The following is a 71,657-nucleotide window of genomic DNA, read 5'->3' on the forward strand; positions in this document are numbered from 1 at the left end:
TTTCTCCCTCTTCAACCATGGCACACATGCCTGTATAGATGATATTCATTTCTCCAATATTGCTTATATGTCAAGATACATATGGTCTTCTCATTGGACATAACTTCGGGTGGTTACATATAGAAAACTTTTAAAGTGATTCTCTTCTTATATACAAAGTAAAAAATAGCATCTCATTCTGCTAAAATGTTGTGTGTGATTTAAGTAGAAAATAGCAAACAATTGAATTCTGTTTAAAGATATTTTGTTGGGTTTCATTTTCAATTAAAATTAACGGATTACAAAGATACTTTGAAAAAAATATATTTATGATATAAAGATTGTGCATTTAAGAACAAATTTGATAAAGACCTTTTAATAAGAGTTTGAATCAAATATCACTAATTATCAAGATAGACGAACTTACCAATCGAATCAACTCATGAGAAAGATTAAGTGTTGACTCATTACAATTTAAACTCACATATTAGGAATGGATTTGCCAAGCATAATGTATCACATCTGAGGATGCAATAAGAGGAAGATTTGGCCCTTAAAAAAAGTGGTGTATGAAATTAGGCAAAACTTGGCCCCTAAAAAAGGGGAAAGAAAAGGGGGAGTGGGGACCCATTTATTATTGTTGTCATATTGAGCAATTTTTAGCATAAGTCACACACAAAAAGTAGCATAAATTGTTTGATTTTCTGGCAGAAATTGACAAATGAGGCGGTTTTGGACAATAGGGACTTGAGCTTTGGGATAGGAGAAGGTTTCTTTCGAGAATATTGAGAGTCATATATTAGATAACACGGAATATGGAGAGGATGTCCCCCACACGTCAAAATAGTGGTGGGAAGTGGGATGGAAGGTTTAGCATTGTAAGGATAATGTTTGGCCTTAGGAGAATGGAGCTGAATCAAAAGCATTTGATTTCGAGTTGGAAAATATGTGATAGGGAGGGTTGGGAATATGGTCTGATCCCTTGATCGCACAGCTCAATCGCCCCCATTTGACACTTTGCCACCACCCAAAACCTCCCCATCATTTGCTTATTCTCATGTTGCTTTCACTTTCATCATACGCACTATAATGTATATTCTTCTCTTAAATTGAAAATCCAATTTAAAGTAAAAAACAACAACATTTGGCTTCGAATAAGATGTAAACATTTTTAGTTGACATGGGATAGGATATTAATGTGAATATTCATTAATAATATTGAACTAGAATGGATGTAGTACATATTATTCATGGGGTAAGATCTATATGCCCCCAAAATGTTTACATGCAAAGATGATTTCTCATTATATTTACTTTTACCTCTTTTGTATGTATATGTGCAATCATTCTGAAATTAGAGGTATTGATAGGCTACCAAAGTGGAACCTACAAATTTTGGTTATTAGGTCACTGTCGTAACAGTTAAGAGAAAGCTCTATTGGGTACAAGTTATTAATATCTTTGTTACTATGTTGTGCTAATTTTGTCCCTTTTGAGTACTTTTTTGAAATCTACAGAGCTAGTTAATTTTCCAGGCAATTTCCTCTCTTGCTTTCACTTGATTTTGTTTTTAACATCCTATTGCCTTGATTTGGTAAAGACTTGAAGTACAAGTTCTTTAGATATTTTCATTTTTGTAGGTAAATTTTTCACTATCTTCTAGATTCTGCTATGAATTTGTTGCACGTAGCACAAAAAATTAGGAAAAAAACATAAAAAAATGGTATATATTTCCATTGCAAGTCTTTTTCTTGTACAACTGTAAACATATATATATATATATATATATATATATATATATATATATATATATATATCTCTATCATCCAGCCCTGCTAAATTTTGTCATCAACTGAAAGCTTGAAAAACTAGTTTTGGGCACATATCTATTAAGGACCATAGATTTGAAAGAGTCTAAATTCATTTGCACCCAGAAATTTTATGACCATAAGTCATGAAGTTTTCATTGTGAATATCAATACGTGAAACATATATATATATATTTTTTAAAAAAAGACTTTCATGACAATCGTAGTGATCAATTTGTGTGTAAGAGAGTCTAATTCAGTCGCAACCTGACCAAACGAGACCGATACTAATCGACTAATGTGTTATTGGTGCACCAAGTGTCTAATTCAATCACAAACATCATCAACAGGCAGAAAAAGAATAAAATAAAATCAATTGGTCAAAATCATCTTCGCCATGGCAGGGGGCAAGTCTAGTTGTGGGGCTAAGCCGCCAAAGAACTTAAATATGGTTGGAAAATGTATGAATCTGATGGTATTCTGGACATTCGATTGATGGGTATTTTGTGCGTGACATGTACCAGATTTTGGGTATGGTCCAAATCCTCTAGCCATTGCTCATTTTTGGCATGAACTAAAGCCCCAAGGGGAGGGGCAACATCTAGGGTGGGGCTATAAGAGGGGGGCCAAAGAGTTCCAGCATAATTAGAAAAAGACAGAGTGAGTTCCATGAATTGCATGTCCACCAGGGGCTTAATTAATATGTTGTTAGGTCTGCATCACAAATAATTGAGGGAGGGAATGGGGCTGCTAAATGGATAACACCAATATTTTTTCCCATAATTTATCTCTTCTTATAAAACTAGAACGTGTCATCATCAAGCAAAATGAGAGATATAATTTCAAAGAAAACATGATTTTTTTTTCTTTTGCTCTTTCTATTTCACTTTATGTGCATCAGAAGGATGGAGATGAAAGGCAACTGGCCAGGTTAGCAATGGGAACAAAATAGAGTTGGATGATCATTAATTGAGATTTGAAGATAGCAAGCTAAGTGATGGGTTTGACAAAAACTAATCACCCACTTAGAAAAGACTACACAAATCCCATAATTATTTGGTATGATGGGAATTCTTGGTTTTGTAGTTTCTTGAGGCAACAGGCATTGTTCAAAATTATGTAGATAATGGAAAGGCAAAGAGAATACCATTTGTTGAGGCAACAGGTATTGGTTTACTACAGGACAAAATGGGCTTCGTAACAGTGAAACTTGCACATCTTAATTAATTACTCACAAACCTTGTGCAGCCAACCATTCGGCAATAAATTACAAATTACCAAATGTATTAAACTCAAAGGGCGCAGTAGTAGAGAGATTGAGGTACCATAAGACATTTTATATTACCGTCCACTTGCTTAAGCGCTTCGTCGTAGACAAAATCATTGGAAATTGGCTGTCAGACGATTTTCTATGCATCAAAACATGCAAACAAATGAGAGATTGAGCATAAAATCAAGAGCAAGTTTGCTTTGCAAGATAACACTCACCCAATGTATATTAATTAACTAAATATTTTAATTTTATTTTAGTTGCAATAAAGTAGAAATCGAGGGGGGAAAATAGATTTAAAAGGGGGGGCCGAAAATAGAAAGAAAATGAGAACATGGGAACATTGTCTTCTCGAAGTTGTTACGCCCCTGAAAGCTCAAAAAAGAAATGCTTATCTGACAACCACTGTGTACTGTGATGATTTCCTGTGGTAATTCCATAATAAAAAAAAATCAAGTAATGATGACAAAACAATCAATAACTTTGATAAATTTAATCTTTGATCGATGGAGAACCTCAAGGTTCAATGCTTCCATCAATGATAGCAAACCCTTTTTCGTTTCTTATTTTTTTTCTCCCTCACCCCATAGCTGTTCTCCATATCTTTTACTCGGAATAGACAAGGGAAAGGGATGGAGATTCATAGAGTAGAAAAGCATATGAAACTATAATAGCAAGAAATTGTAAATTCCTTATAAACTACTGTTGAGATTTCAACAACTACATGAACTATTTTGAAGCTTTTGTGGTCCTGAATGTCAGGCCAACTGCATACAAACTCATAGTTATAGAATCATTGATTTTCCTTTTTCGTGAAGGAGTCTTGGGGAATAGTGGAAAATGCCAGCAGGCTTTTCCTTGTAAGCCAAAATGAGCCATGTTTACTGCTGCTAGGCTGGTGAGTTGTACCGTGAGTAGTGTTTGTTACAATGAATGGGGTTAAGAACATTATTGCGGAACATGCTTTTCTAGGACTAGGAAACATTGTAAAAAGATTCTAGCCAACCATACCATCTGGTTCAAATTAGAACTCTCATTTAATGGAAAGATTGTTTCTTCATATTCCCATGATCATGCTTTATGCTTTGAGTAATTAATGTCATCCTCACCATATCGGCTAGGGATCTTCAAGATTTTCTCTCTTGAACCAAAACAAGATTCTTCTTAGAGGGCAAAGCGACATTGTGGAGACATTAGTCCATATTCTCTGGGCTTAGAATGGGCTTAGTTATTTGATATCCAAAAAACTAATTCACTAATTTTGTAGGAGTAGGAATGAGTTAGGAAATTAGATGGGTTTCCCAAAATTCTCTAACAAGTTCAAAACAAAGTACTATAAATTCCAAACATTGAATCTTAATAAGTCCAAATACTTTCGGAAAGTTTGGAGTACATGGAACGCCTTTCAAATAAAAACAAGTATAATCTTCACCCTGGCCATTGACTTATATAAACCCAAACCAGGCCATTGAAATTTTCAATGGACCAACAAGCAATGACTATTGAGTAAATTAGGGAATTTTAATATATGGCATTGGGTGGGATGGGCTAGGCTTCTTTACTTGAACCAGACCCTGCCCAACTGTTGCCAATGAAGTCTGGCTTTATATTTTTATGCAGTTTTTTTTTATTTATCTTAGTTATGAATTAATGCTTTATTTGGTGGTTTTTTTTTGTTTATGTACTTTCCTTTTGCTTAATATTTTTTGGTTATATTACATATATCTCCTACCAATGTAAGTAAGTTGCCCTGTATTAAATTCTTTTAAAGATTCCTAAAACTTTTCTAGTATAAATATGTTTTATTCTGTTACTTTAGGGTTCTAAGTAGACCTTTGACAGTGTGCTTTGCATGTGTATTTTTGAGTGTATATCTTTTGTCAAAAGAATTTAAGAACTCTTCAAGTAGGTACTAATTCATAGTACGCTGATGATGCTTTGCCCAAGCTCAAAGTTTTCCCACACGTAATACCAAGACCAACCCATAAGCAATCTAAAGGACTAAATATTCTTCCCCTTTTGTTCTTTTTGAACAAATTCTTGCTGTAAGAAATTCATCAGTTACAAATCAATGTTATATATTGAAGTGCAAAGACATATCTTCCTTAATTGAACTGTCATCTATCAACTCCATTCAGTTCATCACCATGCCTTCCACACAGGAAGTCACGTATGGTGTCCACCGACGTTCAGCTTCTCGTCTAACGATAGTTGCACACATGTTCGGCATCCTGGCTTTCGTCTTGATGCTGGTTTGGTTGCTACATTATCGTGGGGGTATCGAGTACGATTCTTATGATGGCTATCGTGTTTTCAATGTAAGAAAACAAACCACATATGTGTGGTCTCATGTTAAGATTATTTAAAACATTTAATTAATTTTTATTAAGTTAATAATTATTGTTATTTGCAATGGCAGGTTCACCCATTTCTTATGTTCTGTGGGTTCATTTTTCTGTCTGGTGAAGGTATTGGCAATTGATTAGAATTCCTTGAGCTAAATCAAGTTTTTCAACCATTTTTTATTGGCATGCATTTGAAAATCTTTCTAACAAGGTTTAATTGATGGGGGGGTTTGCACTAAAACAGCAATGATGGTCTACAAGACAGTTCAAGCTATACATATCGTGCAGAAGGTAGTCCATATGATACTACAGCTTACGGCTTTTGTGCTTGGGGTGGTTGGGCTTTGTGCAGTTTTCAAGTTCCATGATATGGCCAGCATAGAGAATGTTTACAGTTTGCATTCATGGTTTGGCATCGGCACCATTTCCTTGTTTGCATTGCAGGTAAAAGAAATTCCGAACGAGACCAATAACTTTACTAATTTTCCCACAACTCTCATGCAATCAAGCCACAGACCTTTCATTTCCAACCTATTTTATTTCAGTACTCAAACAGTTGAATTTTCACATATTTTAGCATTTTTCTTTTTATAGATTTGAACACTAATTGCAGGTATCAAATGGATCACCTTTTTGTAATTGAAAAAGAATAGTCTATAACCCACTTGGCCTAGTCATATAAGAAGAAAGATTCATTGATTATTAGAACATAGATAAAATTCAGAAGGATTGTTCTTTAAAAGCAAAAAAGATGTGCCGCATTGCAACTTTATTTAGACCCGACTCCTGTGTATAGCAACACAAAATGTTATTTTTTTTTGTAGAGATATTTACAGGTTAATTCAAAGTTAAATTAAAAGAAAGATACCTGATAGACTTGACTCATAAACACTTCTACTTTTTGGTAATACATTGGTTCAATCTAAACTAGCGGTAAGAGGCGGAAGCTATGTTGTCCTCTTTCCCTTTCTTGTATTTAACACACTCAAACAAAGGAAAATCATGTAACAAAACAATGCTATTCTTAAATATAATTTCTTCCATTCTCAAAGAAAAACAACACACACACAGAACATATACACAGTTGCAGTCGTGCAAGATTTCTTTCATCGATCTACATTGCTCTAATTGCCTAACAAAGCTTACAAGAAAATTTAAGGATTGTGTTTCTACCTTAAATTTGCAAGATGTTAAATTAATGATTAAATGCTGCCTACACCAGCTAACCAAGGCTTCAAATTTGCTAGCAATAGCATATTAAATTTTTCCTTCTGGAGTCACAAATAATAAGAACAAGGGAAAGGAAGGGTAATTTCAACCTTTAATCTGTTAAGGAGCCTTCCCAACCACTATATCAAATCTGAACTACTGGAAGTTCTAATTCATTCTAAAAAGCATGTACATCCATCTCCTTTGCCTGTTTAGTATTTGGCTACAACATTAGCAGAAGTTGTTTATGATTTGATTTTACAACTGGGTGGTGCAGTGGCTAGCGGGGTTGTCCACATATATGTTTCCGCAAACACAAACGACGAGGATAACCTTGCTTCCCTGGCACGTTTGTCATGGCAGGACATTGCTATACATGTCGATAGCTGCAGCTCTCACTGGCTTGATGGAGAAGGCTACCTTCCTCAACCTGCGCCCTGGCCACGAAACTCGTTTGATCAATTTCATAGGACTATCTATCCTCTTGTTTGGCATATTTGTAGATCTCAGCGTTGCTCTTGCCCGTTATGTCTGATTATTTATGAATTGTTTTAATCATTTTTTTTTGGTATGTGTGTGGTTTTCATTTTGGTTTTCTCTTTCTTTTTTGGGGTGAATTTACACTGGATTGATGTTGAAATTCCGATAATTTTAATTTATTATTCATTTCACTTATACAATTTAATTACCCCCAAGTGGTCTTTACTTTCTACCTTGATGGTTGGAAAAAAAAACTGGTGCATATTTCTTATTCCTGAATGTTTGCCTGAGGAAAATTTTCAGAAATCCAAGCCCTGGATATAGATTAGAGAAATTGTATTATCATGGACAAAAAAAGGGCAATTCTTATCTGCAAATTCCTGGCTTGTTTGATGCTATTGCTTAAGTATGGTTTTAAAATTTCCTAAGCAGTGTTGAGTTCCTTGATTATTATCCAATTCAAAGGCAAGGGTACTTTACTGGTTCAGGCATAAATTGCAGACTTGCAGTGAATAACATACGTGTAGGATGCCATATGAGAACATCAAACTTCTTAATTTTGACAAGTTTTCTGCATTGATTTTATGGTACTATAATATTAATTGACTAGATTAAGCCATGCTAATTTGTAAACTTAATGAGGCTTAGCTTTCCAAACATGTTTTTTTTTTTATTTAAAAGCAGGAAATCAGGAAGAGTTTTGCCTCATAATACAAGTTAAGTTTCACTAATTGATGACCTGAGTCGTTAGTAAATTTCTAACAGCAACACCCTTGGCTTTTCTTATGGCTCCGAATGCTGCCTATTCTCTGCAATACGCCCAAACCAGAAACAAACAATCATGTGCAAGTCTTACTAAATTCTCTGCATGATTAATTGGCAATCCATGTATAATTACTGAGCAAAAGCAATAATATCTCCATACTATTGGACTTGCCACCTTTGAATTAGCCGGCTGGACGGTTTTTACCAAATACCAAGTTTGGAAGTATCTTCCCTATGCAAACAAAAAGCTACCTTTGCTAATGGCAAATACTTTCGAAGGCCTTGTCTCTTGCAAGGATGTTATATAGCACTGAGCACTCCATCTTCATTCAACGGATGCAATGGCGCCTAACAGCAGAAGCTATCAAGTTTCCGCAACCCCATTCACAGTATTTGGACATTTGTTATTTATAGCAGTGGCAACCCTCGTGTTCGTTTGGCTACTCAAGTTCCGAGAAGGTCTGGCTTTTGAATCTGCTAATAAATTTAAGATTTTCAATGTGAGTTTCCAATCTATTGGACCTAGCTAATTCATATCGCAATTTGTTTCATGTGTTCCTGGAGGAAATTAATTCTCTGCATGCATGGAATTTGATTCTATGCATATTAGTCTCTTTCAACTTATTTTATAAGATTCTGTTATTCATTTTGTTTCACTCCCATTTGCAGCTGCATCCACTTCTAATGGTGATTGGATTCATATTAACTGTTGGAGAAGGTAAATAAAGGGGTAATAATTCGTTAGAATTTTATATATTAGTACAATCTAGTTGGAAAAATGAAGCAATTCCTTTTCTCTTTGGCAGCAAAAGAGTGCACATCATCAAACTTACCCCCAAGAAGTAGACCATAAGCATATCATTTTTCTTACGGCTTTTAGACTATTATCATTAGTACCAAATTTGAAAGAAAATAATGATTTACTGAAACACTAGGTTTTTTATGATTTTAAGTGGAAGCATAAGAAAATCCCATTGAAATAAACATAGTTTTAGAGCATTCACTGTATTATGAAATTTTATTGCAACTCCATGGGGTGATCTGTCTGCACCAATACTAAGGATTCTAAGTTTCTAACTGACTAAATACCATCTAAAACAGCAATCATGGCATACAAGACAATCCCAGGAAGAAGAGACGTGCAAGTACAACGGGTAGTTCATCTCACTTTGCAAACCATTGCTCTTGGTTCTGGGATCTTGGGGATTGTTTCAGTTTTCAAGTTCCAGGATGAGGCCGAAATTCCTGACATGTTTACCTTACATTCTTGGCTAGGCATGATTGCCATCTGCTTGTTTGGTTTGCAGGTACCTAAATCGTTTTAGTTCTTGGAAAATACTGGTAGTAATCTGAAACAATATTCTAATATATATATATTTTGCAGTTGTTGCTTGGTTTCTTCTCCTTTGTGTTTCCTGGTGCAGAGTCATATTCAAGAGCAGGATACACGCCATGGCACATTTTTGGTGGCTTAGTTATCTTCTTCTTAGCAATTGCCACTGCTGAGATGGGATTGTTACTGAAATTCCTGCGATTAGGCCTATTTCGCAGCCAAGAAGCACTCATTGTCAACTTCATTGGATTGTTGCTGTTTCTATTTGCAGTGGCTGTTGGCCTCAGCGTTGTCCTGACTCGGGGTTATTGATGGAAATAATTCAGATACTAGCTTGGAGAAAATCTTGAAAATTTATTGAAGAATTATTACTTTCAATTTATGGCAAAAATAACGGGAAAAAAATGATTGACAGGAGTCCGGAACACTTATAATGATATTGATTTGAGCTTGTATGGTGTCATGTCCATTTGCTGTGTAATTTTAAAGAATTATAGAAGAAAATTGTCCCTATTCAATGTGAAACCATATGCGGTGCTTTGTAATCCCTGATTATTGATGTATCAAATATATTTGATTATTAGATATATAAGGTGTTAATTATAATTTTATAAAAAAAAAATTAAATAATAAAGAATCTTTTTTAAAAAAAAATCAAAATATTTATATTATCTTATGAAGTAATCGGTATAGTTGAAAACCGAGTCTCTTAATTAAATATTATCGTATCAATGTCATTTTGAATATTACCATAGATACATAAATCAAATAAGTTACGAGATATTTTAATAATTAAAATTTACTCAGAATTGAAAAGCAAGACAGATAGAATAATTTTATAAGATAAAATATTAAGAAAAAACTTATAAACTATGGTTGGTTTCACAAATGAGGTAGTTGCAATGGGAATTGAAGGAAGTGGTGCAGAGATGTAGGTCCCTTGAGAACAAAATGTCAAAGCGAAACTCCACCAGGGAACACCAGTTGTGCAAACTACAAAGAACCCGTGATGTTCTGACATCTGCAATTCAAAATTGCAATGGTCCCAATGATAATTTGTGGGCATGACCGTTGGTGGCGCATTACCATATCCACCTTTGTTCTCCATCAACTATTTTCTGGAGAACATGTTCAACGGTGCCAATCACTAGTTGTTATTTTGCTCTCGGGATGCTAGGGGATATCTAAATTATATTATAAACAAGTAGCCAGATATGGGGAACACTTTCTTTTGGAGCACCGAGACTGATCAAATCTATATCATGATAGCAACAGGCATAAAGGTTTTGACATTTCAACTCTCGGCATTACAAACATGGCTATCCACGACGTTGAGCAGATACACATGCCTGAAACATCGTTAGGATTGAAACTTGAAAGCTGGAGATATGGCTAAGCAAATTGTCTTGTCTGATTTGTTTGCAGCCTGAAAGTTCAAGGCCGCTAATGTTTTGTCAGCCATGTGATCCTAAGATGTACCTAGGCTGACAAGTCCAAAGTGAACCTGCCAATATCATTGTGTAGTATTTGACTCTATGTAGATAGCTTTATTTCAAGTACATAAATACCCCAAGACATCCAAGAGAAATTTCAGTGGCTGAAATTTATCATTGAGAAATCCTGTAATGTTGACAATTCAATAAATTTCACAACTGCGAACAATCATTCATTTCCCATTTTTAAGAAACAAGCAGAATCCAGAAGGTTAAAAAACTTAAATAAACTACACACCTTTGGCTTAATTGTTAACCAAAAAATATTAGAAAAGGAAAAAAGGTTAAACCCACTGCTGCTTTGTGGCTTCCATTCTCTCCAACAAACTGGCAATCTCGGCTTGCATTCTTAGTTTCATTTGGTAGTAATCACAATGTGAGTGTTCCAAAACCTTTACTTCTTCCACTTTCTTCCGTCGTCTTTCCTCAGTCTCCTGTAAACATAGTCTGGATAGCTTCTCAGCATACTCTTCTTCCAACTTGTCAGACTTGGCTCGAATCATCCTCATGTAAGTCTCAGCCTCTCTCCGTGCTTCGTCTGCCTTGCTTTGAAACATCATTGCTTCTGCTTCCTTAATCCTTACCATGCTTTCTAAGCTGTCAAATCCATCATTGTTTGATAACCTGCCAAACCGGTATTCATCTTCACTTTTTAAATCATTTGCTAGAGCAGTTTTGATATCTTTCTGACCATGATCATTTGGAAGTAAATCCCGTCCACTTGAAGAGCTTGTGCTGTAAAACACAAGCTTCGGAGGAAGAGAAGTAGCTGGTGTGACGGATGATTCATCTTTTCTAAGATCAACTTGAGTTGTCATTAGGTCTTTTGAACATGCACCAGAGGGAGGAAAGTCTGCCATACCATCAGTGTCTATTTGTCCAGGCCGGAAAGAAAAAAAAACAAAAAAAGAGAAGAAAGAGTTAAGACAAGAATATCCTAAATTGAGAGATGCATACAAATAAAATTACAGGAATTATCAGCAATATAACTAGCTCCATAAAGGAAAAAGAATGGTGGAGACATCTAATATGATACATGTTTCAAGAACAATAATCAAGACAAATAAGACATGCACCGAAACTATAAAGAAGAGACCTCGCTTATTAATCTAATTCAGAAACGTCCTAATCAAAGCATAATGGTGTAATCTGATCCATATGGCAAACCCCACAAGGCGGGAAAAGGCTTGTTTGTTATTGTTGTAGCCATAATCAAAGAAAAGATTTCAAGAACAAGATATCATCCCCCCCACAGCATATGTCCTCTGTTTAGCTAATCAGTTCACTCAATCATCAAAAGCCCTTTACTATCAGGTTGACTAGTTATCACAATAAACTACTTTCTCATTCACTTTACAAGGGAATGTTGCATCCCCCAAAGGTAATCATTATTTTTCCAGTCTCCATCATAGAATTGAGACAATTTCCCATTAACTGCATAGCAAAACAACATAAAGCATTAGTAAAACCTATTGCCACACAAATTTACAGAGGAAACTGAGAAAAGTTAAGAGCATGAGCCATAATGACCTAACTTCCCTTCTGGTACTCCTCTCAGCAGGAAAGCAAACCAAATGATTTGAGTAAAACCATGTTGTGGATCACATATTAGGTCGATTTATAAACCAAAATCACTCACATGAACCATTTCCAAACAAATATTCACTCTTTCATAAAGGAAATGAATCTTCAAAGGGCAGTTTCAATTTATTCAGTTCTTTTTTTTCCCTTTTACATACAAAAATGTGAGAAAGCCTAGTTATCTACATTTTCTGATAAAACTAACCAAGCCATCAGGAAGAACCTGCAGGCAAAGCTTTTAATTTACAGTTTTATAACCAGGAACTGTGTTTGTGGAGTTCCAGAATCATTTTAGTAATCTCAAACTTCAAAGGATGACTTAAGGCTCAATTACATGAGAGACACTTTTTTGTCTTGCCTCAGTTTATGGAAAACCATTATCTCAATAGCTGAAATATATTTACTTTGAAGGTCTTCTAGCAGGATATAAGGATCAAGAGAAACTAAATCTCAACCATCTTAGTTCAAAACCTTAACCATGTGGAAATCTTAGAAAAGTGGTCCCTCTTCTATGTGGTTTAGTTTCTTTTACATTAGCTAAGGCATCAACCTATCAAAAATAGAGGAAAGTAGATTTTATTTTCTGGACATGTGGGGAAAAGACTGATTAAACAGATTCGAAGTCAAATGGTATTTTAACATGAAATTCTTTAGTATAGTACAAATTTCTGCTTTTCTACCAGCCTTTCAAGCATAGTGGCACAGAGTAGGATTCAGGTCTTCCAATTCAACAAAAGATTTCAACTCATCATAAGATTATGAAATGCTAGGGCTAGGTATCCTCTCCTTAGGATAAAAAAATGGGAGGTGGTAATTTTCTCAAATTTGGTCAATTAATGTTAGCATTTTAAGGTGCTGACGCTGAGCATCTTACAAGCCATTAATAATATTACTATGTTCTCTGATCTCTCTGCATATATCTTCCGCTGTATATGGTATTCCAACACTATAAATAGCACACACATCTATAACTGAAAGTTTTAATACTAGTACTTAATAGTTTAATTGAAACCCTTTCTCTTCACTCCTACACTGTCAAGCTATGCAAGTAACATTAACATACATGCATGCAACAACAAGGCCATTAAGAAGAAACTAGGAGAACATTGATCGAGATGCAATATATCTGTATACCATGAAATTTGTTTGATGTGCTTTCCTAATGAAGTTTGCATAGAGAAAGAGACAGAACAAAAGATACTTACAGTTGAAGAACTGAATAATGACGCTGCATGCATCTAAAGCAGACATCATCTTATTTTGGAGCTGGGTGCAAAGTTCATCAGCTTTAATGTGCAGTTCCTTGCCTTTTGAATCATCACTGCCCTTGAAAATCTTCCTCACACAATCAAGCTCCTTTTTCAGTGTTTCTGGACCCCAGTCCTTTGCACAGCATAGAAACACATCCTTAACAAATCCAAACATTTCTGAAGCATGACCACATCCTATGCAGTGAAATTGCATTTCTGTAGTCCCAGATGGCCCCTTTAAACTAGGACCTGGCTTGATAAGATTCCTCCGAATACCACAGGCAGCGTGGCACCAATGGGAACAAACATCACAACCAACCCAACTGCAAGTATTGTTAGCACAATCAAAATTTAAGCAGATAGGACACATACAAGAACTGCAAAACCCCTTGTTCCCTGAGCATATCTTACAATCACAGTCATCAACAGGCAGCAAACTCTTACAATTCAGATTCCTACATCTCATAAAGAAGAAAATCTCCAGCAGCTCAGTTGTGGGAAACCGCATTTTTACAGACAAGAAGCTTTTATGGCCCATTTTGACTGCAACTAAAATTTCTAGCTGGTCCTTTTGGCACTTTGAGAGAGTCTCCTTGGTAAGATCAGATCTCCTCTCAAGCCGGTTTTGAAGTCCCACTAATTCTTCCTTCTTCTCTGGAGTTGCTATAATATTTCTCAAGTACTCTTTGGTCAATTCTACCGTTTCATCAGGCAGCTCCTGCATTATTTGAGCCATGGCAGGAATCGACTCTGACACAATCTCACGAAGAATTCTCTCCGGTCTTGAAATCTTTCGGGATCTCCCTCCCTCCATACTCTCTAAAACTCTCAAATTCTCTGAATCCCTCCTCCTCGAATCCCCTGACAGATTATCTACACGCGGTCTAGCAGGCAATTCAGATGGAAAAAAGGAATGATTATCTGAACTAGTCGTTCTATGAAGACTATTGCATGAATCTTTATTCACTTGACGATTAACCTGCATCATGGAAAAGCCCCCACCACCACCAGCACCACCATGATTGGCCAAAGCAACTCCATCAGCAATTGGCCTAAACCGACTATGCACGGATCCATTAGTACCCTCACCACCACACCAAATTTGATCATCTTTCCCCACAGAATACTCATAATTCTCAGTTGAATTTCTTGTTAATGAGCAGCTAGGATTATGTGAAAACGGCAGAGAATACGAGTATGACAATGAAGCAGCAGTGAAATCATTAGAACATGTGGTTTGTGTGTTATTGTTTGATGGTGCTAAAGACTGTACACTCCTACTAGGCCTTGGCCTGTGTTGTGGAGGATCACCATTTTGCAAAGCATTTGATGCAGTTAAAGAGAGAGACACATCAGGTAAAGCTAAAGACAGATTCAAAGTTTCAAGCTTTGGCCTTTTCTCCCTATTACTATTCTCTCTTTCATGAAAATCCTCCTCTACCTCTCTTTTTGAAGAAATCCCTTTACTTTCACTCAAATTCAAGAAATCTCTTTCAACCCATTTTTCATCTTGATTTGAATTCTCAGAATCGACAACTTCTTTCCCTTTGTAACTAGTAACTTTCTCCAACAGGGTTTTCCCGGGAAACTCTTTCTCAGAACAAAAACCCAGTTTGGGATTTTCACAAAGGTAGCTAAGAGTGAGTTCTTGGGATCCAGAATTCCCAGGCTTTGAAGGTCTTGGTAAAGCATAGCCTCCATCAAGACCCACCTTTGATTCTCTAAGGAAATCAATACCCTTTTGTAAAAAACTCATTTTTTCAACTGAACTCTCCTTGTTTTGAAACAAACGTGAGAGCTTGCTTTGAGAGTTTTCATCTCCTACACAAGGGAGATCACTTGAGGGATCTTTCTCTCCAAACATGACCTTATCAGACACAGAGAAACAGAGAAACAAATAAAACGAAAAAGAAAAAAAAATAAGAGAGAGAGAGAGAGAGAGGACTTAACTTACCAGAGACAGAGAGAGAAAAAGGAGAGACAATAGAGAAGTAGAAATGGAGGGACAAAATGGAAAATTTGGAAAGATTCTGTAGGGAGCTGTATTTTTGGCTTTTGATTCTTTTTTCTTTAGCAAACCATAAGACTCTGCAACAACGGCTGGAAATTTCAAAGCGTTTATACCATTACTATCACACGCTATTATTTTTCTCCTTATATTTCTTTTTTCTCAAGTATTTTATATCATTGTTGAGGGCTACTAATTAATACTGATTAAGGTATTATTCTTATAAATATATTTTTAATATATTATTTTCCTACAATTTATTTATATTTTTTGTATAAAAATCACCTTAATTACTGTTTATATAAATTGACATTTTCTTTTACATAAGGTTAGCATAATATTTTTGCCTTTTATCTTACAATTTTTCAGTGTTGTCCCTACAAAGTTTAAATAAAAAATCTTTTCCCGTGATTGAAAAGATATAATAATTATCAATTTGTCTCAACAGTAAGAATATGTATTTCTTTACTTAACAAAAAGTCAAATTTAAATCTTTATTTTTAACTAAAAAAAGTAAACAAAAATTTGAATTACAACGTCTAAATAATACATTTTTTCTCATGACGAAAAAGATGTTATAATTACCTATTTATCTTGAGGGTAAAAATATGTATCTTTTATTAAAAAAATCAAATTTGAATCTCTATTTTTAATAAAGAAAGACAAACAAAAATTTAAATTACAATATCTAAATAAAAAAAATATTTTTCGTAATTACCAATTTATCTCGATGGTAAGAATATGTATTTCTTTACTCAAAAAATTGCAAATTTGGATCTCTATTTTTAATAAAGAAAAATGGAAAAAAATTTTGAATAATTGTGGAGGGTAAATTGCATAACTTAATATTGTTTTATGTGAGGAACTTTGAGTCTTTTGCATGGGGAGAGCTTTTAAGGCAGTGCTAAGTTGAAGTCAATGCTACTAAGGGTCCAAAGAGATATTACGGGGGGTGATGAGAAGTTTCCGATTCAAAGTTGCAGCAGTCAAGATTCATGACTATGATTTCGACTTTCTATTACTCTTTCATATATTCAGATTCTAAGCAGAAGAAGTGTTTTTTGTTCCATTTTTCTTTTTTTTATTAGTTCGAATAATGAAGGATTAATCTTGAAGTTTATGTGTAATTACTTTATCATCATTGTGACATTGTTAGATATTTTCCATTTTTTTGATACATACATTTTATATGGTACTATAAATGTTTAAAGAACGTAGAAAGAATTAAATAGTTGTAATTATTTATTTTTTTTCCCTTCTTTTACAGTTAGATTTTTTTATTGTAAAAATAATTTAAGTGCTCCTTTAGCCAATAATCAATACATTATGTCCGTATGGATTAATCCAATTGATTTTTTTCTATATCAATCAATTAAATTTGTTCGAAATTTCATATTTGTGATGGTGAAGAGGAAATGTACTATACTATTTCTATTTTTATTTCCTTGTAAAAAAAATCAATACATTAATTATGAAGATCCATAACCCAAGCTTAGTCCAGCGTTCTTACCATTCTAGTTCACAGTTAACGTTTACGGTATACTCAAAATCCCCTATTTTGCTCAATTGTACCAAGAAAATACTCCAAAAATCAACAAATCAACATTACTGCCTGTGAAGATTTGTTCACGATTTGTGGGTCGCAGCCTTTTATGACTTGCTCAAAAAGAAATCAAAAGATGCATTAAATGGATAAAAATAAATAAAATTGGGAAATTGCAAGACAAAAACCAGAATTAGATTTTTTTTTTTTTTAGTAGGGTCAAGTCAATTGATTCACATGTTATTCCAGGTCAAGTTGCACCCTACTCGTGTAATTTGCTTGGTCCAAGCTTTCCCTATTCCCAACTTTGTTTCTTACTGTTTGCCCCTTATAAATGGGTTAAAGCAACTCTGAACTTTAGATGCATGACCCACATTAACACAACACCACAATGCAACAAAATGGAACTCCACAAAGTTGTTGTTGGGTTCTTTCTGCATCACATGGAGTAATACCAAGCACATACTACAATGAAGTCTTGTCTAGTCCCTTAACAATGTAGCAATTTCAAGGCTATAATTGGTCCGATGATTATCACTTCTTTAGTCTTCATCTTTGAGTACAAATTCTCTAACAAAACAAAGATGGAAAATGAGTATATACATATATGGATAATTACATTAGAGGAAAAAGGAGGAAATAAGAAAAGGGTTTGTGAATTTGATTCTTGTAATCATACCTGTGGGGATATCTGATAATTTGTCCAATTACAATCATGGCCAACAGTGTGTTCTTTCTTGTCAAAAACACCAAAAGTCAAGATTTTAGGTCCGTGGCTTTAAAAGTGGAAAGCAACATGCGTTTGAAACTTATATAGAAAATTTAATACTCCCATAGATGGCCAGATGCCATGTCTCGATTTCGTTTCCAAGATTGAAGTGATTTGTCCCCGTTTTCACTTCCACGATTGAAGTAACATGTTGGGATTCCAGGAAGAAATTAACATCACTACTATACAATTGATGGAGATTAGCATAATTTTATTACATAGTTCGATATTCAAGGATTTTTTATATTATTGAGTGTGAAATTGGTAAAGATATTAAATTAGCATTAGTTGTGGCAAACTTAAGAGGATTATCTTCGCAGATTTGATTTTAGAGGTGGACAATGATTGGGACAGACCCAAGGAGACGAGGTACTCCTACCCCCAAGGCCGGTCATGACATTGGACTTGGTCGGACCGAAGAAGATATTTCCAACTGCTTTGTATGATCTACTTTAAATCATAAATTTAATAGATAGATGAGAGTGACAATTCTTTAACGTTGATTGACTTTAAAGCTTTAAAGAAGATGCTGTGTTTATTTGACAGGACAAATCCAGCCAAAAACAAGCACAAAGTTAGGAACAAACCACTCAAAGTAATGCTTTTCAAATCCTTGCATATACAAACCAAGTATATCTATCCCGAAACTTTATCTTATATACAACGAATAAGGTGGTAGAATTTTGAATTCCATTAATGAATTTAGATAATTAACATGCATTCATTTGATTATAATTACTTAAATTGACATAATTACCCAAATAATTAATCAACTATCACCAGTTGATGCTGAAATTATTCTGCAAATGCCATCGAGTCATAGAGCAAATTCAGATATTATGATCTGGAATGATTCCTTAACTAGACAATTCTCTGGGAAGAGTGGATATTGATGTGTACCAACGAATAAGATCCCCCACATGGAGATTGGTGGTGGTCTGCACAGGTCTTAGTTGCCCAAGATTTAAGTACTTTACGTGGCGCCTTCTTCAACAGATATTACCCACAACTGAGAAAGGTATTCAGATATAACTCTGCTGCGGTGTGCGTGGTCACCAAGGTGAATCTTTGTAACATGTTTTCTTTGAGTGCGCATTTAGTAAGGCTATTTGGAGAATCTTGTACCCATGCGGTTGAATTCCATTTTAGATATTTGGCTTTCCTCTGCACATATTTGGGGTTCTCGACTACTGTTTAAATGTTTCCTGGTTACTTTGGTTTAATAGAAACCGCTGCTTTTGATGATAATATTAGCTGCTGTGAGCAGAACAGCAACTACATTAATCGTGGGAGAGTCGCAAGCGGTACATGTTAGGCAGGAGCTCTGAAACTCGGAGTGTAATCAGGGCGAAGTTATGGGTTGCCCTCCTGCTTGCTGGCGCTGTGAAGATTAATGTCGGCGCAGCGTTTTGTTCGGGGGGCAAGATGGCGAGGTTGGGGTTGTTGCTCCTGACTTTGGAGGCAATGTTTGCTTTTGTGCAGTAGCTACAGCTGATCATGTGGAAAGCTCTTTCCAGGCAGAAAATGAAAGCTCTACCATTTGGTGGCTTCAATTCTAGAGGTGACTCACGCTCTTATACCAAGACAAAGGTCCACTTTCTTGGATTTATCCATGGAGTGTGTTGAATCCTAGTTCTTTCATGTTAGGAGGAGTCCTAATGCTTTGTTGCTCACAATTGGGTTAAAGTAGTCTGTCAAGTGGTACCTAAAAGGTTTTGGTGGAGATCTCTCCCCACTTCTTTTGAAATCTCTAAATCCCATTTTTCCAAATATAAACTAATAATAATACTAATAAAAGTTTTTACCCATGACAATGATGATTACTTGTATGATTGAGCATTATGATAACTATATAATATCCTTATGTATATAATATAATATAATATATATACATACATGGTTCTTCGTGAAGAAAGGTATCATTTATAATGAGAATCTTATGACAAAGTGTGCTTTGGTGTAAAGTAGTTAGTTTGCTTTTCCTCTAGATTCGTGAACAACCTTGGAAACAAAAATTCCTCCCTTTGCACAATCAATTTTTGAGTACCTGCTCCGATATCTGTTCCCCTCTGCCCTACCAACATCTTGGTATTCTCTTTCCAAGATATTTCTTAATCGTAGCCAAAATTTTTCTTCATATGCTTGCCACAAAATTAAGTTTCGTGCTGTTGAAGCAAATGAAATGAGTGGAATCTCATGTATCTATTTTGGATTACAAGCACATGTGTTTTCAATTTCAAATTTTATGTAACCCAACAAGGATTGGATAAAAATAAATATAATAATAAAATATGTGGGACACCAAAGTTTCACTGTTGACAATGTTGTGTTGGTAGCCTAAATGTCCAAGTCAATAGGACAAGGGCTTAATGCAAATACGTGCCACATGTTTCGAAATTAAAATAAGACGATGACAAAGAAATTTCATATTTATTAAATTAAGAAGTTATTTTATTTATTATTAAGTTTTAGATTGACTGTTTATCTTGAAAATTCAACATGATATCATTATTGTCATCTCTATATGTGTTAAGTTAAAAATATTCTAAATACATAAATATAGTAAAGATTATTTTACCAGATTTATCACTTTTTTAAACATATATAATTTAATTCAAGAAGATAAATAAGCAAGGCCGGTGCCTGGTTAGGACCAGAGGGCCAGAGGACCTTGCCTTTAAATTGCTTTAATACATATTCTTATCTTGTCTTTATTTAATCAATTTGAGCTCAATTATTGAATATAAGACGTGGGCAAGAAATCTTGGGCAGATAGATTGTCCTGTTTCTTAAGAACCGCTTACTATTACCGATCAAATTAAACCCTTAATTAAATATTCAACTTATAATTAACATATAGTTGGATTTAACAATGAGGATAAAACTTGTTCGAGTAAACACATGACTCAGCTTTAGGTTAAAGCATTGAATATATTCCAAGGTATTTTTAATTAATTTCTTTTAAAGTGATTTTAAGAATGTATTTTTTTTTATATTGGCTTAATCCATTTAAAATTTTATTCTCAAAATATTCTTCATAAATATTAAACTCAATTATCGATAATGAAAGAAGATTGTTAAAAACAATAGAATTTTTGTTGTAAAAGTAAATATAAAAACAAAAAAAAAAGATATTAAGAGAATACTCTTCTTCTCCTTTAATAAGTATTTATAATTTTCAGTGCCACATCGTATTATTTTTTATAAAAAATATCAAAATGATGTGATATATTCATATATATTTCGTAACAACTTGCACTTACATCATTTTTTTTTTCTTTTATGTTAACAACAATAGTGATGATTTGATGGTACAACAATTATTCAATTCATTCAGGCAAACTGAGGAAGAAACTCTGCACCTTAATAACACTTCTGCTTTTTGTCAACGCTTTGAACCGATCGTTGTTCCCCTGAGTGTAATCTCTCTCCCTTTCTTCTTAACTGCTGGCGGCTAAGCATCTCCAGTCTTTATCTATGGTCTTGCCAGTTCTCGTCAACTGCGGCATGAGAACATGGCCTAGCTTTGCCTGAGTAGAGGAAAGTCAACACGTTATTGGCCTTATGTTGCTGCAAGTTGCCCTCCCTGCTTAAATATTTATTTAGTATTTATTTTCTTTTTTCTTGTTTTCCTAATTCCTAATTTTTTTTTACAAGTCAAACACTCTGTATTGACTCAATTGATTACGTCATTTGTTTTAATTCAAATGATTTTATATTTAAATTTTATTCCGTACACTTGAAATGATCATTCATGCTTCTATAGTATGCATCCAAGCATAAGATGAAGATTGAAGTATGATAATCCCATCAGTAATTTTTAGAATATTGATTGCAATGATGAATTTAAAATTTTATATGAAAGTTGATATATTATTATTTTATAATAAACTGTTTGATTTAATTAAAAATGACAAAATTATATATTTTAAATTTTATACATAATAATAATATTAATAAATTTTAAAAACTTGAAGGCGACTGTCACCTCCCACCACCGCTTTTGATCCATCCTAATTGATTATAAGAATGTTTCACGTCCGTTAACCTATAGAATACTGAATTTGTACATTTGAATTCAAAACAGAAACAGAACCAATCTATTTTGAAGCATTCAAAGTTCCAAAATCATGACATCATTCTTTGAATAGCTGGTCTCCAAGATGGTCAAAGCCACGAAGCAGAACGGCCGCCTCGACAATATTTCCAGAAGGTATCCACAAGCTGTTCATGAGTTAGAACTTGTTCCCAATCAGCACGAATGCAAAAGACAAACGCCTCAGTATCCTACAAAGGGAGAAAAACGGAGCATTAGTTCGTTACAAACCCAGTAATTTGCTTATCTAGAATACTTGACCAAAAAAATATTTCATTTAAGTGGGCCTAGAAATGGTCAATGGACCCGAACCACATTCGAAGCAATGTTAAGCCCATCAGGCCCATTATACATTCGACCCGAACTACTTCGTGAAATATATGCTTTGTATGCGTTTTGTACGTATATGTAATATAATATTCTCTAGGACTGACAAAACGACAGATTTGTTTTGACTTCTTGTTCTATTTTATTTACATATACATAAAAAATTTAAAAGGTGCCTTTTTTATTTTATTTTGATTTGTCAGGAGTGGTTTGGAAATCTCTTGAGGAGATACTCTTGCTGAAGCAAGTAAAATTTCACTAGTAGGCTTTCTTGGATGGTAGCAAAACGTTAGAAAAATGTAGAGAATGGGGTCTTATTTATGTTTGGTTGGTGGGAGAAATGAATGATTTATGTTGGATTAGATATGTGTATCTTTATTATGGTATGGGTTATGTTTGTTTGCTGAGAAACTCCGGGGAAATTTAGTCAACATTCAGATATTTACTTATGTTCCAGTTGACATGTGCCTTTGGGGTTATATTGAGAAGTCGGATACTGTGGAAGTTTCATCAAGCTGATTTTTGGGCTTTCTTGAGTATTCTTTAGCTAAATTGTAAAGTAATGGAGTTGTTTGTTTTGCATGAGTTAATATTGTTGGAATGGCTTGAACTTGAAATCACTTTTGGATTTTTGTGTTTGGAATGTCCACCCGCATGCATGGGGTGTTCACAGTTCACAACCTTTATCCAGTAACCTTTTTTTTGTTCTTTTGGTGCAACTTTATCCAACATATTTTGCATCAAGTTTCGGGGATGCCGATACCCTGCTCACTGATATTTTTTAACAACCTGTTTTTGGACCCACTACTACATACTAATAAGTCATTTTTATAAGCAGAAAAATGCAAGCAACTGTCTATTAGGGGAATTGAGGCTTAGAGTTTTGTGTGACGTGGAGGGCTTATCCTTAATAGGCAACAATTATTGTGAATTTCAGCTTTTTTTACTGTAGTTAAATCTTCTTTATGTCACCTCTGTGTTTTTTGGTGTTAGGTACAAAGGCAAATCATATTAATCCTTTTCATCTTGTTGGATACTTGCCTTTTTGTTATCCCTTTGTGTTTGGTGCTTTTGTTTGCTCTATGTGGACCTAAGCTGATGCCAAGTTACAAGGAATTATATGATTTCAGATTTGTGAGTGGGTGGTTTTTTGCTGCTGGAATTGCCTTTTAGAAGTTGTACTGGCTCAGGCAAATAAGATGAACAAAGCATTTTTTTTTCCCCTATACATGATAGCTATTTGTTTGGTTCCCCATATCTGCATCAGTATCTGGACAGTAACTGCTCCACTTGGTTGGCTTAAAGAAAGTGGATTGCCTACAAATATATGCATTAAAGTTTAGGGTACATTGTTCAAGATTCAGTGGTCTAGTGACAGGAATTGAGAACCTTTGAGGTGTATTTGATTCATTGTTCAAATTTTAAAGTTTGTCGTTGTTCTTTGCTTCCTAATTCGTTTATGCACTTAAAAACATATATGAACTTGAGGCTGATTACTTGTGATTAGTTGTGAAGCTGATGGACCTTATGTAATGTTTGTATACAGAAACAAGGTAATTGATAAGAGCGGGATGCATCTTCAGGATAGACAGCTGCCTAACTATGAAAAGGGGGTAAAGGAATTTCTATATATGGCATTTGCTATGAGGATAAAATTTGCTGTCCATGCCGCAAATGCAACAACAGTGATTAGAAGGCACGAGATGAAGTAAGGTGATCTTTTTGAATGGGGAATGGAACACACTTATACTAATTGGCTGTACCATGGCGAAGGTTCTATTAGAGTGTCTGTCATCAGATGGGAATGAAGAATTGATTGCTGAGAGTGTTGCCAAGAATGAGATGCATATTGATAAGAAGAATAAAATGGAAGACAAGGGAGTGGAAGAAAGTGTGTTGGTGCAAACAACTCTGGTCAGGAAGAACTGAATGCCGGAGCAAAGAAATCCTCACAATTGCCGCATGTTACTGAGGTGGAACTGTATCCTGGTTGTGAGAAACACACAAAATCATCTTTTACCAAGAGACTATTTGAAATAAAGACTCTCGGCAGTTGGACTGATGAATCATATGATGATCCGTTGATGATATTGAGGCCTCAATTTCCTGTAGATCATACACATCCCCAAGTCAAAGGCTGATTCCTTTGATGTTCTATGAGCAAAAAATATAATTGTTTCTCGTAAGGTTTTAAGGTTGTTTGATGAGGTTGAGGGCAACAATCCTTATAAACTTCATCTTTTTTATGGAGTGAAATCTGTCGCCTCGGAGATTTGGGCTTCAAAGGCAAACCACAAAAATCTTTTCGTTTTGTTGGATACATTTTTTTTTCTGTGTTTAGTATGTTCTAAATTCACTTATCTTGAGCTACAAACTAATTACAAGATTTCAGATTTGTGATATAGTGTTGTCTTGCTGCTGAACTGGCTCATCTTTAATGGGGAAATAAGATGAGCTATGAGACACGATTTTCCTTCTACATTCTTTTTACCCTACATAATAGGTTACAGCTATTGCTCTGGTTTTCCATATCTGCATCAGTATTTGGACTGTAAATGCTCTACTTTAGTTGGTTTAAAGAAATAAACTCGACTACCTAGAAATTTCTCTATCAAAACTTAGGCTAGAATTTTCAGGACACAATAAATCTAAGTGACAGGAACTGAAAAATCTCGGGCTGCAACTTTAGTGTTTGTTGATGTTCTTTGCTTACTAATCAATTCATGTGCTTTAGTAAAAAATCAATGTTAGTTTGATTACTTTTGATAATTTGACAAGTTGACGGGCCTTACATATTATTGCATACAGAAACATGGCAATTGATAAGAGGTGGATGCATCTTCAGGACAGACGGCTGCCTGAATATGAAAAGGTGGTAGATGAGTTTTTCTAGATACGGAATTTGCTATGAACGGGAATGCAGATAAGATTTTCTGTCTAAGTTGCATGGCTAAGGTTTTATTGGCGTGTCATTAGGTGGGAAAGAGAAGTTGGCTGCTGAGGGTGTTGCCAAGAATGAGATGCACATTGATGATAAGAAGCATGGATTGGAAGACAAGGGAATTGATAAGGGTGTTGCCAAGGCTGAGGAATGCCTAGAATGCGGTGAGTCAAGAAGGAAACCTGGCATAGAAAGGGAAGATGTTTGGAATTGCCAAGGGTTTAGAACTATGTTGGAGTTAGGGTCTGGTCGCAATACTCTTTACTGTGAAAAGTTAGTTTTCAATTTGGAGAAATAAGGCTGTGTGTTAATTACATGTCTTTTACTTTGTGGTAATTTAGTTTCTTTTATTTAGTAGTTATTTAGTTTTACATGTTGATCATGTTTTGGCAGTTAAAACAAATATAAGAGACAACCCATAAACTTAGTGGTGTGGCAATCTCAAATAAGACTCAACAATCTCTTTAAGTCTCTCAAAATTCTAACGTGATATTAGAGCTATTATCTTTTCTTTCTTCCCCTTTATTATCTATCTTCGAAATACAAAAAAAATGGCTTTTGCAAATTTCAATGCTATCGCTCCACCCATTTTTACAAGAGAAAACTGCCCAATATGAACAGTAAAAATGAAGACGTATCTTCGTCCATTCGATCTAGGGGGAACGTTGAAGTTGGTGGAAATCCTCTTGAGATGAGGCAATCAAACCCAATAATCGCACAATTAAAGCAGCAGAGCAAAGAAATTGCGAAAAGTTATAAAGCTTTATCTTGTATTCATTTTACTGTTTTTTACTCTATTTTTACTCATATAATATATTGTGAGTCTAGCAAAGAAGCATGGGACAGGTTGAAGGTTGAGTTTCATGGCAGTGATAAGACTCGTCAAATATGCCCTAAATTTGCTTAGAGAGTTCAAAGTATTGAAGATGAAAGATGAGGAAAGTGTGAAAGACTACTTCGAAAAGATTTTGAAAGTAGTCAATCAGTTGAGATTACTTGAGAAAAATTTAGCAGAGAGAAAAATAGTCAATAAATTTCTTGTAAACCTGTCAAAGAAATTTGAAACAAAAATATCTTCTCTAGAGGATTCGAAGGATATGTCCACATTGACCATGACAAAGCTCGTAAATGCTCTTCAAGTTCAAGAACAAAGATGAGCTTTGAGGCTGGAAGATCATGTAGAAAATGCTTTACTGGCATATGCAAGTGAGAAGAAAAATGGTGATAAGAAATAAGGTAAACAAAAGGCTCAATACCTTCTCTATTCTTATTGTAAAAATTACAATTATAATGAGTGTTTTTGCTAGTACAGACCAAATGTTACATGCAAGTCTTGTAACCAACTTGGTTACATGGAGAAAGTTTGCAAAAACAAAGCCAATCAAAGAGAAGAAAAAGTTGTAGTAGCCGAGGAACATGAGGTGAATGAAAAGGTGTTTTTCATGGCCAAGATGCTCAAAAGGTCAATAAACTCTAGAGCATTGGAAGATATGAGTGCCCTTGCCTCCAAGGCAACAATGGAATTATTTATCCATAGGAGACTTACAAAGATAAGCATGGGAGTGATTCAGGAACATATAACTCCAAAAGATAGATTTGAATTCTAATCCAAATTGGGAGTATTAAAAGCTGACCCTAAGGAGGTGTTTTAAAGTTAAGCTCTACTTGCAATACTCTGTGAAAAGTTAGTTTTTAATTTAGAGAAGTAGGGTTGTGTGTTAATTACATGTCTTGTACTTGGTGATTATTTAATTTCTTTTATTTGGTGGTAATTTGGTTGTTTATATTGACCATATTTTCACCGTTAAAACAAATATGAGGGATAACTCACAAACTTAGTAGTGTGGCAATTTCAAGTAATGCTACCTTTTTTCTTTTAATTTTATCTATTTGTTTTTTAACATTCTTTTTTGTAAAGTTATAAAAATCGTTATCCTTATTAATGAAACTGAGCTATTATCTTCCTCTTTTATTTTAGCACTCTACAATCTTTAAAGTCTTTCAAAATTCAAACAAACTGGGACTTAATCTGGTTGGAGTTTGGCAGATTGGATCCGTTCTAATCTTTAAAAGAAAGGAGATTGAACCGACTTATCCTAGAATTTCTGCCTAATTCCTGCCTCTATACCATGAATTGGTGCAAATAAGAAAAGGGAAGCTTAACCTATCATATTATTCTTGTTGGATGAATGAATAGTTCACATCCTCAGTCACAGAAGCTCCAAAGCAGAATATTTGCTACATATAGCTCTCATTACAACTAAGGAAGAGCAAATAGGTGTGGGTTTATTGCCTCCCAAAGCAAAATGTTAAGATGGTAGAAATATCCCCGCTAGTCAGATAGCTCAATGTTGCTCCGGGGAAAGGCTTTTAAGTAATCCTCATAATTTGGTGCATCAAACATGGCCAAAAAGCAATAGTACCATCATCACTGCAAGCTATAGCTTTCATTTCATACCCCAAACTTTGCACATCAGCCGCAAACCAATGGCACAGGAAAAGTAGAAAATTTAACGGTTAAAGAAATCTAGCAAAAATAATTTTAGGAGCTAGCAGCCATTGCTAATGCATCTCACTGTACAGAGTGAGCACCATAATGAGTAGCACGTTTAGATGAAAAGGAACCTTAATATAATTAGAGCTTCAGAGTAAGATCGGGCGAAGATGAATCTGTTCTTGGTGGTGATGCCATTGCTACAAAACCCATATTTGAACTTTGAGTTGAATTTGGAGCAAACTCCAAAGCCAGGTTACCACTAACTCCTTCATTTACCTGTCTAAAACTACCTGGCCAAAACAAGTCAACATCATCATCTTCCATGAACATTGGCATTCCAAAATACCCTTGATCAAACCTTGCTCCAGCTCTTGTATCAATAGGCCTCTGTGATGAAATGATTCCTTGGTGCATGGCAGAATGAGCTTTGATCCCAAGGGACCGAAATGTAGAACCATGAAGGGGCAGAGATGCCAAGCTTGTATACCTGTCAGAGAATATCCCCATCCGCATAGCACGCTTTGCCATTGTCCTCTCCCTCTTATGAGCATTCTGGTGTCCACCCAGTGCCTGTGAACTATAGAACTTGCGTCTGCAATAATTACAAGAGAAAACCCTTGGGATTGTGGCTGACAAACTATGGGTTGCTATCTCACTCCTAGTGTCACCAGTGCCCTTCATCACAGCATCAGTGGCTCTAAAATGAAGAGTCAGGTCAAGGGAAACAGACCCTGTTTCTGGTTGAGCCTTTATGGGATTTGTGAGGCATGATGCAGTGGTTGTGCTATCCTTTGAGGCATCAGGGGTTGCTTCTTGTGCAGATATGTTGGAAGCCACTTGGCTGCTTGCTTCTGAATCATTTTCAGATTCCAACCCAGGGTTTGGTGGTGTCATACTCAGGTAAAGGCAGCAATGCCTGGTGCTTGTTGCTTTTGATATCCGGTACGAATGCAAATAGCGCTAGTTAGTTAGCTCTTCAACACCTGCATGCATGAAAAAAATGGACTATTTGCTAAAAGTTACAGGTGAGAAAGAAAAATGCAAAGGGTAAGAATGGCAGGTCTATTACAGTCTCTCATGCTTGGGAAACTGACAAGTAAGCCATCATGTTTATTGTAAGCATGCCAACTTCTATTTGATTCCTTAAGAAAAAACCAACCCTAAGAATATAGACAACACTGTTTAACAAAATTATGTAACAATCTCCACTTACACGTGCAAGAAGACAAATACCATTCGATAATTCTCGAGAGGCATACACATTTTGTATCTGTACAAAATCAAAACAATAGCTGGATGTAATAGGCATGTCCAACTTCTTACTAAGATGATCTCGCTCTGGGTGAATTGTGAAAACACTGTAAGTGAGGACAAAATGAATACACCTACCCACTAACAGATTAAGGGGCAACAAAGAAATTTCATGGTCCGACATATTTTATGTCCTGTAACCCTCGGGCCTGCTGTTCAAGATTTCAGGTTTTACTGTTTCTTCCAAATCAGGAGACTACAGATTGAAATTCTACTTTCTTTCCTACAAGCTTGTCCATGTACGCCACTCAAAAACAAGCTTTCAAACCACACAACTTGACAATGATATGAAAATTCTCCACCACAAAAATATTCTAAACTTTCTTTAAACTTTTGACTTCCCTTATAAATATTTTAGCAAATATTTCCAAAAATAAAAATATCTTTGTTTCTCTTGAAAACATATATCAAAAGCATGGAGCAAGCTGTCTGATAATTGGCAACACTAGCATGCGTGGGATATAAGGAGTAACAAACTTGGTATTTGAACTCAAAATTAACCTAATTCTTAATCTATGGTTCTATTCTTACTCCTTCCTAAAGGTACAATTTTCCAGCTTCATGAGCAATATATACAACCAATTAACAGAGAGCAACAATTTCTTTTCGCCAAAGAAGATTCTCTGCCTTAAATTGGTTTGGGAAAAAGGAAAACATGGTCTGATGACAATTATTAAGGCATAAAAAAAATTTTATTTTTAAGCATAACAATTAATACTCTCTAGTTTTTTTCTCCTTACAGTAGAATAGGGGGACATCAGTTATTCATGATAGAGGGGGCAACATGTGAGGTTTCTAGTGTAGCTCGTCCATGTGATCAGATTGTTTTCTTTTTCTTTTTTTTGGGTTACCGTACACAAGGACACATTGCCATGGCGCATACAACCCAAGACATATTCCGAGGTAAAAAGCACTGATAAAAGCCTCAAAAAAAGGTGAGGACAGGCTTTATTGCATATATACAAGAGATATCAGAAGAATTCAAGAGATTAGAGTCAGGTTAAGGCAAGAGCTAAGCAAATAAATGAGCCTAAAATGTGTGCTAGAGACTTGAAACTAGCAACTCTAAACAAACAAGACGTGATATTGCAGGTGGCCATGAAACATGCCAGAGTTGAGCTATTTATTGCCCGGAAAATTACACATGCTTTCCCCTTCCTATGGTTGGTCACATGTAAAAATTGATAACAAAGAAGAAAATAGCATCATACACTCCTTGGAGCATTACATGAATGCAACAAGACGCTAGTTGATATCTACAAGTTATCAACATAGGAAAAAGAGAAACTGTTTCAGCAGAGGAATTAAATTGGAGAGACACAAACACAGTGCAAACACTATGGAGAATTAAGGAAGAAACAAAATTTACATTCTTGAGTCCATTTCCTTCTCAAGAATGATGTTGAATGAAGAATATTGCGCTAGCCATTTGGTTGTACTAAGTGAATTGAGTCACATACAAAATTAACCAAGTGATTCAGTGCCTTAACTCTCCACCTTTCACTTTTAGCAATCCCCATAATACTTAAACAAAACAATTTATAAGTAGCATCCTCCACCCGATTCTAGATATATCCTAGCTAATTTTAGAACATATTTGACAACTAATCAGTCAAAGAGATTAATGGAAAAAGCAGGAGAGAATTGGATACAAGTAAGAAGCTTAACTGAAGTAATTCAAAGCAATAGGTGATTCTTATCCATATATGCTTTATTCATGGATTTAAACTGACATGCATGAAGAATATACAGAATTGCCTTGGAAAAAGTGGTTTATTTTTCTCCACTTCTCTTTATCCAATTAGCTACTTCTTCATGTTGCTATTCCCAATCAGAGAATTTCCCTTCTTTTAAATTCAACCTCAGGGTTCTTCTCTTCCATACTTCTCTCTATCAGAACAGTGGAATCAAAGAACCATTTTTACAACTTTTTTTGTTTTGTTTTTCCTATCTTTTATGTTCAGAAAAAAGAAAAGTATTGAGTTCAGAATGTAAAACAAGTGAAAATGAATTGTGGTCAGAATAGGAAACTGTCTAATTTTTCACCAAAAGCATAGTAACCAGCTGCAACAATTGAGATGGAAAATGCATCTGAATTCACTAAAAAGGAAAAAAAATCATAAAAAGAAACAGAAAACAAGAGAGCCCAGATGACCTTTCAGGTAAAATGAATTAGACGAAATCCACATCAGAAAACAAAGAGTAAATTAAAAAAAAAACTTTCAACAACATTAAAATAAACAGTGCAAAAAGCTGAAGCTTAAACTAGTAACACAAAACAAGAGCTAACCCAAACAAAAAAATAAAAAGAAAAAAGAAAAATCAAATCCATAGCCTATGAGATAGTTGGTGAAAAAGATTCTTACTTGGTATATCTTTGAAGCAGCAAAGTAAGGTTGAGTACTATGCTACTTTGTGAGCTATGGAAGCTAGGAGATGAGAAGTATCAAAAGACAAGACAGAGCTCTGGCTTATGGATGGTTTTTTTTTTTTTTTAGTTTTTACCACAAATGGTACAGTTAGAGTTGAAGATGAAAAGTTAATTAATGGAGAAAAGATTGCCGAGAGAGAGAGAGAGAGAGAAAGAAAAAGAGGTGTACAATTGTGGGAAAGCAGAGGTTTAGAGAGATGGGGATGATGGAGCAAAGTCAGAGAAGTCAGAACCAAAAAAACAAAAAAGAAAGGAAGAAAGTAGATAATACACTAACCACTGTTTGTTGAATTTTGGGCTCTTCCAGTGTTTCAACAGCTACAAACATGAGTAGAGAGAGAGAGAGAGAGAGAGCACACAAAGAGACATGGAAAAGCAAAGGGTACTTACTGTAAGTCCCACAAAAAGATACTATAAAATGTTAGTGTCTCATTGCTCATTCTCTCTTTCTTTTTCTTTGCTTTCTTTCTATGTCCTACTTTAAAAAGTTGCTTGTGGCCAGATTCTTTTTTCCAATATTACCCAACGACATTTGTCAGATACACTCCCATGCTCACTTATGGAATTTGCATGGACATGAGCCTATCATCCCATTCTAGCCCATACATTTCCCCTTTATATTTTTCCTTTTTTTTTTCTCACTTTTACATATAAAAAACCTTATCAATATAATTTTTTTATTATCATCATCAAATTTATACTTGATGCATTACCAATTTGTATACAATAACTTACCACATGATCAAAATGTAAATTTTGTTATAATACAATGAGATGTATACTAATTGTATATAAAATTATATACAAACCATAGACACTCGAATTTTGAAGAAGTAAAATTTTAACTAAAATTGGCACAACCGCTTACGAGAAAATAATGAAACTAAAATTTGGAAAAGAGACATGGCAATCCAACCTTAATTGACTATCATGGTATCTTGAGCTTAAGATTTTACTAAAAAAATATATTCAATTAAATAATCAATCACATTTAGATAAAAAAAATGATAACGATTCCATTGCATGTTAAGCAATCAGGTTTTCGGTATAAAATTTTTTTATTCCAATCATGAATAAACAAAAGTATAATTCATATGCTTTTTCGTCTCACAAATTTTATTTTATTATTTTATTCTCAAAACTTTGTATATAAAAATCATTGGTTAAAAATGATCATATGCATTGATATAAAGAATATGAATTGAAAAGAGTGATGAAAAGAGGCAAGGAGATTGAGTTGTAAACAACATTATCCTTTGTGTTGTGGGACGGGCTTATCATTAGTCAGCTTCAATCTACAAGGTAATGTAGCTATTGCTTGTTTTGATGTTTGCTATTCAGCAGTGGAGGGGACAAGGACCATATGCAGAGCAAAATGGCAAAGCAAATGGCCAATGTGCCCTTCCTTCTTTTTTTTTTCTTTTTTTGTACAAAATTTGTTTGAATAAATATTTAAAGGACAATATTCAATGAGTGGTATGGCAAATAGTGGCTTCTAATAGTCAGAATATTTTGTGGGACAGTTATTACTTCGATCACTTTCTTCGGAATAATTGCATTCATAAGTAATCATTTTCTTATAATATTATTTTTAATACAAATATATATAAAGCATCTGCCTAATGTCTAATGTCACATATCACATATCAATAAAATATGAGATGGATCTTAAGTATATAAACGTGTGTTTTTTACCATCTATTAGATATATCTTTTGAGTTCGAATAATGAACTTGTAATTTATAAACTTACTTAAGTTCTATTTTTAAAACTTAAGGCAACACGAGGTTGGACTTAAATTTTGACTTATGACAAATGATATCAGAACAAACTCAGATCTTCACTTATATAACGCTCGCATGAGAGATACAAGAGTCGAGATAAATCCAGACTAGTATAAAAATCCATATCTTTTACTAGTAAACAGCCAATGCAATGAGGATCCATGATTTATAAGTTTACATAAACTCTATTTTCAGAGTTTAAAGCCGTACGAGGTTGGAGTTAAAGTTCAACTCATGACACTTATCTTTAATTATAAAGCAAAAAAAATTAAACAAATTTTAATGATTTAAAAATATAATTATTCAAATAATAAAATAAGACACATACATATATTCTCGACGTGATTTAAGACACTACTATTATTCTTATTTATTTTTTTTCAAATATTGAACCATTTAATAGAACCCTTAGAATTAAGTAATATTTCTATGTTAATTGAGAAAATTAATTAACTCAAGAGCATTCCCTAGACTCACAATTAAATTCGTCTTTTTCAAATCTGATGCAAAAATAATATAGCACTTTTAAATTGTAACTTATAATAATAATAATAATAATAATAATATATTAAACATTAATTTCATATTAATATGTGTAATACTCCATCTCTTATTGAATATGAATGTAATTATTAAAACTTATATCAACGTGTAACTCTATTATTACTAATAATTTGAATTTTAAATTTTAAAAATTATATAATTTAGATTCAAAAAATTGTGGAACTAATAGTAATTGGACCCAAATTGTTTGATGATCATTAAAGTTGTCAACTGAAGTGATCCCAATTCAATTAACCTCTCCCTCTTGTCCATGTACTTGCCCTTGTACTTGCAGTTAAAAAATAGTAAAGGACAAAAACTTTTATCATGTCAAATTATTTACTCTCTTTCATACTATTTGTTTTGTCTTTTTTTATTTTTTGAGAATATCTAGAAATGAAATCGTATTTTCATTTTTTAACTTCAATATTTTTATTAATTTTATATACAACACTTATTTTTCATAAATTTTTAATTTTACCTTTAGTCATTAAAAAAATTAATTAAATATCAACAAAAAAATCAATATTGTAATAAGATTTTAGTACTTAAAAGAGTCTTCACGACTAATGCTGATTAGTATAAATTAACATATTCTTTTTAAGGTATATCATAAAAAAATTTTGAACTTAATATAAATCCATATCTTTTCTTCCATATAGTTATTTAATTACAAATGATAGCTTTATAAGTTAATATTATTTAATATGTAATTTTCCATTAAATAAACCGACAAAATTGAAATATTATTTCTTCATACACAAATGAGGACAACAAAAAACTGGGCCAAGAACCAAGATTGCCGAAACCAAACTTTTGATTACTGCGGCTGTACTTTAAAAGTCTTAACCGAAGGCATCCACAAATAGTTGAGCTGGGCTCAAGCTCACCTTAACTTCAACCATACCTCAATAGTTGTGCCCTCGAATACCAAAATTCATAAATTAATTAATAAAAATTTTGTTAAATTGTTCTTTTATAATTTTAAAAAAACGTCATTTTATTTTTTATTTTTTAATATATTTTTAATTTAAATTCTCAATAATCACACTTCAACACTTTTTCATAAACATCAAATATTGTTATTTTTCTAATAATCACATTTTCCATACATAAGTTAAATAAAAACAAAAATTTGCTCTAACAAAAATATGATATTATTTTTTCTTTATTTTTTTATTTTTACAAGTGATTATCCTAATAAGCAGACAGTGGTATTCTCAAACTTCGATCTATACAAATCCGTACAATTACTTTCGTTGTTCCAAACAACTTTTGTTCATATAACAAATGAAAAGGATTAAAACCCGTACAAATTTAAACGTGTAAATGAATAAATATTCTTAAACATGTTGATTAAATTAAGATTTAATTTAAGATAGATGTTAAATTCTTTTACGTTTATACTCGATCTGATCGGATTATTATTTTTTTTTGGGTCATATTTAGTACGGTCGTAAAATTAAATACAGGATCCGACAAGTTGCAGTGCGAAGTGACACGTGTCTTCCATTAAGACATTAATTAAATGGTCCCCGTTTCTCAAATCTTAAAAATCGAAAACCAAAATCACCTGACCCTTCCTGTCTAGGGAGGTTACATTGGAGACAAAGTTACAGCTTGCACCAAATCCAATCAAATCGATTCAAAGTGCACTCTTTTGTTCCTTTTTTTGTATTTATTATATTTTTTTTTTGTTGTATAAGAAACTAGTTGATTGAGTGTGAATTGAAATAGCCTACCAATTACTACACTTTGAAATCTTTAATTATACCCACTTACTTTCTTACTTTCTTTATAATACAAACATGTGGGAAGTGAAAAGGTATGTTTTCCTTATACATGTGATTGGAATTATGTAAAAATGAGATAATTTTCTTTTTTAATTATGATATTTTATCTATATTAGATATGAATATGTTTATTAAGATTTATTTAAAAGTTTAAATCAATCTCTGTAAGAAATTTGAGTTTAAATTTTTTAGAATTAAATTTTTTAGAGTTACGTAATTTAATTTTAAGAAATTATTAGGTTAATGATATTTATATTCGGATAATTATAATTGGTATCAAAACACATGTCATGAATTTTCATATTACACTAGTGAAATCTTAAACTATGAAATATGCCTTTATGAAAACATCATATTGAGTTGGTAAAATTGTAATATTGCATTCTACGTTATATATGGGGTAGTTTTGGTATTTTACAATGCAATGTGATTACAGAAAAAATAACATTATAATGTTTAGTATACAAATAAAATAATAATTAAAATATAATAAAGATAATATTAAAGCGTTTAGTTTATAAGCACTTTGTTGAGAATGTTGTGTTAATTTTTAAAATTATCCATATTTATTAAAATATAAGTTTAATATACTTGTATTTTTTATTATTAATTTTTATATAATATCATCTCTTAAATATATTTTTAATATTATATATTTTATTTTTATTTTTATGATAATATTATATATTTTGTTTTTATTTTTTAATATAATTTTTTATATTATATATTTTATTTTAATTATAATATCATAAAATATTTTTAACAAAATAATAAAGTTAAAAGTTAAATATATATTTAATAACATTGTAGAGTGTAATATAACGTGATTATATTGATTTTTGACTATAATCACATTACATCTCTTGACTGTAATATGATTGCGTTACAATTTTACATTGCAGTGGTTTGTTGCAAAATAAACACTGCAATATAATTTAATTGGACACATTGCAGGGAATGTACTTTCACTTCTCTCATACCAAACGTTACTTAGATGTAATTATTATGACTTTTTTTTAAAAGAATTATTATTATTATTATATAAGAATTTAAATCAATAATTACTAATAACTTAATCTTAAGTTTTTAAAGATCACATGATATAGGTCTATAATATTGCTGAAACAGTAATGCTTGGACTCAAATCAATGCATTAACTCATAAGTTCTCTAGAAAATTTAAACGTAAAATCTTCTATTAAAAAATTTATTAAATTTTAATTACAAAATTATCTTGTTGAGAAGCTTAATTCCTTTGTAATGTTGAATGAATATGAAATTGTTTATCAACTATTCAAAATAGCTAAAAATGTATTTTTGTATAAAACCAAGGGAGCGAACCACTATTCTAACAATCTACATGTGAGAGAGAATGAAGACTAATGAAATTTTAACACGACTGAAATTAATATAAAAACACCAGATAAACATGGTTCAAACTCAGTTAATTAAAATTTGTTATAGAACATGTTGACAACTCTAGTATTACAAGCTAGTAATTTCGATAGAACACCATAATTTCAGATCATCTGGTCTTGTTAGAGAAATCTCCCCACTCTATTAGAGGTCTGGAAAGCAATATAACATACAATAATAATAATAATAATAATAATATATAAAAGTCTAAAATGCTGCTTAAATTTAAGGCAGAGATATAGTGCTCCATTTCCGCTGAAAAGCATCATTGTTGTGCATGATCAGTGGCTTATGTTTTTTTCCTTTATTTAAAGAAGTTACAGTGAATTATATTAATTAAACACATTTAATTTCAACAGTCTTGCAAGATTTGACTGTGAGGGAAGGGGAAGCAAAAAGTCATCCTTTGAATAATTGTAATCAGTGAGAAGGGTCACACAGTTGTCATCAAATCAGTCAATCAGCCAGAAAAATTAGTTAGTGCTGTGTTTGGACTGGGAGGAACAAGAAACAAAAGTGGGGAAAGTGGGGGACCCTTGTATTTTGTCTGCAGATCAATAAAACAAAGGAAAATTGCTTACAAAAAACTGGGTGTGAAGGTTTTTGTCAATTTTCTTTACTGTACTTTCATTCCAAAATATCAGCAAACCACTTTTTCTCTATCCTACCAGAAGTGAAAACTGTGGAACGCGCCGCTGGGACTTCCTTTCATATATTATCTGGTCTAATCACCATCTCCTCCACCCCAATTCATGTCTTGCTGCCCAAAAAAGGAGATGGTCCAGGCCCAGTTTCATCTGTGTTTTGTCCATTAAAAACAGAGGAGAAACAATACTATTTCAGCTTCCTTTCTTGATCAGTACTACTCAAACAACATCTCTCCAATTATTTGGGACATTCAACAAACATGCCTTGGATTTTTCATTTTTATGTAAATCTTTCTCAAGGGTGTACTATATTTTCTTCAAACAAAATTATCTTTATTGTCTTGCTTATATATATCAGGTTAATTCCATTATTGACATCCTGAGAGTCCCCCACGAATTGAGCACAGCTAATGCTATAATTTTGGTTTTTTTTTTTCTATAATGGGCTTCAACAAACAAACCAAATATGGGTCAGCATAGCCATTATCGCCCATGGGTCCAGTTGCATTGCTTGGCTTGGGTTCCTTAATTTGATATCTCCATGACTCTATCCCCTTAAGCAGTTAAGAACAAGTAGGCTAACATTGCATTACTTTACCCGAGTTGAATTTGCATATTCTTTGGGGTGTTTCCTTTTTATTTATTTATTTATAATTTTGTCTAGCAATTAGGTTTCTTTTGACCTCAACATAGATGATTCTTTTGATTTTCAAGATTTGCCATACTTAGATCATGGTGTATATATTCTTAACCCTTGTAACCAAAAGTGTTCCTTAAAATCTCATTCCTCGTCTTTAATCTAAAATAATGTTATCCTTAATCAAATCAAGAGAAATGTCCTTAAAAAAGTCACACCGATCTCAAGCCACACGCCCCCAGGTATATATACCTTAACAACCCAAGGACCTGTTGCCATTCTAATTCTGGGCGGCATATAAATTTAATTGCCCATTTCTTTCCATGGTGTCTTTAAATAAAATCAGGGAATTTGTTCTTGGTAGATTAAGATCTTGTGGGAGGAACATCTTCTTCTGTCTTGTCCTCCTCTCTTTCAACTGAGCAGAGCTCATCTGAACCTTACACGAAGTTTATTCTACTTAAGTACAATGCATGTGAATGATTTCATGTTGGCGATTCAAATTTGTTATCATTGCTTTTACCCTACTTCGTACCAATATTTTCGGGCTTGTCCGTGATTGCCCTCTCACCTTCAACCAAGTAATCGTTTGGGAATTCTATGCGAGATGCATTTTCTTTTACAGGTCAAGCAACCCTATCCCTACATTTTTTTGACATGTACGTGAACTCAAAATTTTTATATAGAATGCAAACAAGTTATTCGAATTTGGTTTAATAAATATCTGACTCATTATTATATATCGGTTAATTTTAAACTCAAATAGATCAAGTAATCAAAAGTTAACCCTTAAACAAAAGTTTTCTTCAATTCCTCAAGAAAAATTTTGAAGCTCTTTTGATCAAATGCAAAAGAAAAACATTGAATAGATATTTATGAATCAAAGTATGTGCAATTATTACCAATAGGGAATCTTGATAAGTGGTAAAGGCTAAATAGAAGCTCTATGAGTCTTAACATCCATGATCAAGTTTTCAACTTGCATTATAAATATTATATAAAAATATTGGGGGAAATATCCCAAATTAATTTAGACCAAGAAAGAATGCTTTTAGTTAAAGATAAAAGAATAAAGATGGCTCATAAAAACAAGGAAAAGTGCCTCTCAGGAGTCGGAAAAAAAAGTTTTATAGGTGCAACAATTAGACAGGAAATCTCTGTTCAAAAACTTGTCATTTTTGGGCTTGGACCCATTCCCTTTTGGCACAATGCTATTTATTCTATCTTGGCTACTTTCTTTTTGCACTATTTCCATTTCATCTTTCCATCAAAAACACTTGACCCACATAATTAATACTATCAACACAAGAATGATGTCTTTGATAATGATAAAAACTAAGGTAGTGAGAGAGAAAATCAGTAAAGCTCTCCTAAATAAAGAATGTATTCCACATTTCAATTTGCTGGCTCACTTGTATAATATATGTCCCACTAACATATTATATTTGAAGTTGCACAGGTTGAATCGATCATATGCAATATTCAAAGTGGAGAAAGAAGAAGATGGTATCTCTTTTTTTTTAAAGCGATAATTTAATATTATATTTAGGGGCTCAAGTACCTGTTAATTGTGTTTTGATGGTCAGATTAATGGTCTTCTACACAAAAAGGAAAAGGAGAATTTTCTTAAGGCAAAAAGGTAAAGGAAAAAAGATGAGAGTGTGCTTGGAGTCAAGGAGGGGTGCTTTTCAAGAAAGGGCCTACATTGTAGCCCTTGGAGAAATGATTGAAAATAATAATGATAATCAAGGAAAAATAAGATAGGGGATTCATTAGAAAATGGGCATCGTATCTTTGTTCTATTGGATTTCAGAGATTTGCAGGCTTTGTCAATAATAATGAGAAGCACCAAACACAATCAAATTGGATTTCTTCATCTTCTTCCTCTTTCTTATTTAACTTATACTTTTCTAAATGCAAATGAAAATGTTTCTCATTTCCAGCCAAAATAATTAAAGAATAATAGAGGTTTAATTTCGCATCAAATCCCAAAAGAAAGAAAGAATAGAAGATCTAAAAAGTAGTGATATGCAAGTGGATGAGGCTTAAAAATTTGTACTTTATGCTAAAAATGAAAATGGAAAGCAGCCCATGGCATGAAAAACTGAGATAGGTATGTTTCCAACTCAAATATGCTTTGGCTTATATGTTGGAGAAGGTTGACCTTGACATCAAGCATTGGATCATATATATATATATATATGTTAGATATGGTAGATACCAGAGATTACACCCAAGATTTGATTAAGATTGTTTTTGACATTTTCGAGATAGTTAAGACTTACACGTAAGAAAGCTTTGAACTATAACTCAAGGATTTTGAAAAGAAATACGTACCCTGCTATTTTGTGGGAATTGTGAGCCACGTTAATCACATGACTTCACATTTCAAGGCAATTCCCAGACTGGGTCAGGGAGGGAGGGTTAATTTTATCGTCTAGTGTATTTGATTTAACTATAAATACATATTTTTAGTTAAAAAATTAAATTTTTGTTATATTATATGTGTGTACCTCCATGTACATAGATACAAACTAAGATGAATTCTCATTCTCTCACTGTCTGCCTCATCTCTCAACATCACTGAGTGAGAAGAAAACCGAGGGAGCAACTGCGTAAGCTTTGTGGAAGTGGGGAATATATATGTGGGAGAGAGAAGATAATTTACCCTATTGCCGCGGGCTTTTAACGAAGCATGGGAGAAGGGGAAAACCCTTCTCTCATGAGAGAACATCACATGGCTCAATGAAAGCAATTCAAAGTTGGGACCACAGCAGAGAGGGCAGGCAGAGAGCATATATAGGCAGGCAGGGGCAGGCAGTGGCTTGCAAATGCAAATATAAATCATAAACCCAACTCCCCCAGCCAAGCCCAGACCTGAACCTATGACCCCAGGGAGTTTGTCGTAGGAAGCAAGCACCTACCCCATGTGAGGCGAGGGTCATGCCACAGAGCGGACATGATCATCATTTATTGAACCTTTTTTATATACAAATATGTTTATGTTTACGGGAAAGCGATGGGTGTGGGGCTTCACTAGCAACCCACATGGCCGACACCCACATCCTCCCACACACTTTGAGTGGGCAGTAAAAATTTCAGCTACAAAAGAAAAAAGAGAAAAAAAGAAAAGAGATTTTGGGGGAGATTGAAAGAGAGGCCTGAGAAGCGATAACCCAAAGCTATAGTATGTCCTTTGAGTCCCTTCGCCTCCGGGTACAAAAAATGGTCCCCATGCAATCTCCCACTAATTCCATCAAAAGATATCCTTTTTTAAAGAAAACCAACTTCTATTTCCATCTCATTACAAAGCTATACCAACTCTCCCTTTGTCCTTTATTTCTTTTTTTTGGTTGTTGCTTTCCTTCCCTTTCCTTTCCTTTCCTTTCCTTCTTAGTTCTAGCTACAACAGACATATTAAATCAAACCAACCAACATATCAAAAGCATGTAATGGGAATGTATTGGTCTTCCAAATCTTTGGAAACTCCTTCTTTCTAGCTCATTTTCTCTGGCAGTTTGACAATTTTCTTTTGACAGGAAAAGTGGAAAACCCATCTGTATTTTGTATTTTGTATCTCCAGCTAACATATGAGTTCCCTTACACTAATGATTCAGAATCATTCTTACCTGTCTTCAACTCTCTAATTTGCTAAATGATTAGCATCAAATGGCATTGAATTTGGCATGGACAATGTTCTTCTAGAATATGAGCTTTACTTAAATGCCTTGTTGGGGAAACACATTACACTTGAACATCACGGCAAATTCCTCCCTGTACAAGTACCGAAGGCCCTCTGCTAATAATTACTTTAAGGTAAGAAGCAACACTCAATGACCATGATTGAAGAATTAATGAAAAAAAAAATGAAATTTCTACAATTCTAATAGTACATTGTCTTGAAAAGATGAAATTAGTCAAAATTTTAGACTACAGGAAAGAGCTAAAGTGTTATTACATTTAAGTTAGGCGCTATACTTTGCTTGACTAGACCTAAGTCAATCGTTATCCAAAGCAAGCAAGTGCATCCAAAGGTGGTTAAGTTTCATAACCATGCTTAATTAACATTGACCATGGAAAGCTTTACTTTTGGACTTTCAATCAAATTGGGAAAAAGTTTAAATCTTGGAAAACTTTACAAAGGCTTTTCTAGTTTTCCACATGTATTCTTTACTGCTATATATTTGGAGCTGTAGCAAATGGGTAATGATGCAAGTCTTTGTGATTTCTTTTATTAGTTTGTTGCTAATATTGATTGGCTGGACATTGGCTTCTGGGTTTAGTTGCATCCTTATAACAATAGTTTTAGCACGAAAAGGCAAGGATTTATGGAGTTTCCTAATTTTAATAAAAGAGTGGGAGAGGGTAGGCAGTGAAACTTTATGATGCAATAATTGCCTGAGCTTTGTTTATCTTTTTTGGCACCATGGACAATGTTGAGTGCTTTTCACAAATAAACCATGTATTCTCTTTCACCTGTATTTATACATGGAATATTTGTGAGGTCAAAAATACCCTTTTTACAGTTTACCTTCTTATTGATCATTAATTTCTCATCTCATGTAGACCAATGCCTAATATTTTTCTATAATTTGATGTGGATTATCTACTACTATCAACTATGAATTTCATAATATTAACGGTATCAAAGTTGACTTTAGGGTAATAACGATGTGCTAGTCAAGACAACGAGCTATTGTTGGAATGAGAGAGGATGTAACGATCCAAAAGCGAAACTATAAATCACATACCATCTACGACTTCTAAAGTATTTTTTTGTAGGATAAAATCATAAGATCCAATAAAATCAAAACGGATAATAGCTTACAGGTTCAAATTATAAACGGTGACAAAAAAGATCAAAAGATGCCTCTAGTTTCTATGTTTTTCAATTTTGTTCAATTTAGTCTCTATACTCAAATTTAAAGTAAATTTAGTCCTTTGATTTTAAAAATTGGTTCAATTTATTTCCTCTCACTAACGGTATTCAATTTTACCGTTAAAAGGATGATGTTAATGTTTACATAAATGTTAATGTGCNCCATGTTATAGGGATTAAATTGAACAAAAATATATAGTATAGAAACTAAATTGAACAAAATTGTGATGTTAAACAACTAAATTGAAAAAAATATTTGAAAAGTATAAATCTTTAAATAGATTATTGATATGCTTATCAATAAGTCAAATATTTAAGTGTAAAAGATTTATGGTGTTAAAAAATATATAAATATTTTCTTACTTGATTATTTGATTATAGAATATGTAAATTAATTTATTTTTTTTACAAAAATTAAGTTTGAATTCTCTTTCTATAAAAAAAATTTGAAAAAATTTCATACCTAAAGTCAAATTTAAATGCATTATTTGCATTAAGTTAAAATAAATAATATAAAATGACTAAATATATTTATTTAATTACAACTTTCATAATTTACAAATACACATTCTTTTAAAATTATTAAACTCTTACCCAATTTACCTTTTATTTTAATTTACGCAAATTAGCAAACTATATTAATTTAGTTACAACTTTCACAATTTACAAATACAAATTCTTTTGCAATCATTCAACTCTTATCCAATTTAACTTTTTATTTAAATTTACTCAAAATTTCTTACAAAACGATTTTATTTAAATTCAAATACCACAATCAAATTTTGCTAAATTTAAATTATTAATTTAAATCTACAAAAAATTTGTTAATAAAATAAAATTTTACAAATATTTACAGTTATATTTAACTTTATCAATCATAAATGCAATCTTTAATTTAAGAAATTTTAACTTAAAAAATATAACTTGAAATGTTAAATAAAATAAAAATATAAAAATAAATAAAAAATTAAAAAAGTGGAACTTAGATTCTATGGTTGTAATAAGAGGTTTGTTATGTTCAAATTAAGCAAGTCAAAACGAAGAATTATTTTTATAATCATTGCTAATTCCATATATCTGTTTTTTATTTTTTTGAAAAGAAAAAACTAAATCAACATATTTTGTTAATTTGACTTTAGCTCAAGTTAAAAACTAAGTTAAATAAATTTCAAATTTTTATACTGTTATAAATAGAAGAAAAAAGAATTTATTTAGTCATTTTATATTATGTTATGTTAACATAATATAAGTTATTTATCTAAATTTGATTTTAGGTATGAAATTCTTTTCAAAATTTTTTTATAGAATGAGTATTCAAAGTTAATTTTTGTAAAAATATAAATTAATTTATAATTTCTAGAATCAAATAATCAAATAATAAAAAAAATATATTTTTAACATCACAAATCTTTTACACTTAAATATTTGGTTTATCAATACGCATATCAATAATCTACTTAAAGATTTATATTTTTCAAAAATTTTTTCAATTTAATCCCTCAACATTTTAATTTTGTTTAATTTAGTCACTATAATATATATTTTTATTCAATTTAATCCCTATGACATGGTATAATTTTTTTAAAAATTTTTTGACCTACCATGTGGCATTGACATGTCAACATGTAAGTGCCACGTTAGGATTGTCATGTCATCGCATAGTGCCATGTGGCATTGTCATGTCGTCACTTGTGTCACGTGGCATGCCACACCATCATATCAAACGCATGTCATCAAAATGTGACACGTTAGCATTGACGTTATCCTTTAACGGTAAAATTGAATGATGTTAGGAGGAGGAACTAAATTGACGCAATTCTCAAAATTATAAGATTAAATTGTTTCGATTTTGAGTATAAAGATTAAATTGAATAAAATTGAAAAGTATAGGGACTGGAAGGGTCTTTTGACCATAATTCTATACAAATTAGAGTATTATTTTTACTAATTAATGTGTATCTTCTTATAACTAATATTTATTGTCACATGCATGAATATTTATTTTAAAATAAGAATTTATATATAATACAAATGTTTTCAAATGGTAAAGTTTTAAATATAAATAATTAAAATTTTGAAACATTAATCTATAAATTGAGGAAAAAATTCATAAAACTCTAACGTGACCTTAAATGTACAAAATTTTTAGCAATCATCTTAATCTTCTGAACTTTCATGAGAGAATAAATGAGGGTTCATATGAAGGTGGTGAAGCATAATACGTTGGACCAGCTTTTCCTGTGTTTGTTTAAATTACAGAGTCAGAGCAACTGTGTCTTCTTCGGATTCATCAGCTCAAGGTATGTGCTGTAATATTATTTACTATATAGTAAAACTATTACATTAGATGCGTCATTAATTGTTGTAATAAACTTTAGCATCTTGGGCAGATTTTCCAACAAAGCAGACAAATATATTCCAACTTTTTCTTCAAATTAAATACGAGTGCTAAGTAATAAATAAAGGAAAATACAGGTAACGAACATGCTATATGAGACATGCATCAAACATAAATTAGTTTTAAGAATTTTGGCCCAAGCATGATCATGATCGACAATCAAATCTTGTTCGCTACACGTGAAATCAAAGCCAGCTTAGCATATCTTTTACATATGATTCTTTTGGAAAAATAGGTTTTAGGTACAACTAACAAGAACGGAAAAGAATTTTTTTTAGAATAATTAAACATTTATATTTATCATGTTTTAGTCTTATCATTTAATTTGCCGTTGAATGTAACAGATACGTTGTGCGTGGTTGTTGGATTATTTAATTGTTTTTTTCCTTTTACTTATAATTATTTCATAATATAAAAGAAATATAATATTTTTAAAAAATTAAATTATTTAAAAAAATAAATAAAATTTTATTTTTTATTACGTTCAATTAAATTTTTATATTTTTAATTTAAATTAAATAGGTTTTTATCATTAACCGTCACTTATCATTTTTTATGTTACGTGAGGTGTGAAAATATCACGTGTTTGTGTCATCATTTCACGTGAATATGTTACGTCGTTATTTATTATGACATGTTAACATGTTATATCAATATTATCACATAATATAAAATAACAAATGTTATTTTTATTAATGTTAATTAATCAATAATTAATTATAAAAAATTATTTTATTTAAAATAAAAATATAAAAAAATCTTGATTGAACGTAATAAAAAAATAAAAAATTTATTTAAAATTTTTTAAATATTATGCTTATAAAAAACCACCAAAATTTACTTGATTCAAGGTAAATTATGAAAAAGAAAATAAAGCACTCTTTTCCACATGATTGAATTTCTCAACCGTAATTGGACGGTAAATTCTGTCCAAAGCTAAATACGGACGAAAGATCGATACCGAACAAGTTGTAAAAGATGTTTGGTATTTTTACCTATTTAATTCCTTCCAAATTTTCCTAATATTTTCTTTAGATAAAAAGAAAAAAAATGAAGAAACCTGGAAAGAAAGTCTAAAATGGGAAAAAGGGGCAAAGTGGAAAATGAATTAAGAAGGAAAGGGGTGTGATGTCAATGAAGGAGGGAATGAGATCCGTGGCTTGTCGCGGTGTCATTATCCCAAAGATATGTGATGGCGATTTTCAGACCCCCACCTCCCACCTCTTTATTTTCATTTTTATATTCTTTTTTGGTTTCATTTCTTTTTTCTTTTCTTAGTATTTCTCTCTCTCTCTCTCTCTCCTCCACAGACCACCTAGAGAGACAGAAAAGCAACCCCCCTAATTTCTTATTCAAAGAAATCAAAAAACGCAATCAAATCACATGTTGAATGCACCCTTTGGTCCACCTTTTAAGTCAATCCCCCTACTCCCCCAATAATAATTAACATCCCAATATCTTTTTTTTTTCCTTTCTTTAATTCACTTTATTCATTTCTTTTTATAATTCATGCCAACCCAATTTCTCAAAAGACAAAAAAACAGGAAGAATTCATACGTAATGACTTAATGACACATCACGTTCTGATTTTATCGAATTCATACATAAATGACACAATAATCCTTAATAACACTTCACACCTATATTTATTAAGTTGAAATATCTTTTAAGAAGTCAAGGAAAGCTACTAGTGCTGCTTAAAATCTCTTTATCATCAAGTTGAAAAGTAAGGAGAAAAAAACTAAGAGAGGGGACAAGGTATGGGGGAGAAGATTGTACTCGTATGACTACAACAATTCATTGTTGTTGTAATTATTAATACTAACGAAAAAGAAAAAGAAAAAGAAAAGGAAAGAAAGGAGAAGGGGAGGAGAGAGAGAAAGTAGAGAGAGTGAAGCATGTATGGAGAGAGAAAGTGTTAGTTTATGTGGTTTATGTCTACAGGGGGACAACAGCGTATCTGCAAAAATCCTAAAAATTCGATTCAGTTTTACTTTGAAAGCAAAGATGAAAGTTGGAAACATTAAAAAAGTGTATAAAACTATTGCTGCAACAAAATAAAATAATAGGACCAAGGAAAAATAATTAGTACTGAATTTTTTTTTTGGTTTTTCACTATTTTTCAATGTAGTATACCAGTTCTGCCTTGTGTACAGGTATTCATTGTTGCTCCCTTTCAAAATGACCCCATTTCTTACTCCAAAGATCTTTCACTTTTATTTTTATTATTTTTTTTTCTTTTTGGGTTGGGTCCTTTGCTTTGTTGTGCTTTGCTGTGAGTGTTTGTTGGTCAATCTGCAGAATTTGATTTTAATATAGTAGAAAAACAGTGAACGTGCTCTTCTTTGTCTTGGTTGTCCTAAACTAAAACAACACTTTCACGCTTGGAAGAGAACATGATTAGTGTTGTATCTCTGTGAAAATCCCAATTTTTTTATATGGCAAGAGAGAAAAAAAAAATGAGGAACCCAATTTTTTTTTTGTAGAGAGAGATAATGAGATGTCTTTGGAATTAGAGCTGTTTTACATCTTTTGAGAGCCATGCTTGTCCCTGAGAATTGAAAAGTTTTCTCTTTTTTGAGTTCTGGGTCTCTCTCTTCTCTTCTGTCTTTGTATTGTAAAAGCTGGTTCTTTGGGCCATTTCTTTGTTCAAGCTTGTATTAGTTTTTCAAACTTCTTGGTTATTGAATCACGCAAAACAATGCTATAATGATAAATAAACTTAGAGTTTTAGCTTAGCAGGTACCCTTTTCTTTCTGTTTCAGAAAAAGGTTGTTTGTTGAAATTGCCAGTACTTTAAAGAAAGTTGCCGTATTAATAGCGGATGCATGTTTTCTTGGGGGCTTTTTCTAGCTCAGATATGAAGTGGGTATCAAAGAAAGAAGAAGAAAAACAAGAAGACATAGAGAAACAAGTTGAGATAGTCTTGTGCTTTTGCTGATGGGTCTTAAGCAGCAGCAGAGCCACCACCACTCAGTGGCTGTCAAAGTGAATGAACAAATGGGGACCAAGAGGGGGTACACATTCATACAGGCAAACCGGGCTTGGTTGCCAAAATTTCTGTTGCTTTGGGTAATGGTGATGGCTTTTCTGAGCACTTGGATCTACAAAAAAATGGATGCTGACAACAAAGTAAGGAGGAAGGAAGTACTGAGCAGCATGTGTGATCAGAGGGCAAGAATGTTGCAGGATCAATTCAGTGTTAGTGTTAACCATGTTCATGCCCTGGCCATTCTTGTGTCCACTTTTCATTACTACAAGAATCCATCTGCTATTGATCAGGTTTGCTTCTTGTTCCTGAATTTTGATCTTGTTGTCCTTCTTGTTGGTGGAATTGTGGGAGTTCTGTATGGTTTCTGTGGAGAATAGAGGGAAATTGGCAAGTTTGGAAATTTTCAATTTAGTTTTGAGTTTTACATTTGCTAGTATTCTGTTAAGAAAAATAACCTTCAGAAAATTTAGTTTAGTTGATCTTATGTTTTCTTCGAAATCCAAGATGGTGAAATATTTTTCCTTTTTTTTTATTTGTTAAGTATGAAATATTTTTCTTGTTCATCTTCTGACTGAGGTTTACAAAATTAAAAATGGTAGCTTGGATTATTGCTTTTTCTGATTGTGCACTTTGGGCTATGGTTTTTTGCAAGAAATGCAGGAGACCTTTGCGGAGTACACTGCCCGTACCGCTTTTGAGAGGCCGCTGCTTAGTGGGGTTGCCTATGCCGAAAGAGTGATTAATTCAGAGAGGGAGAAATTCGAAAGGCAGCATGGCTGGACAATAAAGACAATGGAGAAGGAACCTTCTCCTATTCGAGATGAATATGCTCCTGTGATATTCTCTCAAGAAACTGTTTCTTACATTGAATCACTTGACATGATGTCAGGAGAGGTATGTCCTTGACCATCTACATTTAGCTTATAATTTTTAGCTTTAAATTAGTCTGATGTTTAAGTTCAGTGTTTGACTGGACTAGCAATTATCTGTCTTGCAATATGCAGGAGGACAGAGAAAACATCTTGAGGGCCAGGGCTACTGGGAAAGCTGTCCTAACAAGCCCCTTTAGGCTATTGGGTTCTCATCATCTTGGTGTTGTTTTGACATTTCCTGTGTACAAATCCAAGCTCCCACCGACACCGACTGTGGAAGAGCGCATTGAAGCAACTGCAGGGTAAGTTCTAGAGCTTGTCTTTCCAATTGGAATGGCAAGTTTTTGTTTAATTTTGTTTTTGTTCTTCATCTTGTTTGTAAGCTTGTTCCTACTAGAGTTAGTGAACATATTTGACTTGGTTTTGAAATTTATTGTCAAATTGAAAAGCAACACAAGATGGTTAGAGTGTTGATGATGAGAAAGTTTGTGGTCTATTGCAACTGCAGTTGTATTAGAATGCACATTTCAAAAAAAAAATTTTATACTTTTGTTCATGTGATTTGTGCTGATGAAGTTAGTTATTTTGAAGGTATATCAGTTATGCAGAAAATGTACAGTTATTTTTCTAGTAGATAATCAGAAAACACCTCCACAATTGTTCAAAGCAACCCTTATTACCACCTCGACAAGTTTCTAGGATAGTCCCTGCTTTTGTTCCCTATTACGGATATGCTGACATCACCATTTTTGCTACCACTGCTGACAACAATTGCTGTTTCATTGTGATTACTACCAGCAATGTGGTGCTTTATGACTTGATACTGTTGCCAGCACTTCTGTTGGTGCCACCATAAGCACCTTTACCACTAGTTACATCATTTACACCTGACATATGGCATTTTTACATTCTCCACGAATTTGTGTTTAGCAATTAAAAAGATATCTTAATTTTTTAAAAAATACTACTACCTTTATTGCTGGCTAACTAGTCTTGCCGTTATTATGATGGCTTGAAAAACCTGGCACATTCTCTCCCTTTCTCTCAAAAAAAAAAAAAAAAGAAGAAGGAAAAAACTGGGGCAAATTGCTTCAGTTAGTGCATTGCTTAAGGATATCATAGATTTTTTTTTCTTATGTACAAACTTCTAAATGAACACAGATACCTTGGTGGAGCCTTTGATGTGGAGTCTCTTGTGGAGAATCTTCTTGGACAACTTGCTGGAAATCAGGAGATTCTAGTGAATGTGTATGATGTTACTAACCCTTCAGATCCCCTGATCATGTATGGGCACCAAAATCAAGATGGTGACTTGGCTCTGTTGCATGAGAGCAAGCTTGATTTTGGAGATCCATTTAGGAGGCATCAAATGATATGTAGGTAAGTGTATCAGCATTTAATTATTTCACAAGGTAGACGGAATGACTGGAGTTGTTTTTGCAAGCACTTACTATTTGGCATTCTGAACAGATATCATCAGAAGGCACCCACATCGTGGACAGCGCTAACCACCGCATTCTTATTCTTTGTGATTTGCTTATTAGTTGGCTATATCTTATATGGTGCGGCAATACACATTGTTAAAGTTGAAGATGATTTCCATGAAATGCAAGAACTGAAGGTTCGAGCAGAAGCTGCTGATGTTGCCAAATCACAGGTATATTTTTTTTATTTTACATATATCAACACAGGGCTCACCACCTCTTTCCAAGCTAAAACTAATTATAACTCGAGTGTCACTTGTGTTCTTGACATCAGTTTCTGGCAACAGTTTCTCATGAAATTAGGACCCCCATGAATGGCATCCTTGGTATATTCCAGATCTCTCCTTAAGTTTTTCTCTGTAAATTTGACGGTCAAGGACATTTACAGATTTTAATCCTGCAACGTTCTCATGAATTTTTGATTGGTTGCAGGGATGCTTGCTTTGCTTTTGGATACAGATTTAAGTTCGACACAAAGGGATTATGCTCAGACTGCTCAAGTTTGTGGAAAGGCGCTGATAACACTGATAAATGAAGTGCTTGACCGGGCAAAAATTGAAGCTGGAAAATTGGAGCTAGAAACTGTCCCCTTTAACCTTCGATCTATCCTAGATGACGTGCTCTCTTTATTTTCTGAGAAGTCTAGAAACAAAGATGTTGAGGTAAGTCCTGATAAAAGTAATAGAAAACCTAGTGCTTCATTTTTCAGTATGTTTCTCTGTTTTAGATAGTTCCTATAGGCGATAGGCATATAGGGGATGCCTATGACTGAAAAAAAAAAAACTTATGATTTATAATACTGGAACTAATTTGGTGCCTTCTATTTTCCCTTTTCCTTTCTCTGTTTCGGTGGGTTTGGACATCAATAAATGGTGGTGTCCCTGATGCACTTCAATGATCCAAATATGGTGTAATTGTTTGGGAAGTGAAGCTGGCAGTATTTGTTTCTGATAAAGTTCCAGCAATGGTTAAGGGGGATCCGGGGAGATTCAGACAGATCATTACGAATCTTGTTGGGAACTCTGTTAAAGTAAGTGAATTGCTCAACCTTCACTCTTTTTCTCACTTGTTTAGGTAGTAGAAGTTAATTTTCTCCATAACCCTTTGCTTGGATTGTTATCTACTTAATTGATGGAGGTTCTTGATCTTAACCCAAAAGTAGCTTTGTCAATTTGCATTGATTGAGTTTAATGAATTTTCATTGTGATAAGTTGGTAGTCATTTAATAAATTGAGTGTTTGACAGTTCACCGAACGAGGACACATATTTGTTAAAGTCCATCTGGCTGAAAACGCAAAGCCCATGGTAGATGCAAAAGGTGAAACTTGTTTGAATGGAGGGTCAGATGAAGGTTTGCTGATATCAGGTGCACGCCAGTTTAAAACCTTAAGTGGTTATGAAGCAGCTGATGAGCGGAACAGTTGGGATTCCTTCAAGCATTTAGTTGCTGATGAAGAATCGCGATATGATGCTTCAATAAACATGACAGTTGCTGATGAAGCTTCTGAGAATGTCACTTTGATGGTTTCTGTGGAGGATACTGGCATTGGGATCCCTTTAATCGCGCAGGACAGGGTTTTCATGCCATTTATGCAGGCAGATAGCTCAACCTCAAGAAATTATGGTGGAACTGGTATAGGCTTGAGCATTACTAAGTGTTTGGTTGAGCTAATGGGTGGTCACATAAGCTTCATTAGCCGGCCACAAGTTGGGAGCACATTCTCATTCACTGCTGTTTTTGGGAGGTGCAGAAAAGTTCCATATAGTGATGCCAAAAAATCTAATGCTGAAGATCTTCCTTCTGGTTTTAGAGGATTGAAAGCAATAGTAGTTGATGGTAAACCAGTTAGAGCTGCTGTAACCAGATACCACTTGAAGAGGCTTGGTATACTGGTTGAAGTTGCAAGTAGTGTCAAGATAGCAGCCTCTGCATGTGGAAAAAATGGTTCTTCATGTGGGTAAGTTGAATTTCCACTTATAATTGTTATTATTTGGGAAAAAAACTAGAAAATATCAGTAAAATTATGCTTTGCATTTTGGAATTTGCATGATGGTCATGATTTGCTTGATAATTTAATCACATTGACAAGATCTCCTGATTACTCCTTTTGAACACTTCTAGCAGTCTTCAGGTGAACCCTTTCTAATGCCTAGTGATTCCTTACCAATTCACTTGAAAGCAACTTTTACATTTGTTATGTTTTAACAATTGTGTTAACTGCCCGAGACTGAGGTTTATTCTATTGACTATACCCAAGCTTATCCTGAATTTCTAACATTTCTTAGTTGGGGAAGAACTTTCACTAATTTTTTGCTGGGTTGAGGTGGGTTTCTGGGGAAAGTGGTGTTTTAGGGAAATAATATAGTTGCCCTTTATCCTGTAGAAGTCAAACAAAATTTTAGTAAGGAGAAAGCTCTCCTTGATCCCCAGTGTGACACTGTTACAGTGCCAATCACTTGTTTTTGCTGATGATGAATGTTAAAAGAGTAAGAGATGGTTTTAGAAATCAAACCAACCATCAAACTGCTATAAGAAGGCCAACTAATATAGATCATTGGGAGAAAAAAAACCATGCTCCCTCTATCAATCTGTAATGTATAACTTAGTAGAATTACTTCACTGAATATTGCAGAAGTAAAATCCAGCCAGATATAATTCTTGTCGAGAAGGATTCATGGCTTTCTGGTGAGGATGGTAGCTTGAGCTTCCGCATGATGGACTGGAAACAGAATGGACATGTGTTTAAGTTGCCTAAGATGACTCTTCTCGCAACAAACATTACAAATGCTGAACTTGAGAAAGCAAAGGCAGCAGGTTTTGCGGATACTACAATAATGAAACCTATGAGGGCAAGTATGGTGGCTGCTTGTCTTCATCAGGTGCTGGGGATAGGGAAGAAGAGGCAGCCTGGGAAAGACATGCCAAATGGATCTTCAGTTCTCCAGAGCCTACTCTGTGGAAAGAAAATACTAGTAGTTGATGACAATATGGTAAACCGTAGAGTTGCTGCTGGTGCATTGAAGAAGTTTGGAGCTGCTGTAGAATGTGCTGAAAGTGGAAAAGCTGCACTAAAATTGCTTCAGCTTCCACACTCTTTTGATGCTTGCTTCATGGACATTCAGATGCCAGAAATGGATGGGTATGTATACCACATCTTATCTTTCAAAAAAAATGGTGTACGTCCCTTACTCATTGAGTAATTGACAATCGAAACATTAAAAAGAAAGAAAAAAATGGTTTATCTATGGGGATGAATAGTTTCCCACTATTAAAATGCTAAATTAGGTAATTATATGATTATGGGTATTTTGTTGTGTCATTCTGCTGAATATTTGTGGGCAATTATCTGATGTCAGTGTATACTAATGGGTTGCTTTGATTTCTAAGGGATGGTAAATTATTTTTAATTTATAACACTTTAGTTAGCAGGTCAAAAGATGTAAACCATTTTCGCTTATGACATTGTGCTTATCCATGCTTCTTTTCCTATTCATCTGTTTTTATTTCCATCTAGACACGTATGCACACATCCTATGGCTAATGATACCTGATGACCATTGTAGATCTACCTTAGACCAAGAGATATACTATACAAATAGGAACAATGACATCAAGCACACATCCTATCTCGTCAGATTACACATGACATCAAGCAGTAACTTTGAATCTCAGAGGACATAATGACAACCAAAGCCTTGATGAAAGATAACTGTAGAAAATCCTTGTGAAGCAGATTTCTGTGAGTAGTCTGCGCTAAGGAAAGGTAGTGCTTTATGGAAAGGAAATCACTTGTTAGAGAGCAGGGTAGACAACCCATATTAGTTAAGAATAGAGCTTAAATTTAATTACAACTGGGTGGAGTTGAACCTTATGAAGTTGCAATTTCTGGTTGTGAACATTGATGCTAATGAAGAATGGTCTCAGGAAAACAGGTAGTTTGAGAAAATAATAGATGAAGCAAGTTGAAGGGCTATTATGAGAAAGTTTGATAGACATAGGATACCTTTTCCTTGAACTATTTGGCCAACTTTTATTTTTAGATATAATATTTGAGGTTTACACGACATTATTTACTGTTTCAATCGTTGTAGCAACTTTGTACTTCATGAAGCATTGAACATTTTTAAAACTTAACTATTGGAAGTTGCTTAATGCCCCTTTGCACTTAATGAAGTTCTATTTGCTGGTATTTCTTTCGCATATGACTGTTCTATGTTGTCATTCATCGCATCTGTGCAAATCCACGTACTGAACAAGTGAAATATTTTAAGCTGAGAGTGGGTGCATGTCACCAAATGTTGTATTACTGCCTCTAGTCTTGGCTTGCTGGCCACATTAGAATATTGTGGTGTGTTTGAATGCATGTCAGAATTCATGATCTTTCCTACTATGGCAGTTAGAAATATGCATTCCTATGGAGAGACATATCTCCTTGAATGAAGATAGCCCTCTGTGAACCAACATCTGACCACAAGTTATGCATGATGACTCTTTTTTTCACATGATTTCATACTGTAACACTTCATTCGTTCACCAAAATCTTTCCTCTCCCTTAAGGCTTCCTCTCCTCTTTAACCAAATTTTTCTCAAAATGATGTCACTAGTCAATGGTATGACTACCAAACAGTTCAAAACAGTCTGGCACTTCTTGAAAATCTGAATACACCAATCCAATCCTTGGGCACATTCTGCCGTTCTCTATTCCAGCTTCCTTTTCCATTCTACAATAACACAGATGGTGTTTGGACATCTCCTTTAACTAAAATGGTCTTTATTGTGTTCAGCGGGGATTCAAATTAGTTTTCTTATTGCTTAATAGCGTTTAGTAGGAACGATTTACCATTCCAATTTCTTTGTTAAGCAGCATCTCTAGCAAGGTTTTCTCATTTCAATACAAGTTGATAATCATTATTTTACTTTCTTCAAATGCTGTCCACGGTTCCTTTCTGATTACAGATTTTGTGTCAGATAAATCTCCTTTACATCTGAGACAAATAAATTTGAATTAATCGTTGTATAAAGAAGATAATGATGGGAATCTAATAGCATGAACCTCTATTTCAGGTTTGAGGCAACCCGAAGGATTCGAAAGATGGAGAGCCAGGCAAATGAACAGATGAATGGAGGCTTAGATGAAGGGTCTGCCAGAAAGGGTGAGTGGCATGTGCCAATATTAGCCATGACAGCTGATGTAATTCATGCTACCTATGATGAGTGCCTGAAATGTGGGATGGATGGATATGTCTCAAAGCCCTTTGAGGAAGAAAATCTCTATCAAGCTGTAGCCAAGTTCTTCATAGCCAAACCCATCTCAGACTCATAGTGGCAGCTCCACCCTCTTCAGAAAGCAGACAAATCGAAACAGAAAAATATATGCGGTTGGACTTTACCAGCAATTTTTCCCATCCTGCTGGTGCTTTTCTGCTGACAAGAACTACTGCATGGTTTGCTTGGATTTTTGAGGATTCTTGACCGCATCTTAAGCAAGTTCTGGCAATCATTTCTAACCAACTTCAATTTTAACTCGATTAGAATTTCAGTATTTGTATACTACGACAGGAACGTCATCCCCATCTGTTTGTATAGATCTTTTCAAGGGGATGGAGTCAAAGGTGTAAATCTCATTTTCTCTGGAGACTTCAGAACATTTGGAAAGGGGTCGATATGCCTTGATTTTTATAAATTTTGTCGTAAACGCGTTGTTATTGAGCTTCTAAATGTCAGAAAGAGATAGGTATAACTAGAACAGTCTGCTCTGCATACATAGTTTTTATTTTGGATGTCCCATTTTATAGGCAGCCTTTCAAAAAGCTATAAACTTTACACACTCGAACAATAAATCATTTGGTCCTTTCTATTATTGAAAACAAGTGCACGGTTCATTTGAACGACTAGAGAGGTAGCCATCAAAGTATGTCGAGTTATGGAATTGCAAGATCCAAAGGCGGTTTGGGCGGGCAAACAGCTTCACCATCTGATATTTTCCTATGGCACGCAGGTTGTCATGCAGCACCAACAATGGTCTTTTCTGCTAATGCGTAGTCTATGACTGCATGGTCCTGGTGTTATTTTGGTGCCAGCTGATACGGTCCAGTCGACCTCGTTGCCATGGATGCTGCTACCTGTTCAAATTGAAGGTGCCATTATCATTTCAATGTATAAATTGGATGGTACGTGAAGATCAAAAGGGCATATGACAAAATTAAAAACAAAAATGATGAGTAAAGAAACAGAGGAGAAGTGAGACGTGGGATTAATTATGTTTCTTCCATGCTACTGCTTCAAGGAGATATACATTTTTATTTTATACAAGCTGCTTTACCAGGTTAGATATAGCTTATGTTGTTCAGGTCTTATCACAAATACATAGATAAGCCTGGGCATGTGCATTTAATGGCAGCACATCGGTCTTGAAGTATTTGAAGACAGCACTTGGACAAGAGACTTTGATGAAGGCAGAATCAAACTTATGTCTTACAACTTATTTGATAATGATTGGGTAGGAAACCCTGATATAAGAAAATCTATTACAGATTTTAGTATATTTTCTGACAATTCATTAGTAACTTGAAAATTTAAAAAGCAGGTGCTAGTGTCACGCAGCTCAACAGTAAGAGAGTATTGTTCTACTACATTCACATGCTGTGATATTATATGGTTGAAATCCTTGCTGATAGATTCTGGAATAAACCATATTAGTGTTGTAAATTCGTACTATAATAATTAGTCTGTCATCCATACATGTCAAAATCTAATATTTACAAAATGGATTACCATTTTATTTGCTAAAAGTATTAGCAGGGGTGACAGAACTACTGTATCTTCTTACAGATTTGCAAGTTGCTGATTATTTTATTAATAATTGACTTTTTAATATGGAATGTTAAGAAAATAACACATGGCGTGTCATGTAGTTTAAAATATAGATATTATGTCAACTTTAACAGAATAATTAAAGGGAAAAGTGTGGTCAATGTGTTGCCATTGTACAAAAACAGCGACCTTGAGAAAGAAAATAATGTACAAGGAGTCTCTTATAAATAATAGGACTAACTCATATTGTATATTAACTTGTATTATTATATATTGATAATGAAGTTTTTAAACTTGACAATTGAGTTTGTGTAAACTAAAATCTCATAAATTTCATCCCTATTATCTTGGGATTTGAGATTGAAATTTTTATAATAAAATTTCAAATGTTGACTGCGAAAGTATTACTTGGGGTTGGGGGTAACTCATGATGAGTGCAGCACTGGATTTAACAGCAGAGGTCTTCAAGTACTGCTTCCCTTTTCTATTGTTAAGATAAAAAGGGCTAAGTAATTACAACTGTTTCAAACAAAAGGTCTAGATATCTGATTCGAACATTGGCCAAACACATATAGTTTTCTTGGTTTGAGTGTTTAGACCGAGACTGGGCGGCAGCTTCCTGGTGGCCAGGTTTGGAAAAAGGGCTTCCTTTCCTGATGCTTGTGAGGTGCTCTCAGGGTTTCACGTTCTGTTTTTACCGTAATTTGAAATTGGTGCGGCACTTCTTTCGACTGTAACTGGGAAGCTGAATGCTGGTTACCGTAATAAATAGGCTTTTTGGGCATGGGTTCTTCTCATTTGTCTCAATGCACATGACTATCTTTTGGAAGTAGAGGCTCTGGAGTACATGGATGGCTACAGTGTCGGCATAAGCAGGTGCTCTCTTTATCATTTGGTTCTTAACATAGTGGGCGGTTAGTAAAATTAGAGGAAATTTAGTTGCAGTGGGATGATCATGGTCGGTCTTCAGTTTTTTTTTTCTTTTTTTGTATGGGAGCAGGCCCCTGTTCCCTGGGTTTTGCGCTTGATCTTATTAGCAACCAAATGGAGTTTTGATATCTTTTTCTTTATATGCCGGGTAGTCGTGGCAGGGGTCTGTCCTGCAATGATCTAACTCGCACTACTATCACAAAAGGGCAGTATTTTGTAATTAAATCAAAACAATGAAGTCATTATTGATGCTTTTTTTTAAAAAAATACATATAGTTTCTTTTCTAATTCCTCGTTGCAATAGAAAAAAAAAAGAGTCAAACTTCCAAATGTTTCACGTAGCTTTGATTCTTTGGAGAGAGATTTTTGCATTTTCTTTTTCACAAAATAATGGACAGATACCAAGGATTTCTCGCATGAATGAAAATTTTCACGACAGATATCAGGGTGTGAATCTTTAATTTAAATTTTCCCAAGCAAATGTTAACACCATTAACAAAGTAGATAATACCCTCTCGGAAATTTTATTCCAAAAAACCGCTAGAGATTTTTCATTGAGCTTTTCTTTTGCGTGCTTTACTAAGGAATACGACGGCCACGATTATAAACCTGGCAACCTCTAACCGTGCCATTCGATGGCAGTGCTCCACGGAAAGGGCCAAGCTGTCTATAAGTGGCAAAGCGAGATGTTGCCCAACTTCTGTTTACTGAAGCGCTTTGTGCGATAGGAGGATTATTCTGGCCAACCCAAGATGGTGCTGTTGTTGGCTTACTTCTTGTTATTCCCACTTTGCTTTTTCCAGTGTCATTTTCTGCAATTTCAAACATGGGGATATATATATATAAAACTAAAAACTAACCCGACTATCAAATAAATGCAAAAATGTTGAGATTTAGATACAAAAATAGATGTATAGACTATAGTTAGAAAAATAAGTAGACGAAGAGAACTTAACTTACCTTGAACCTCCTGTAATCTACGAGCGACTACTCCATACCGGATGAAGAGGAGTGATGCCAAGAGGAAGCAGCAAAGAATGAGAGAAAATGGAGGTTTGATTAGCATTTTAGCCATGTTATGTGGCCAACCATATGTTTTCCTCTAGGAACTTATGCCCCCAAAGCGAAAGTACATATAATGCTGTTTAGGCTATTATGTTTCACAGCACCCATATCTGCATATAAATATGATAAGCCTCTAATTTTCTGAGCCGTCCAATATTTGCAATCTTTCTTTCTTCGGTGAAGGCAGTCTAACCCAAATTAAATTGTTTTTTCTTTCGGATGAAGGGCCTACAAATGGGTCAAAAGCTAAAATGGTGTTGAGCTTTGAGCTGATTTGGGAAGTCTGTAATACGGCAATACCGTGCAAATTGTGTCAGTTCCACCAAATGGTCCATACCTCAAACATATAACACATAACAGAAAACGAAAGTGCTGCTTCCGCCACGTAACGCCACATTGACTTGTGGTCTGACCGTAATGCAGACGCCACACAGTAAGATTGGAGAAGCTTTAAGAGAAAAGTCAGCCCAATACATCAATAAAATTTTCGGTAAAATATTTTCATTTTTTAAGTTTCAATTAAAATTTTAACAGATTTATTAATTTTTAAAAGAATATTTTATTTCAAAAAATATCTTCTATTGAATATATAGGTCCAACCATTAATCAACTGTTAATATTTTTATTAATTTGATAACGTTATTATATTGAAATAATAATTTTACTTTTTATTAATTTTAAAAATTACTTATTGGTGCTTTTTAAGCAAGAAAGCATCAAATTTGAGATGGGAGCATCGATTAGTTGTGATATCTCACATCAGATATGAATGTGATTATTAAGATTTATATAACAATTTAAGTCCATAATTATTAACAACTTGAGTTTAAATTTTTAAAGACCACGTGATTTAGATCTGAAAAACTATTGGGCCAGTGATTGGATCGTTACAAATAGTATTAAAGTTATGTAATTAATAAAAAGAGAGAAAAAAAAGAAATGACATTTTAAAATAGAGTAGATATATTTTAGTTGGTGTCAGATTACATTATCATGTCTAAAAAAAATCAATTAGTTTTACCTTATCATATTTAAAAAAAAATCAATTAGTTTATCTTATCATGTTTTAAAAAGAAAAGCAATCAATTGAAAAAAAAAATCAATAGAAGTCAACTTTATTTTATATCAACAAGCTTAAGAGAAAGACAATTAGAAGAATGAGAGGAAGTAAAATGATAAAGAAAAGAGAAAAGTATTCGATGAATTTTTGATTAAGATATGATCAAGTTTTAACTTTAATTTATATTTATTTAACTTCCGTTTAAATCTAGTATTGTTTTTATTACATGATGGTATTAATAAGAAGGTTTTGAAAAGATCTTTTCAATAGTTTTTGTAACATCTCGTTTGGTTTTATAGTTAAAAAAATATGAATTTTTGAAGTTAATTGAAAATTTAATTTTAACGAATTTGATGACCCAACTTTGGGTGACCGAAACTTCATATTCCGGTAACGTTTTGAATTTTTTTTTTGATGATTTTTGTAATATAAAATGAGGTGTTTAATTTGATGTTAACGGCTACGTTTGCTACGTTCGGTTTTTACCGTAACTTGAAATTGGTGCGGCACTTCTTTGGGAAGCTGAACGCTGGCTGCCGTAATAAATGGGCTTTTTGGGTATGGGTTTTTCTCATACGTGTCAATGCACATGACTGTGTTTTGAAAGTAAAGGCTCTGAAGTACATGGATGGCTACAGAGTCGGCATAAGCAGGTGCTCTCTTTATCATTTGGTTCTTAACATAGTGGGCTGTTAGTATAATTAGAGGAAATTTAGTTGCTGTGGGATGATCATGGCCCCTGTCCTCTGGGGTTTGTGCTTGATCTTATTAGCAACCAAATGGAGTTTTGATAACTTTTTCTTTATATGCAGGGTAGTCGTGGCAGGGTCTGTCCGGCGATGAGCTAACTCGCACTGCTACCACAAAAAGGTAGTATTTTGTAATTAAATCCAAACAATGAAACCATTATTGATGTTTTTTTTGAAAAAAATACATATAGTTTCTTTTCTAATTCCTCGTTACAACAGAAAAATAAAAGTCAAAACTTCTAAATATTTCAAATAGTTTTGATTCTTTGGAGGGAAAGATTTTTACTTTTTTTTACTTCACAAAAGAATAGACATATATCAAAGATTTCTCGCATGAATAAAAATTTACACGACAGATATCAAGGCGTGAATCTTTAATTGAAATTTTCCCAAGCAAATGATAACATCACTAACAAAGTAGATAATACCCTCTCGAAAATTTTATTCCAAAAGGACAGCTAGAGTTTTTTCAATGAGCTTTTCTTATGACTGCTTTATTAGGAGGAGGTAAGCAATCACGATTATATCGATTAGCCCTCGTGCAAGTTGCCTGACTTGTTTTAACTCCGTGGCTTTGTGAGCTTGGAGGATTATTCTGGCCAACCCAAGATGGTGCTGTTGTTGGCTTACTTTTTCTTATTCCCACTTTGCTTGTTCCATTGTCATTTTCTGCAATATCAAACATGGGGATATATATATAAAACTGAAAACAAACCCGACTATCAAATACATTCAAAAACGTTGAGATTTAGCTACAAAATTTGATGTACAGACTATAGTTAGAAAAATTAGTAGACGAAGAGAAATTAACTAACCTTGAACCTCCAGTAATCTACGAGCGACTACTCCATGCCGGATGCAGAGGAGCGATGCCAAGAGGAAGCAGCAAAGAACGAGAGAAAATGGAGGTTTGATTAGCATATTAGCCCCAACCATATATTTTCCTCTAAGAACTGATGTTGGGTGTCTCCCAAAGAGAAAGTACATATTATGGTGTTTAGGCAATTATGTTTCGCAGCACCCATATATGTATATAAATATGATAAGCCTCTAATTTTCTGAGCCGTCCAATATTTGCAATCTTTCTTTCTTCGGTCAAGGCAATCTAACCAAAATTAAATTGTTTTTTCTTTCGGATGATGGGCCTACAATTGGGTGAAAAGCTAAAATGGTACGGAGCTTTGGGCTGACTTGGGAGGTCTGTAATACGGCAATTCGGTGCAAATTGTGTCAGTCCCGCCTATGGCCCATGCCCCGAACATATAACACAAAACAGGAAAAAAAAATGCTGCTTTCCGCTTATATGAGCGAGTTCGCACGTAACGCCATATTGACTTGTGGTGTGACCGTAATGCAGACGCCACACAGTAAGATTGGAGAAGCCTGTAGAGAAACTCAGCCCAATACATCAGTGAAATTTTGGGTAAAATATTTTTATTTTTTAAGTTTTAATTAAAGTTTTAAATATGTCTATTAATTTTTAAAATAAATACTCTATTTCAAAAAATATTTTCTATTAAATACATAGATTTAACCATTAATCAACTGTTAGTGTTTTCATTAATTTGATGACATGATAATATTGAAATGATAATTTTACCTTTTATTATTTTTAAAAAATATTTATCAGTGCTCTTTTAGGAAAGAAGCATTGAGAGGGGAGCATCAACTGGTTGTGATATCTCACATCAGATATGAATGTGATTGTTAAAACCTATATAACAATTCAAGTCCATTACCACTACTAACTTGAGTTTAAGCTTTTAAGTGCCACATGGTTTAGGTTCGAAAAGCTGTTGGATCAGTGGTTGGATTTGGATCGTTACAAATGATATCAAAGTCATGTAATATCCCTCACAAAAAAAATCATTTTATTTAATATTTATATTATAGCTAGTGTCAGATTACATTATCACGTTTAAATGAAAATCAATCAGTTTTACCTTATCATATTGTAAAAAGAAAATCAATCAGTTTATCTTATCATGTTTAAAAAAAAAAAAAGCAATCAGTTGGAAAAAAAAATCAATAGAAGTTAAATTAGTTTTATATTAGGGGGCTTAAGAGAAAGACAATTAGAAGAAGGAGAGAAAGTAAAAAGATAGAGAAAAAGAAAAAGTATTCGAGGAATTTCTAATTAAGATATGATCAAGCTTTAACCTTAGTTTATATTTATTTAAATTTTGTTTAAATCTAGTACTGTTCCGGTGGCATGATAGGTATCAATGGAAAAATCTTGAAAAAATATTTCCAATGGTTTTTTTAGCATCTCATTTGGTTTTATGGTTAGAAAGATATGAATTTTTGAAATTAATTGAAAATCTAATTTTAACAGATTTGATGACCCAATTTTGGGTCATCGAAACTCTATATTCTGATAACATTTTGGGTCTTTTCTTTAAGAGCTTTTGTAGTATAAAATAAGGTTTTTAATTCAGTGTCAATGGCTGGGTTAGGGACTTCCTATGTTAAGAGAATTAAAGCCTTAAATTATGTTCATTCATACTAGAAATTTAGAAATCTAGGTAAGTTAGTAATGATTTTTAAAATTTTTGGCTTTTGAAACTTAGGAATCTTGTGTTCTTTTTAATCGAAACAAATTTTAGTATTATATTATGATATGAATACTTCAAATTAGTGTTAATTGTATCACTCGAAACAATATGGGTTAAAAGTTACAAGAGCTTAAAGTAGGTCAAATGACCATATAGATTATGAAAATTTCAGAAAATAAAGAATTTCTTTTTAAAATTTTTAAAATTTAATTTTAATTAATGTTTGATAAATTCTGATATAAACTTCTTGTATATTGGATATGTGATATCTACTGTATTTTTTTATCTAAAAGTATATATATTTATCTTTTATAAATTTATTTCTTAAATTAGTAAATTTTGTTAAAATATAAAAAATTTAGAAAAAAATTACAAATATGATTTTTATATGAAATTAATATTATCTTCTATCAGAAATTAAAATCGTCACTAATTTTATGATTTAAGTTTAATTCTCAACTTTATCTGATTTTACTATTAATTCAAAAGAAATATTATAATAAAAATATTACCTTATTAATCGAAAATGTTTTTAAATTGCAATAGAAGTCGTTATACACCCTAAGTGTTTAGGATGATCAACGAAAAGTTGCTTTGTAGGATTTGTTTGTAAATTCAGTTATGATTTTGTATATAGTTTCTTGAAATATTAAGCTATTAGGAGAATTTCTGATTTGCTGCTTAAAAGTGAAATTGACAAAATCAAGTGATTGGTATTTCTTTGATGTTTTCACACCCTAAAAAAAATTAGCCTCAATGTGAAATTGAATTTCATATATTATGTATAATATGTTTTATCTTATGATTTGTAAATATCAGATTGAGCATGCAAAATATATATATATGATTTTTGTGTTTTGGATTTTAGAATGTGAATTTTTATGAAATATGATTTCTGATTTTGAAATATTAATGTGATTTTTGTATAACATATGCATATATGATTATTTTTGTGATTACATATGTAAATACTTAGTTTGAAATATATATGTTTTTTATGTGCATGATATGTGTTTTGTGAAAGTGAATATTACCGTTTCGTGAATTTGAGTAATCAAAAAATATATTTTGTTTTGTCTCCTAGTATGTTTATATTATGATTCGTGCAATGGGGGTTAAACATTAGCCATGACGACATGTATTATATAACTAGAGATCGATCTCCCAACCTCATCACTGGATACAAAATAGTGGTGATTGTGATATCTATTTATAGTAGCCAATGGCTGCTTTTGATATACTTATAACCCATGCCACTAGGGTTAATTGTGGTTTTGATACGATTATGACCCATGCCACTAAGGTTAATTGTTGTTTCGATACGATTATGATCCATGCCATTGGGGTTAATTGTGGTTTCTGTTATAATTATGACCTATACCGTAGGGGGTTAAGTATGGCCATTGCATGTTATAGGAGACCATTAAAATCTGTAATAATTGTGAAATCATATTTTATCCGTTATTTAAAAATTTTGAAATTAAAATAATTCTGTTATTTGAATTAGATTACCCAAAATTTTGTTTTTGATATTTATATGAGAACAAAAATTTTTGGCCTAAATGTTTTATATATGCTTAATCTGACTGAAGGGATGTTAGTCACTTGCTGAGCTGTTGGACTCACTCCTTCCTTCACTTTTTTTTCAGGTCGTGATTTGGTCAACTACATGAAAATTTTGAGAAGTAATGTTTCATAATTTAGTATATGGATTTAGATTGTCTTAGGATTGTTTAAATGTTATGAACATCGAACTATATTAAATTAATGGTTCAGGATTTTATATTTACATCTTACCCTTGAGAATCATTATATTTTATAAATATATTTGACCCATTTAGTTAGTTGGTTAAGATATATTATTTTGAGCCTTGCATGTTTGTAAGATTATATCTTACAGGTATGCGGTGTCTGTTATGCCTCAGGTCTGGGGTGTGACACCGGTGTTCTTTTTTTTTTTTCAAAAAATAATTTTTAAAATTAATAAAGAAAAAAAACATTTTAGTCATTTTATATTCTTTGTTAACGATGTTTACATTTTTAGGATAGAATGTCTATTTCGAAAACTAATAACTTTATTTAGAATTTTGATTAATACTTAAAGTGTGGAGGCATTGCACCTTAAAATTTAATATATCAAAATACAATAATTGGCACAACTAGCAATAAAGAGTCAGAATATTAGAATAATCATTTTTAGTAATTATTAGAGGAATTACTATCATAAGCAGCCATTAGACTGCTGCCTTCACGACATGCTTTTTTGAAAAATCATTAACTAAAGACTGCCTTGAGAATGCATGGCGTTGGCAGGGGTAATGCTATCCTGCCTGCGATATTTTAACAAAATTTGTTACTACCTTTCCAATGCAAACTTCCATTTAAATTAATCAAATCAGTTATTTAAGTACCCATTCTTCCATAAGTAAAAAACAATTCAGGAAAATTCTTATTTAATAAATTAGCCACAATAATCATAGGGAAAGCAATAACTTTTATTTGGCTTAAGACAAGAGGAATAATTACTTACATTTCAGAGGAACCATCAAGACTTGGATGATGAGCTGCTTCTTCCTGTTACAATTTATAAGGATTTGTAATGTAGAACATGGATCAAATAAAAGCTACTTTTTTCCTTTTTGGCCAGTCAAGTAAAATTTTATTAATATCAAACACTGATACAATTTAAAACTTTAAAATATAAAATGCAATCACTAAGTTTCAGATCAATGAATAAACTGAAACGAAATTTGAAATAATAAATACCACCACGTATGAAACATTTTTAATCTATCAACACTAAAATCAGTTAAGGAGTGTGTGAAGACATTGGCCGAGTATGCACAAAGATAATATTATTAATATTTTTTCTTAAATGATCAATTTTATTAAATATAAACCATTTATCTCGTGATTTAGATTTCTCATTATACATCTGAATAATAACAACTTCCAATCTGATTTAACAATAAAAGACTTTGAAAATTGTCCATCTCATCTGTTCCACGCTCGACCCAAACTCATCCACAATCAACTCCCACCTTCCTCTGACTAAAATCCATTACTGCACCAACAAAGTTTCATTTTAAATTCAAAGAACAGAAAATCGCAACCTCTTACAGGCACTTTGACAAGCAAGTCGATGGCATGAAATTCACAAACCGTCTAGCAATGGAACAAAAGGAAATTTACTAAATCTTCAGGAACAACAGGAAATATTAAAAATTACATCTGCAAATGGAATGAAAAATCAAGGGTTGCATGGCAGAGAGAGAGAGAAAAAAAACAAGAACTATTGAACAAGAAATTTTGCTAAATGTGATGAACGAATGGTTATTGACAGGGAAGTTGGAAGATTTGCAGGGTTTTTGTTGTTTTTGTTTCTTAGATTGGAGATGACAATAGGTAGTATATGAACCAGTTTCCGAAACTACTAGCCTCGTTTAAACAACAGTAAAGTACTCTATAAGCGGATTTGGGTAAGTTATGAATAGTAACTTTAAAGATCTATTATTTGAATTTGATTATAAATAATGAATTTTTTAATATTATTTTTAGTATAAGACTTACGTATAATTGATAAATTATTTAAATATAAAATTTACTTTGAATTTATTAATTTAATTTAGACTAATAAGATACAGAAAATTAAATAATTAGATTTCATTTTTTACTATTAAATTCAAGTCAAATTGAGTTTTGTAACGGGTGCTCACATTATTTTTAACTAAATAAATAGATTTAGGTTTTATAGAGTATTATTAATCGAATTAGAGTAAAACATAAATATTAAATTTTATCTTTGTGAATGTCTTTAAAAAAAACTATTAAATTTGAATACAAATTCCTCCAGAGTTTGTGAGAACCCTACCTTTTTTTTTTTTGGGAATTGAGAGAAAGGAGATTCGAACCCTTACTCTTTAAATAGAAAGATTATACATCAATTAATAAGTTAAATACTTGAGTGCAAAAATCTTGCCGTTATACTCTTTATATTTTGTGTTCTTGTAATACATTAATGCATTTCTATATACTCTTTTAAAAATCACCTCTTAAATTATTTGTTTCCATTCAAGCACCTAAAATTTCTCCCACAATCAATTTGTCAATCCATCATATTAATAATTTTGCGTTATATCACTTCAGCTTAAATCAATTTGTCAATCCATCATATTAAGCACCTAAAATCACCTTGAATAACTCCTCTGCATCCTTTATTCCATCGTAGTTGCTTAGTATTAATATGTGTTGGGCCCAAAAACGATTATCATATAATAGTGGTTTGATTGGTTAAATGTGAAGGGGGTTTGGAATGAAATAAAACTAATAAAATTTTCCTTCAGGTATTCCATATTAATGCACAAAAATATTTAGCATTAAGAAGTCGTATCAAGTCGTTTATAATGGAAATTTCGGTTAAGCCCAAAGAGAATTTCGATAACAAATATAGTGGTTGTTTTTTCTAATAATTTTTTTTTAAATCAAACAATTGAAGATAATACTCAGAGAAATGTTGTATCATGTGCCATACAACAGCATCAAGTTGTAAGATACATTATTGTTGCTCTTGGAACCTTTGCACTACCGCCAGGTCTGGCCATTCAAATAGTTTTGTCAAATTGGGCTCGAGAATTTCTCCTAGCACTTTCCTTTACAGTTTTATTGACGGTAATGAAGTAAGCAGCAATTGATGATCCACTGATGATAAGAGCTTGAGCAGTATGGTTGAGGTTCGCCTTTGCCCAAGGAATTGTACTTACTTTTTCTTTCTTCTAAACTGTATAAATGCATGCGAAAAAAGAGAAAACTAAAATAAAATTTCTTGGTATAGTGAGGATAGCTTTAGGAATGTCAATAAATATATTATAATCGGATATCATACATTATCTAATTTGATTAAGTAAAATTAGGAAATTTTATAATCAGATTTAGATAAAGTTTGGGTCGTTTTCAGATAATAATTTTAAAATATCCATTACTTAAATCTGATTATAAATAATAATTTTTTATTATTAAATTTTATTTTTTATATTTTTTGTCTATCAATTTTTTATAATTAATATACACAATTCTTTGCCATCAAAGAAGCTTTCATGATCTTTATTGCATTAAAATGAGTTGGATCCTATAATGTAATAATAAAGAGTGATTCTACAAAGGTGGTAAAATGGTTTTTATCGCCCTAAACATCATCTTGAAATCATATGGACCATATGGATTGCTAGGAATGAAATGGTGTTTAGGGGGAAAGCTTGGGATGGTAGTCAGATTCTAGAATTAGTCAAGGTTCGTATGGTGTGGCGGATTAAGGCCAAATGGCCAAAGATGAACTCCTCCATCAATGATTTAATTAGATGTTGTAATGATGGTGTGTTGTCAAAACCAACCAGGAAAGCCAAGAACTCCCCTTCTTGGTGAAAACCAAATGAAGGCTGGCTTAAATTTAACACTGACAAGGCAGCTTGAGGAAACCCTAGTGAGGTTGGTATTGGAAGCATCTTGAGGGATAATGCTGGTGTTATACTCATTCTGTTTTCAAAGTCTGTTGGCTATAATGACTCCAACATGGTAGAATTTGAAGAAGTTTAGGAACAGAAAGGAGAGGGAGAGAAAGAGGTTGAGAGAGATAGTAGACAAGAGAGGAAGAGAAAAAAACAAACATATAAGTTTTTGCATTTTTTTTCTGCTTGAGAACTTAGTTGGTTCTCCTCTCTTAAAATAGCTTACAAACCATATTATACAAAGAAACTTTGTCCAACAATAGGGAGAGATTATAAGGTCAACAATGGTGTATTAATCTTCTGAAATTGGTGCAACGTCTCTTTACAGAAAATATTGCAACACATGATACTAATCTTGCTGCTGATCTATTGCTGATTTGCTACTGGTTTGTGAGTGATTTGGTGCTGTTTTGTGATTGATTTACTGCTGATTTGTGGGAGATGATAGTGTTCTACAGAATTTATGGCTGTTAAAGAGGCAATTATGATCTTTTGCGCCTTAGCGTGGTCTGATGCTAAACTTGAGATTGAATGTGATTCATCGAAAGTGGTGAAATGGGTTCTTAACCTAACTATGGTGCCACGGAGGATGAGAAAACTTTGCATCCAAATCACAAACCTCCTCAAGAATGTAAGACAATGCTAGATAAAACACAGATTTTGCTCAGTTAATGACGACGCTGATTGACTTGCGAAAGAGGGGGCCTCACGGTCTCAACGACTGTTGTGGGTTAATCCTGAACCGCCTCCCAATCAAGGTACTGGTTCTGGTTATGTGATTGTGGAATTGTAAATGTTTTTGTTCTTGATTCTTCTGTGTGAATTCCTTGATCTGTTGGGATATTTTTTTGTAAGTTTACAACTTGATTGTTCGAGTAACGGCATTTTTAGTGGGGTTGTTTTGACCCCAAGTCAGGGAGGATTTGTTGTTCACAAACAGTACATATAGGTGATTCTGAGAGGCAGAGATAGGCCTTTTCGAAATGTTGCTCTGCATTTTGTAATTATTGGTATTATTAATACAAACTACTATATCCATTTAAAAAAAAGAAAAAAAATCACCTTGAAATGTGAAAAATGTGATTTTGTACATCAAGAGCTAATACAGCAGCACATTTTTTTTATAAGCCAAACTTTAGATATGCAATCCTAGTGTGCTACCTTTTACGATGCAAGGTAAAATTTAAAATCGTTGGTTTGATGTGAATAAAAGGGCGTATTCTGTAAGTCACCATAGATTGGGCACAAGCATTTGATTGTTGAATCTGATTCTAAGATAGCAATTTCATGGGTGCTAAATCACTTAAAGAAGCCATGGAAATGTTGGAAAATCTTTCAGCACGTTGACTTACTATGTGATGCAATCGAGAATGTAACATTTAAACATGTTTTCCAAGAGGGCAATCCATGCGCTGATCAGCTTGCAAAGTAAGGTGTGAACCGCAATAATTTGTTCATAGTTTGGCTGTAGGTCTTGACTCTGTTTTTAGTGGCATGGTGACATAAATCTATCTGATTTGTTTTCTGCAAGTGATATTCTCTGTCTGTATGGAACAGGCTATATTGTTCTTTACATCTTTGGCTTCAAGGTCTAGGTTCTATTTGCAATGCCTGATTGATTCGAGCTTTATGTTTATGGTTGTATTGCTTTTAATTTCTTTCCTTGTCCGTTTGAAAGGTGTTTCTTAAGTGGCCTACTGGCATTTACTATTGTTATGACAAGCATAAATCATTATTTTTAGGGGATATTGTGTTATAGCTTGTCAAACATTAGGTTGTACTTATGCAATTCTCATTAATGAAATTTCATCAATAACTTAACAAAAAAAAAATAAAATAGGGCATATTTTACAACAGGTATGGCTGCCGGTGACCAACTAGATGACTGGTTATTCTTGTTGTCATAAGAAGGTCCCAGCTCTGTTGTTGGGTAGTATAGTGTTGGCTTCCTCCGGTGCAATGGAGTTTTATTTGTTAGGAAGTTAAATATGTCGTGGCTGGCTGTTTTGAATGCTAGAAACTGGGTAGAGTGTGCTGGTTTTTGTGTTGCTGAATGGTTTTCATTTAGTCTCGTTCACCGCTTCTTTCCTTTTTTTTTTTTCT

The 71,657-nt window shown here is 33.3% G+C and overlaps 7 protein-coding genes across 10 annotated transcripts; 3 read left to right on the forward strand and 4 right to left on the reverse strand.

The window, feature by feature from the left end:
- Positions 5,125-7,286, forward strand: LOC18610005 (probable transmembrane ascorbate ferrireductase 3). Its single transcript, XM_007045412.2, has 4 exons — positions 5,125-5,375; positions 5,477-5,525; positions 5,647-5,846; positions 6,889-7,286. Exons 1-4 carry the CDS (start codon positions 5,205-5,207, stop codon positions 7,144-7,146), a joined length of 678 nt encoding a protein of 225 aa, XP_007045474.2. The 5' UTR covers positions 5,125-5,204; the 3' UTR covers positions 7,147-7,286.
- Positions 8,186-9,734, forward strand: LOC18610006 (probable ascorbate-specific transmembrane electron transporter 1). Of its 2 annotated transcripts, XM_018115182.1 has the most exons (4): positions 8,186-8,356; positions 8,526-8,574; positions 8,958-9,163; positions 9,241-9,734. In XM_018115182.1, exons 1-4 carry the CDS (start codon positions 8,198-8,200, stop codon positions 9,499-9,501), a joined length of 675 nt encoding a protein of 224 aa, XP_017970671.1. In that variant the 5' UTR covers positions 8,186-8,197; the 3' UTR covers positions 9,502-9,734. The 2 variants fall into 2 exon arrangements, with proteins under 2 accessions (XP_017970671.1, XP_017970672.1); XM_018115183.1 differs by lacking the exon at positions 8,526-8,574 and having other exon boundaries at positions 8,186-8,315.
- Positions 10,767-15,442, reverse strand: LOC18610007 (protein OBERON 3). Its single transcript, XM_018116115.1, has 2 exons — positions 13,469-15,442; positions 10,767-11,553 (listed from the first exon to the last, which is right to left on the reverse strand). Exons 1-2 carry the CDS (start codon positions 15,375-15,377, stop codon positions 10,967-10,969), a joined length of 2,496 nt encoding a protein of 831 aa, XP_017971604.1. The 5' UTR covers positions 15,378-15,442; the 3' UTR covers positions 10,767-10,966.
- Positions 27,342-31,883, reverse strand: LOC18610008 (zinc finger protein 7). Of its 3 annotated transcripts, none has more exons than XM_007045417.2 (2): positions 31,714-31,883; positions 27,342-28,677 (listed from the first exon to the last, which is right to left on the reverse strand). In XM_007045417.2, exon 2 carries the CDS (start codon positions 28,586-28,588, stop codon positions 27,833-27,835), a length of 756 nt encoding a protein of 251 aa, XP_007045479.1. In that variant the 5' UTR covers positions 28,589-28,677; positions 31,714-31,883; the 3' UTR covers positions 27,342-27,832. The 3 variants fall into 3 exon arrangements, with proteins under 3 accessions (XP_007045479.1, XP_017972097.1, XP_017972096.1); XM_018116608.1 differs by lacking the exon at positions 31,714-31,883 and adding an exon at positions 31,372-31,706 and having other exon boundaries at positions 27,342-28,699; XM_018116607.1 differs by lacking the exon at positions 31,714-31,883 and adding an exon at positions 31,372-31,705.
- Positions 47,403-56,629, forward strand: LOC18610010 (histidine kinase 4). Its single transcript, XM_018116008.1, has 11 exons — positions 47,403-48,814; positions 49,185-49,418; positions 49,529-49,698; positions 50,558-50,776; positions 50,867-51,053; positions 51,155-51,206; positions 51,313-51,542; positions 51,812-51,910; positions 52,126-52,838; positions 53,514-54,020; positions 55,946-56,629. The coding sequence occupies exons 1-11, from the start codon at positions 48,473-48,475 to the stop codon at positions 56,202-56,204; spliced, it is 3,012 nt and encodes a 1,003-aa protein (XP_017971497.1). The 5' UTR covers positions 47,403-48,472; the 3' UTR covers positions 56,205-56,629.
- LOC108660806 lies at positions 59,122-59,760 on the reverse strand. The gene is made up of 2 exons (XM_018115187.1): positions 59,585-59,760; positions 59,122-59,436 (listed from the first exon to the last, which is right to left on the reverse strand). Exons 1-2 carry the CDS (start codon positions 59,697-59,699, stop codon positions 59,204-59,206), a joined length of 348 nt encoding a protein of 115 aa, XP_017970676.1. The 5' UTR covers positions 59,700-59,760; the 3' UTR covers positions 59,122-59,203.
- Positions 61,781-62,501, reverse strand: LOC18610011. Its single transcript, XM_018115176.1, has 2 exons — positions 62,314-62,501; positions 61,781-62,167 (listed from the first exon to the last, which is right to left on the reverse strand). The coding sequence occupies exons 1-2, from the start codon at positions 62,483-62,485 to the stop codon at positions 61,968-61,970; spliced, it is 372 nt and encodes a 123-aa protein (XP_017970665.1). The 5' UTR covers positions 62,486-62,501; the 3' UTR covers positions 61,781-61,967.

This window comes from Theobroma cacao, chromosome 2 (assembly GCF_000208745.1).
Source record: "Theobroma cacao cultivar B97-61/B2 chromosome 2, Criollo_cocoa_genome_V2, whole genome shotgun sequence".
Lineage (NCBI taxonomy): Eukaryota > Viridiplantae > Streptophyta > Magnoliopsida > Malvales > Malvaceae > Theobroma > Theobroma cacao.

Bases quoted from the DNA above. Each gene is read 5' to 3' on its own strand.
- LOC18610005 (XM_007045412.2), top strand. From the start codon at position 5,205: ATGCCTTCCACACAGGAAGTCACGTATGGTGTCCACCGACGTTCAGCT. The intron at 5,526-5,646 runs GTATTGGCAATT...GCACTAAAACAG, and splicing joins CATTTTTCTGTCTGGTGAAG to CAATGATGGTCTACAAGACA. The intron at 5,847-6,888 runs GTAAAAGAAATT...TGGGTGGTGCAG, and splicing joins TTTCCTTGTTTGCATTGCAG to TGGCTAGCGGGGTTGTCCAC.
- LOC18610006 (XM_018115182.1), top strand. From the start codon at position 8,198: ATGGCGCCTAACAGCAGAAGCTATCAAGTTTCCGCAACCCCATTCACA. The intron at 8,357-8,525 runs GTGAGTTTCCAA...TCCCATTTGCAG, and splicing joins ATAAATTTAAGATTTTCAAT to CTGCATCCACTTCTAATGGT. The intron at 8,575-8,957 runs GTAAATAAAGGG...CATCTAAAACAG, and splicing joins CATATTAACTGTTGGAGAAG to CAATCATGGCATACAAGACA.
- LOC18610007 (XM_018116115.1), bottom strand. From the start codon at position 15,377: ATGTTTGGAGAGAAAGATCCCTCAAGTGATCTCCCTTGTGTAGGAGAT. The intron at 11,554-13,468 runs GTAAGTATCTTT...CTGGACAAATAG, and splicing joins CATTATTCAGTTCTTCAACT to ACACTGATGGTATGGCAGAC.
- LOC18610008 (XM_007045417.2), bottom strand. From the start codon at position 28,588: ATGACACCACCAAACCCTGGGTTGGAATCTGAAAATGATTCAGAAGCA.
- LOC18610010 (XM_018116008.1), top strand. From the start codon at position 48,473: ATGGGTCTTAAGCAGCAGCAGAGCCACCACCACTCAGTGGCTGTCAAA. The intron at 50,777-50,866 runs GTAAGTGTATCA...CATTCTGAACAG, and splicing joins AGGCATCAAATGATATGTAG to ATATCATCAGAAGGCACCCA. The intron at 51,543-51,811 runs GTAAGTCCTGAT...TGGGAAGTGAAG, and splicing joins CTAGAAACAAAGATGTTGAG to CTGGCAGTATTTGTTTCTGA.
- LOC108660806 (XM_018115187.1), bottom strand. From the start codon at position 59,699: ATGGCTAAAATGCTAATCAAACCTCCATTTTCTCTCATTCTTTGCTGC. The intron at 59,437-59,584 runs GTAAGTTAAGTT...TTGAAATTGCAG, and splicing joins TAGATTACAGGAGGTTCAAG to AAAATGACACTGGAAAAAGC.
- LOC18610011 (XM_018115176.1), bottom strand. From the start codon at position 62,485: ATGTACTTTCTCTTTGGGAGACACCCAACATCAGTTCTTAGAGGAAAA. The intron at 62,168-62,313 runs GTTAGTTAATTT...TTGATATTGCAG, and splicing joins TAGATTACTGGAGGTTCAAG to AAAATGACAATGGAACAAGC.